The sequence below is a fragment of the Mustela nigripes genome, chromosome 4 (genome assembly GCF_022355385.1).
Source record: "Mustela nigripes isolate SB6536 chromosome 4, MUSNIG.SB6536, whole genome shotgun sequence".
Lineage (NCBI taxonomy): Eukaryota > Metazoa > Chordata > Mammalia > Carnivora > Mustelidae > Mustela > Mustela nigripes.
In genome coordinates, this window is record NC_081560.1 from 127,952,707 (window position 1) to 128,024,795 (window position 72,089).

The 72,089-nt window shown below is 38.8% G+C and overlaps 1 protein-coding gene and 1 non-coding gene across 3 annotated transcripts; one reads left to right on the forward strand and one right to left on the reverse strand.

The window, feature by feature from the left end:
- Positions 1-16,514: 16,514 nt before the first annotated feature.
- LOC132017036 (U6 spliceosomal RNA) lies at positions 16,515-16,616 on the reverse strand. The gene has a single exon (XR_009404120.1). It is a non-coding gene; the product is annotated as a U6 spliceosomal RNA (small nuclear RNA).
- A 1,080-nt stretch (positions 16,617-17,696) lies between these two features.
- On the forward strand, positions 17,697-33,964 carry CDK1 (cyclin dependent kinase 1). 2 transcript variants are annotated; one of them, XM_059397465.1, is made up of 8 exons: positions 17,697-17,824; positions 19,854-19,915; positions 26,579-26,735; positions 27,581-27,704; positions 29,749-29,919; positions 31,159-31,322; positions 31,447-31,588; positions 33,615-33,964. In XM_059397465.1, the coding sequence occupies exons 2-8, from the start codon at positions 19,879-19,881 to the stop codon at positions 33,711-33,713; spliced, it is 894 nt and encodes a 297-aa protein (XP_059253448.1). In that variant the 5' UTR covers positions 17,697-17,824; positions 19,854-19,878; the 3' UTR covers positions 33,714-33,964. The 2 variants fall into 2 exon arrangements, with proteins under 2 accessions (XP_059253448.1, XP_059253449.1); XM_059397466.1 differs by having other exon boundaries at positions 17,699-17,810.
- The last annotated feature ends 38,125 nt before the right edge of the window (positions 33,965-72,089 follow it).

Genomic DNA, 72,089 nt, shown 5'->3' on the forward strand with positions numbered 1-72,089 from the left:
TAGAAAATTTTAAAATACATGTTATTTCTCATATAAAACTTCCATCAGACACTTTAAGAGCAAACGCATTGTTAGGAAAAAAGTATGGTTACTACGTAATGATGAAAGTTTCAATTAACCAAGATGTAGTATAACTAAACATGTAAGTACATAATAAAATATCCTCAAAAAATAAAACAAAATTTGATAGAATTGCAGGTAGAAATTGATAAATCCAGCTATCATACTGAAATATGTCAACACATCTATCTCTACTATTGATAGATGTGGCTGTCCAAAATTTAACAGTGATTAAAAAGTCAGATAAAAAACACCATTAATGAGCCCGAATTTAATAAATGTATATATAAATCTACATCTAAGATTAGAGGATACCGAGCATCCTCTAATTCACATGGTACAGTTACAAAAATTGATCCTGTACCAAGCCAATGAAACAAACACAAAAAATTGCAAAGATGAAATATCATTTTAAAATAGGTTTTCTGTTTTGTTAAAAAAAAAAAAAAAAACTAATTTGAAATGGGGTGCCTGGGTGGTTCAGTTGGTTAAGTGTCTGCCTTCAGCTCAGGTCATATTCCTGGGGTCTGGGATCAAGTCCCGCATCAGGCTCCCTGCTCAGCAGGGAACCTGCTTCTCCCTCTGCTTGTGTCCTCTCTCTCTCTCTGTCAAATAAATAAATAAAAATCCTTTAAAAAATTTAATTTGATTCATTTTGCCTCCCTACTCCCCATGATCCCACACACCACCTCTCAAATTCTTCGTATCAGAGAGATCACATAATTATCTTTCTCTGATTGACTTATTTCACTTAGCATAATACACTCTAGTTCCATCCACATTGTTGCAAATGGCAAGATTTCATTTCTCTTGATTGCTTCGTAGTATTCCGTTGTATATATATATACCACATCTTCCATCTTCTTTATCCATTCATCTGTTGATGGAATCAGGAGGGAGACAAACCATAAGAGACCCTTAATCTCATGAAACAAACTGAGGGTTGCTGGGGGGTAGGAGGGCAGAGATGGCGTGGCTGGGTTATGGACATCCATATGGTTATGGAAGGTATATGCTATGGTGAGTGCTGTGAAATGTGTAAGCCTGATGATTCACAGACCCGTATCCCCGAGGCAAATAATATGTTAATAAAAATTTTTTAAAAAATTTAATTTGAAAATGATAAATGAAAAGTCCTTTCATATTTAAAAATTTACCTTCTTTTCGATAACCCTGAGTTAAAGAGAAAAATCACACTGGAAATTTGAAAATAAAACCTAGAACACTGTACAGGCTTCTTTGTGGCAACCTGAAATAATAGGTCCTGAATTCATCCTCCCACCTAAAACACCAAAAATTAATAAAAAATAAGATATATGAAAAAACAGTTTTCAAAACCCTTGCCATCGGGCAACTTAAGATGGTGATCCATGAGAGATTATAATCAAATGGGATGAACCCGAAGATTGTTCCAGTCTGCTGCCTTGAGAGTTTCTAGTCGGTGGTGCAGGAAGGGGAGACACAGGTGGAGATGGGAGATTTACTGAGTCAAAGAGACAAAGCTGGGAGTTCTGGGAGTCAAAGTAACACAGCTGGCCCTCCCAGGACCGAAACCTCAGTGGAGACACATGCACAGAGAACCCTGGAAATCTGCAGACTGTCTCCCTCAAGGATTCAGGAGAGTATGGACAGCACATGCGTGTGTGGAACCCATGAAAGGGCAAGGCAAGAACCACTATGATGCTTAACTTGATGTGTTAAATTGACTGGGCCACAGCGTGCCCAGTATTGGGTAAAACCTTACTCTGAGTGTATCAGTGAGGGTGTTTCTGGGTGAGATTCACATTTGAATGGGTAGACAAAATAAAGCAGATTGCCCTTGCAATGTGGGTGGGCATCGCATAATCAGTTGAAGTCCTGATTAGAACAGAAGGCTGACCTTCCCCAAAGGGGAAGTCCTTTCGTCTGACTGCCTTCGAGCTGGGACATTGGTCTTCTCCTATCATCAGACTCAAATACAAACACTGTCTCTTCTTGCATCTCTAGCTTGGTAGCTTTCAGACTGGGATTTACACCACTGGATCTCCTGGGTCTCCAGCTTGCTGATTACAGATCTTGAGGCTTCTCAGCCCCCATAACCATGTGAGTCAATTCCTTATATTAATAATATAATTACATGACATAAAAATAATTAACTAATATAATTATAATTCCTGACAATAAAAATATATATCATATACATCCTATTGGTTCTATTACTATTGTACTATTACTCTATATTATATAATCATATTATTATTGTGTACAATAATCCATATATACAGCCTATCAGTTCTGTCTCTCTGGAGAACCCTTACACAACTACCCAAAAGATCAAAGGGTTAAAAGATATTCATCCAGGCCCTGCCAGACTGGAAAACCTCATGATTTCTGGGACAACAGGAAGAGTACTCCGAGGGACCTTGCCACAGTAGTGGGGAATAATTAGTCCCAGACTAAACTCTGTTCTGGTCCTGCCTAACAAACCATAAAGGCAGCCCTGGAGAGGATCAAACTGTTTCCAAGGAACTTACTGCAGCCTAGAGCAAAGCTCAGAAATATTTATAGAAATACAAAAGTGTTGAGCCCCCAGCAATGTAAAATTCATATTGTCTGACACAGTGAAAAAAAATTATCAAGCATGCAAAGAAGCAGGAAAATACAACCTATATTATGATCAGAAAAATGATCTGAAACCAATAGGACAGACACCGGTATTAGAATTAGCAGACAATGACATTTAAACAGTTACTTTTACTGTATTCCATATATTCAGAAAGTTGAAACACTGTATGTTGAAGCTTATAGGATACAGAGTTAAAGATATTATGAGGGATGATTTTTTTGTTTGTTTTAAATTCTAGTATAATTAACATTCAGTGTTATATTAGTTTCAAGTATACACATAAAGGACATTTTATTTTTTTACCTTTTTTCAAAAAGATTTTATATCTTTGAGAGAGAGCACAAATGAAGGGAGGGACAGAGGGAAAGGGAGGACTCCCCACTGCATGGTGAGTTGGGCTTGGACGTGGGGCTTGTCCCCTGGACCCTGCGATCATAACCTGAGCTGAAGTCAGATGCTTAACTGACTGAGCCACCCAGGCTCCTGAGGGATATTTTAGATGTTAATACTTGTATTAGAAAGACCAGGTGCTAAAAGTTAATGAGTTAGGAAGAAAGATGTCATATAAATAAGAGCAGAAATCAAAATATAAAGCAGATTATAATGGACCACCTGGCTGGCTCGGTGAGTAGAGCATAAGACTCTTTTTTTTTTTAATTTTTTTTTTTTAAGATTTTATTTATTTATTTGACAGAGAGATCACAAGTAGGCAGAGAGGCAGGCAGAGAGAGGAAGGAAAGCAGGCTCCCTGCTGAGCAAAGAGCCTGATGTAGGGCTTGATCCCAGGACCCTGAGATCATGATCTGAGCTGAAGGCAGAGACTTTAACCCACTGAGCCACCCAGGCACCCTGAACATAAGACTCTTTTTTTTTTTTTTAAAGATTTTATTTATTTGACAGAGAGAAAGATCACAGGTAGGCAGAGAGGCAGGCAGAAAGAGAAGGGGAAGCAGGCTCCCTGCTGAGCAGAGAGCCCGATGCAGGACCCTGAGGTCATGACCTGAGCCAAAAGCAGAGGCTTAACCCACTGATCCACCCAGGCGCCCCCAACATAAGACTCTTGATCTCAGGTTCATGAGTTTGAGCCCCACACTGGGTGTAGAGATTACTTTAAAAAAAAAAAAATAAAGGAAGAAAGAAAGAAAAAACAAAATGTTAAAGCCAAACATCAGTTCTTCAAAAACAAGAAAATATTTAAATATCTGACAAGATTGCATCGGAAAAAAAAAAAAAAAAGGAAAATCACAAATAGTAATTGGAGAGAAAATATCATAGCAGAACACTACTATTACCTATGCCAACAGTTTGGAAAAATTGGACCCAGTAAACGAATTCCTTGAAACATATAACTTATTAACCAAGTCCTGACAGAGTACCCACTTCCAAACACACCTACTAGCAAGGCTTCAGTGCTCACTATTAGGAAAAGACTTAGCTCCATCCATGGCCTGAGGGTCCCTGTGCCATGGCAGCTAGGGGTGGGAAATTAAGATCTATCTCATGATCAGAAGACTATCAAAGAATTTATGGATATATCTTTAAAAAGGAAAAGAGCTAAAAGTTATCAATGACATGAAGTGAGCAACCTGCCTTATGTCTGTTTTGACACGATGTGACATGAGGTACACAACTTCCTTATGAAGTATCCTTGCTGAAAATGTTTAACCTGAATTTAATGAAGCTTCTAGATCTAATTCCAGGTACAGAAGATACTTTACATAATACAGGAAATGTTGGAACAAGGTAAATGACACCATGAAGAAATTATCAGATGTATCATGGGGATATTGTCTCAGGACAACTGGCTTACAAAAAATATCACTGAAACCAAAATAAAACAATATGGAAAAAGCCCAGATGTCCATTGACAGATGAATGGATAAAGAAGTTGTATATATTCCATTCTATACAATGGAATAATTCTCAGCCACCAAAAGAAGACTATATACAATGGAATATTACTCAGCCATCAAAAGAAGGAAATCTTGACATTTTTAACTACATGAATAGAACTAGAGGGTATTACGCTAAATGAAATAATTCAGACAGAGAAAGACAAATATCATATGATTTCACTTATATGTGGAATTTAAGAAACAAAACAGATGAACATAGGGGAAGTGAAGGAAAAATAAAATAAGAGGAAAATAGAGAGGGAAACAAACCATAAGAAACTTCTGATGATAGGGAACAAACTGAGGGTTGCTGGAGGGGAAGAGCTAAGGGATGGAGTAACTGGGTGATGGGCCTTAAGGACGATATTTGATGTTATGAGCACAGGTTTTGCATTCAAATGATGAATCACTAATTCTACCTCCGAAACTAATAATACAGTATATGTAAATTAAATTGATTTTTTTTTTTTTTAGATTTTCCTTATTTATTTGACAGAGAGTGAGACAGTTGGAGAAGGAACACAATCAGGGGAAGCAGGAGAGGGAGAAGCAGTCTCCCCACCCAGCAAGGAGCCTGATGCGGGGCTTGATCCCAGGACTCTGGGATTGTGACCTGAGCCCAAGGCAGATGCTTAATGACTGAGCCACCCAGGGGCCTGGAAAACATCGTTCTTAAGAGATGCATGGTGAAGTATTTGCAGTAAAGTTATGGGTCTGTAATTTATGTGAGAATGAATAACTCAATAAATGGAAAGAAAGAGAGGGAGCGGGGGGGTGAAGGGAGAGAAAAGATAAGATAAAGCAAATTTGGCAAAATAATAATAATTGATGAATCTAGGAGAGGAATATATAGGTTTTATTATTATTACTCTTAAACTTTTTTTGTAGGAATACCAGCAAAAGAAATGATGATTAAGGATGTCAATTACCTGGCGTTGGGGTGGTGGCAGAACAAGATGACAGGGAAAAGAGGGTCCCATATGTGTAGAGTACTGTTAAAGTCGAAGTTTTAATGTTGGGTTATGATTTCATGAATGCTTATTATATTATTACTATAAATTAATAATTATATGAATAAAGAGGGTCATAAGTGCACCAATGATGAGACTGCATCATGAACCAAGCATTACATTATTCCACTTCTGTGTTCTTAAGTCACCACCAGCCTGCTCCCCCGGAAACACTGAAAATAACCATGTACCTTAGGTGGAAAATTCTAGTGATGGGAGAAAATCTGGACCTACAGCTATTTGAGAATGAGCTCTGAATTTTTCATCCCTTTCATCTGAAGCTAATAATTGTGGTGTTCCGAGAATAATGAACAACTATTTTAAATACTCTACCATTAACCAATGATTCAACCTTGTTTAATCACATTCTTATTTAAAGAAAATGATACACTTCCACTGTTCTTTAAGGAGACATGAGTAAGGATGAAATTATCACGAAGATACACAGTATAAGAAGACTAAATATAAACTTCTCTTTAACAAAATTAGTGTTAATAATATTTCCAATAATTTATCATCTTAGAGTGTATATTTATTTTATTGCATCTAAGTGGAAGATTGCACAGTGGTAGAGAAGCTGTGCTTTGGAGTCAGAAAATCTTTGGGTTCAAGTCTCCATTCTACCTCTTTTTTTTTTTTTTTAAAGCTTTTATTTATTTTGACAGAGAGAGGCACAGTGAGAGAGGGAACACAAGCAGGGGGAGAGGGAGAGGGAGAAGCAGGCTTTCCACGGAGTAGGGAGCCCGATGCAGGGCTCGAACCCAGGACCCTGGGATCCTGACCTAAGCCAAAGGCAGACGCTCAACGACTGAGCCACCCAGGTGCCTCTCCATTCTACCTCTTACTAGCTGTCTGACACTGGGCAAATATTAGGTCTCTCTACAACTCATTTCCTTATCTGAAGCAGAATCTTTATCAGAAAGATTGTTCCATCCTTAAAGACAGTCCATTTAAAGTTCTTCGCTCAGCTCATGGCATGGCTGAATGTTATAATAGGTAAAAGGTAGCTATTGTTACCATACTGAAACATTTAACCCACTGAGACACCCAGGCGCCCCTACCATACTGAAACATTTAAATTGATTTACTTTATCTATTAATCGATACACACACATATTTTAATATATATGTATGTGTATTTCCTACATACTGACAAATTTACTTAAACAAATAATAAAATAAATATGTGAATTTAATAAAATAGGAACTTAAATAAAATAAATATGTGAAACTCTGAACACTGGTAAATGTAAACACTGAATTTCCTTAACACTTTTCTTATTGGATGATCTCTAATTCTAATTGACTCTACCATTTTACTATTTAAAAATCCTATGATTATTGCCATTACAAGTATTTAGAAGTCATTAAAATGAAGATGAGTTTATTTCAGTTTGGATTTGTGTTTTTAAAGATGGAAGAGAATGTTCAACTTGGACATTTTCATGACTGAATAAGTCTACAGAGCTTCTGCCCTTCCCCCAAGACTTGTCTATTTTATATTGAAATATGGAGAAATTCCATTTCACTTACTTATTTTTATTTAATTCAAGTTAGTTAACATATGGTGTATTATTAGTTTCAGGGATAGAGTTTAGTGATTCAACAGTTGCATACAGCACCCAGGGCTCATTACATCAAGGGTCCTCCTTAATGCCCATCACCCAATGACCCCATCCCTCCACCCTCTCCCCTCCAGCAACCCTCAGTTTGTTCCATAAAATTAAGAGTCTCTAATGGGTTGTCTCCCTCTCTGTTTTTATCTTATTTTTCTTTCTTTTTACCTATGTTCATCTGTTTTGTTTCTTAAATTCCATACATGCAAGAAATCATACAGTGTTTTGCTAGCCTCTTTGCTTTCCTTTCCTTAAGCTATCAAGGAAGGTATTCACAGATCTTTTAAAATGCTATATTTTACTCCAGAGATATTTTGTTTATAGATACAAGAACAGGTATATTCGAGAAGTCTCATTTTATTTATTTTTTTAATATTTTATTTATTTATTTGAGAGAGAGACACTGAGAGAGAGTATGAGCAAGGAGAAGGTCAGAGAGAGAAGCAGACTCCCCGTGGAGCTGTGGGAGCTGGGAGCCCGATGCGGGACTCCATCCCGGCACTCCAGGATCATGACCTGAGCTGAAAGTAGTCTCTTAACCAACTGAGCCACCCAGGTGCCTGAGAAGTCTCATTTTAGTTCCGTCCTTCCTTTCTTCCTCCCTCCTTCCTTTTTTTTTTTTTTTAAGGTAGTTGAAGAGAGTTATTCTAATTAAAGGTTTAATATATAATGATCTTTACACTGTGAAGCTTTGAAAAGTGTTAGTTAAATACAGTACCTTGAAATTACAAGTAAAATGATACTGGCAGCATATTCTTCCCTTTTGGTGTGTGGTCATTGTAAAAACAGCACAAAACTAGTTGAATGGCAATGTTTTTAAATGACCACACATCCCTTTACACTAAAAGAACAATCTGTGTCTATTTCCTTATAGTGTAAATCCACAGTGTTTGTGTCTGAGTGCGTGGTGTTTGATTAAGGGAAATAACCACAATTTAAGTATTTAACCATTTCCGTATTACACTTCTAAGTTGACTCTAAATTTTTGTTATTATAGAAAATATTATTACAACATAGCAAGTTTTTTCAAGCATATGACTTATTTATATAGCGTTATTTCCTTATGACAAAATAATGTCAGAGAAATATTAAGTTTAAAAAAAACCAGAATGGACATGATCACTCTTCATTGCTGTATCACTTTCCAAAAGGAAGTGTGTGTGTATGTATGTGTGTAAAATATAGCAGTATATATTTTAGGATCTTATCTGAAAATGAGTGTACCAAAGATATGCTTTTTTTCAACTTAAATTATCTAACTGAGACCACATGTTGAAATTAACTTGATCAATCACACTTTTGTCTTCTTCATCATTGTCACCATTTTTTAAAAAAGCACAATCAATTAAGAGACTTGGATGTACTATTCGGTATTCAATTTAAAAGGAGAGTTTCCACTCAAGGCCATAATGAGATATTGGTTATTGTCAAAAGGTTAAATCCCAACTAGTTTCCTGGTCTGGCCAATTCAGCTTTATTGCTGTCTGAAGATGGATACATTGAATTTATTAAATTGTCTAGAGCTACAACCCACTAAATGTACTTGTCATATTTTCCTCAGTCATGGGATAACTGAATTAAGCTGCAACTTTACAAAATATAGATAAGAAAAGAAATAACTTGGTTTATAGCTGGTAGGGATGAGAGTGGCTTCATCTATATTACCAATTTGTTTCTACTACCCTCTAGTGGAATCATAGTCATAATATCCTCACAGCATTGCCTCTAGATTACTAATACACCATGTATACAGAGTTTTGTCAATTTCAGCTTCACAGAGTTAGATATGATAAACTCCTGGAGGGAATTACGTTTCTGCTGGCAATCTTGCATCTCTCCTTCCCACACTCGTCCTCTCTGTATAGTACTGCCAGGTTAATCTGTTTAAATACAAAATGTAATCCTGTCACTCCCTGCTCAATCAAATAAAAAAACCTTTAGTCTTTCCCTTTGCATTGTTTGAAGTGCTTTAGGTAAACTTCCCTGAAGTGACTTCGAAAACCCTTTATGATAGGAATCTAACTCTTCTTTCCCCTCCTCTGTCTCTTTACCTCCTATCCCACTTTACCCTCCAGCCAAATCCCACTGCTGGATGTTCTCCAAACCTGGCCCCTGTTTTTCTTCTTTCTGCCTAGAATGTCTCCCACCTGATCATTCCCGCCAATATCCTTCTTCCATTTCTCTTTGCCAAAGTTGGGCTAATATTTCAAGAATCAGTTCAAATGCACTCTTTGTTCAGCTTTACCCAGCTCCCTTCATCAATCCCTTGCACGCCAGGTGCCTTTTTGATGCTGAGCTATCTGCTGCATATGCTGTTTCCTTTCCAGATGTTCCGGGCAGTCTCCTCTCTTTCATTCCCATTTAAACGGATAATATCAGCTTTCCTATCCGATGGAAAGCAAGAGTCACAGCATTAATGAAGCCTTATCTGCCTCCCCCAGAGTCTTTTTCCCCCTCTCTTATGACCCCATAGCAGCGTATTCCACCGCTCACCACCAGAGCAATTTTTGTGAGAGATAGACAGTGATAGATCACACCTGTGAAGTGCTTGTGGGTTAGGCATTGATCTAAGGAAATAGTAGATGGATGACCTCATTTTATACTCAAAAAGATACAACCAGGTCCTATTCATATCTTCATTTGAGTAAATGAGGCACAAAGAAATAAAGTGATTTGCTCAAAGCCACAGATAAATTAAGGGGGAGAACCAGGATTTGAAAGGATTTGAGGCCATGCAGTCTTGATCCTGAACTTTTTTTCTTTTCTTTCTTTTTTTTTTTTTTTTTTAGAGAGAGAATGAGCACACAAGCATGGGGAGGGCCAGAGGGAGAGAATATCAAGCAGTCTGAGCCGGGAGCCTGATGTGGGGCTCAATCACAGCCCCCTGAGTTCATGACCTGTGCTGAAATCAAGAGTTGGCTGCTTAACCAACTGAGCCATCCAGGTGCCCCAACAATTCTGAACTTCTAACTACTGTGATGGTACAGCCATTCCTGGAGGGCTTTTGTTGGGACAGCACAGCTTCAACATTTCTCCTCCTGCCTCACATTTTTAAAAAATCTGTTCATGTCTTCTGCCCATTACTTGATTGAATTATTTTTTCTTTGGGTGTTGAGTTTGATAAGTTCTTTATAGATTTTGGATACTAGCCCTTTATCTGATAAGTCATTTGCAAATATCTTCTCCCATTCTGTTGTCTTTGGTTTTGTTGACTGTTTCCTTTGCTGTGCGAAAGCTGTTTATCTTGATGAAGTCCTAATTGTTCATTTTTGCCTTTGTTTCCCTTGCCTTTGGAGATGTGTCTAGCAAGAAGTTGCTAAGGCTGAAGTCACAGAGGTTGCTCCCTGTGTTCTCCTCTAGGATTTTGATGGATTCCTGGCTCATATTGAAGTCTTTCATCCATTTTGAGTCTATTTTTGTGTGTGGTGTAAGAAAATGGTCCAGTTTCATTCTTCTGCATGTGGCCGTCTTATTTTCCTAAAACCATTTGTTGACTTTTCTCTATTGGATATTCTTTCCTGCTTTCTTAAAGATTAGTTGACCATAGAGTTGAGGGCCCTACCTTACATTTTGAGTCTATGGTTGGGGTTAAGCTGTGGAAAGACTCACGTAGGATCCCTGGAGTAGGAAGAAGTTCTTGTTTCTTTGAAATTTTTTTTTCTTTTTTACTTTTTTCTCCATCTGAACCCTGAAGCTTTGAAGGGCAGGCTTGGGTCTGATTTCTGTTTGTATACCCATTATTTAAGCCCACACTTGGGACATAATAAAGGTTCCATATAGTGACCAAATGTTGAAACAGCAGGTATTTTTCCCTTTTTATCTTATCTGGGTACCACATCACTATACTTTGTATTCCCTTAGTACTTGATGTAAGCTATCAGCTAAAGGAAGATATTTAACTAGTGGTCTTAAAAGAAGTGTAATCACTTGATGTATTTTTCTTATCTTGGCCCCTCCTTTCAAGTCAAGGAAGACAGGAAGTCTAATTCATCTTTATATCTTTAGTGGCCCCCAAATAATGCCAAGAGAACAGAAAACACTCAAATATTTGGTGAGTGGAACTGAAAGAGTTTAATTTCCTATCATACCTGAAAGTGCCTGTCTCATTTTTTAAGAAAGAGTAAATTATGTTTCATCTCTATCATTTTAACAGGAGGAGTGTATTTTTGCCACTCTGCTCTTTGGAATCTGTCAATTATAGTAAACATTTAAAAAGAAGCAGAATATTGCAGGTGAAAATCCAGGCCTGTATCATTCTAGATGACAGCTTATTGAGTTAAATTAGAACTACCTTTGTTTAACACCATTAGAAAATAAACTTTTATATTCATTCCTTAACTTACTCATCCATAATCCATTACCCTGGACAACTTTACGAAGATCAAGATTTAAAGAACTACTTCTCCCTCTCAATTTTTAGTTCTAGCAGAAGGGCCTATTTTTAGGCATAAGGAGTATTGTCACAAAATTGAAGAAGTCCATAAAAAATTATCAAAAACACCTCAGAGATTCAACTAAAACAAGAACCCTGATCATCTCAGCAGCCCTGCTTACTTCTCCTGGCCCCGATTATGTTTAAAATATTTTACAGTTTAACACTTAGACTTACCATGAATCTCATGAAGCTGAAGTGTCAAGATCCTGCCTTAGCACAGGCCCCTTCCTGGGCTCTGAGAGTGGTGTTCCCATAATCATAGGTTTTTGATAAAATGCATACACTAAGGTAGGTTAGCCACAGGTCTTCTTTCCAGTTCAACTCCCCACTAGTCAAACTTCCCCATCCGCCCAGTGGTACTGGTGGGACCAGAACATTGTGGGGATTCAGCTTAGGAGAAGTTGAGTTGAGGATACATTTAGTTGAGGATTAGCGGTATCTACTTATTCATCCCCAATGCTTCCAAGTCATTGCCAGCAGTCCTAACATAGCAACAGCTTCTGGAAATATTCCTTCTATCCATTCTGTGAATGCTCCTGGCATGTGAAAATGAAGGTGTAGGGTCTGAGGTCTTATCTGAACTGGAAGTAAGTGGGTAATAGAGGAGAAGCTAACCTGTGGGAAATTCTTCCCATTAGCAGATATGTAAAATTCTTATCATTACCTCATCCAAACTGAAATTCTCTTGTGTCAGGAATGCACTTATTAACACAGCATGAACAACGATAAATGCATCAGACAATTTTTGGAATCTGGAAACTTTAGAATCATGCAAATAAGAATTTAGTGTAATACCTGTATTTGTAAGGCATAAGTTTATACCAATCTTAAAAGCAGCTCATATGTGAAAGAAACTTGATAAATGTTTTCTCAAATTTGATAGAAAGTCTAAAAAATCTACATGATGTTATCAATAAGGGGGTAAGAAGTCATAAAAACTTTTTTGAAATCATTAATCATAAAAAGCCAATTTGGATTAATCATGTTAAAGGGAAGACTGAATTATCTTTTTTCTCTTCAAAGTAAATGTTGCAAAATTGTATTTCATATAACGAGACAAAGATAAATTTGCCAGTTGGAAGGATGAATAAGCATTTAGAATATGGATTCCAAAAGTTGTTGCTCCCCAGAAATGTAGGACAAAAAGCATTATAAGGATATGTCAATTAATAAAAATATAATTTTCTATGAATTTTGTGATTTTATGGTACTTTTCAACTTTTTTTAAAAAGATTTTATTTATTTATTTGACAGAGAGAGAGAAAGAGATCACAAGCAGGCAGAGAGGCAGGCAGAGAGAAAGGGGGAAGCAGGCTTCCTGCTGAGCAAAGAGCTTGATGTGGGGCTCCGTCCCAGGACCCTGAGATCATGACCCAAGCCGAAGGCAGAGGCTTAACCCACTGAGCCACCCAGGCCCCCCCGTACTTTTCAACTTTTCAAATTTTGTAATCTTACAATTTCTTATTCTCAAAATAAGAATTCCCTATCACAACAAATCCAGCATCCTTTTTCTTTAAAACGGCCCCCAAATGGCCCCCATCCCCCATCCCCAGGCCTTGTCCATCTGAGGACACATGGCTATTATATTGGCACCTCATAATCAACATGCCCAAATCAGCACTCTCCCCAGCACCTCCTGGACTACCCTCCCCCTCCAACCATAAGTATCCCTCAGTTTCTCTCCAGAAGTGTAGTGGCATCCATCCACTGTCAAACATATATCCTAGTCATTCCTGATGACTCTTTCTCCTTTAGTCACACACCAAATCCATGCTTCAGACCTTATAGTTCCAGCTCATCATCATTTCCTCCTCTTCAAACTGACTACCACTCCCCCAGTTCGGCCCCTGTTGAGATAGAAGGAGAGCCCTCCACTGGTCTCCTGGCTCTGATGCTACCTCATTGTCCCTCCTCAGATCTTCTCTTCAGTTGACTTTTCCCTCCTAATCCCACATCTGACTACATCACCTACTACTACTCACTTTTTCTTTTTTTTTCAATTCCACCCTCCATCCACATCCTTTGGGGAGACCCTGAAAGGCCCTCCCAGGTATGGATATTGCCTTACTGGATAACATCATTTCTCTGATCCTTTCTCTAGCCCCCCAAACTCCATTTATGTTCCAGGAATACTGAATTAATTTCAGTGCATCAAAGATGCCTTATTATTTCTTCTCAATGGACTAGAAATCTCTCCTCATGCATTGTCTGCTTGGCAAACTCTTCATTCCTCGGGATTCAGTTTAGAACCTGCCTCTGCCGTGAAGCCTTGCCTGACTGCTCTGCCCTCCGCCACACTGACAGCTACTAGGAACCAGCATGTTCTGCACAGAACGGCCTTACCGCACTGTAAACATTTGCTCCACACCTATATGGAAAGACACATATCTGTTCATCTGTTGTCTTTGATCCTCCTTGGTTGATGAATGAATTTCTCCTCTCTACCCCATCCCCAGTTCTCAAATTTCCAGTGAAAGATTGAGATAAGTTGACACATGTGGATTTAGAGTATGGATGCCATAAAGCTTACCCGTGATTTCTCTTTCTATCTCTTTAGTTGGAGGAATGAGGATGGGAGCTTAGAGATCACATATGACAAACTTTTATTATGGAATTGTTTGAACATTTTACCAAAAAAACACATTACTTTTATAATTCAAAAATGCCTAACTCAGGAACAGCCGAGATAGTTCCATATTTTCAGCTGTGATGAAAAGATCTTGGAACTTCATGTCTTGCTTTTTTCAACCACTTCACTTTCTGAATTAAGTAAAGGGAGATCAGTCTTCTCCTTTGGAGTAAATTTTGCAAAAATTTCCAAGAATTTTATCCAGTAGCAAAAAAGAGGCTTTGGCCTCATCCGTACATCCATCCGTCCATTTTTACACAAGGTAATATATTCACACAGTGAGCACTTCACAAGAGACAACAGTCTCCCTCCCCCACTCTGTGCCCCAGGCACTCTTCCTCCAGGCACACTATTATTTGTAGCATTTCCTTCTAGGCTATTTTATGTGTTTACAGACAAGTGTTTCTTAACCTTTTTATCTGAAAAAAAAAAAAAAATACCTGTTTTAGTCTGCTTGGGCTGTCAAAACAAAATAGTATAAAATGGGTGACTTATACATCAGAAATTATTTCCTCACAGTTCAGGAGGCTGTAAGTCTGAGACCAAGGAGCCCACATGGTGAGGTCTGGTGAGGCTTCAAGTTTATACATGGCACCTTCCTGCTGTGTCCTCACAAGGAGGAGAGAGAGTGACCCTGCTCTCTAGTTTTCTTTTTTTTTCTAGTTTTTCTTCTAATAAGAGCACTAATCCCACAGTGAAGGCTATATAATGAAGCAAACTTACTTGCAGTGACACCCGCTTTTTTTGTTTTTTTTTTCTAAATGGAGCTTACCAAAATATAACATTTTTTGTAGCATATGCCTTTTCATCCTCTCATCCTCCATTGATTTTTCATAGCACTTAGAGAATAGTTTTAAAATAGTTCTACACCGGGCGCCTGGGTGGCTCAGTGGGTTAAGCCGCTGCCTTCGGCTTGGGTCATGATCTCAGGGTCCTGGAATCGAGTCCCACATCGGGCTCTCTGCTCAGCGGGGAGCCTGCTTCCTCCTCTCTCTCTCTGCCTGCCTCTCTGCCTACTTGTAATCTCTCTCTGTCAAATAAATAAATAAATAAAATCTTAAAAAAAAAAAAAAAGTTCTACACCTCTCCTGTGCAACCCCTTAGGAGTCTTTACGATTCTTGTTCCAGACTCTTTGTTGCTTAACACTGGGGGACACCCTGCTCCCCACAATGGCAGTGCACCAGCAGACGCCCCACACACCCTACAATGGCGGCACCCTGAATGTCTCGGGCAGACTTTAAGTGCTTACTTCATGGAATTTCCTCTGTTTGGAAACCACACCCCACAATTCTTTCTTCAATGTTTGTTGGAATTAGTAATTTGCCCCTCTATGTTCTCATTTCACTTTACAGCACAAGTTACAATGTAAATGCTAGAATGAAATTCTAAGTATCATGTGTTCTCCTGACTCCATCACCTACAGATCAGAATTGTATCTGATTAATTTTGTGTCTATAAAGTTCTTTCAAGACACTAAATTCAAGTTGGCCCAAAGAATTAATAAACTGTATTTGGGAAGATGGTAGCATGAACTTACAAAAACCTCTGAAAGTTTAAAAACAAAGATAATTGAGATAAATTGAAAAATCTAGCATCACGCTATGGAAGTTTGTGGTCTTCTTTATGTTGAATGTAAGATGTAAAATGGGTATAATGATTTACTAGCTGTTTTTAGATGCTATAAAATGAATGCCTCCCGGAGAGATATATATGTACTCGTTAAAATCAGTACCCTGAGCTGGCAGAGAACAGTCTTCTTCCCTAAAGCACTTCTTTGGAGCAGTTAGTTTTCATTTAAAATGTGAACTGAGGGGGCGCCTGGGTGGCTCGGTGGGTTAAGCCACTGCAGGTCATGGTCCCAGGGTCCTGGGATGGAGCCGCACATCGGGCTCTCTGCTTGGCAGGGAGCCTGCTTCTCCCTCTGTCTCTGCCTGCCTCTCTGCCTACTTGTGATCTCTTTCTCTGTGTCAAATAAATAAAAAAAAAAATCTTTAAAAAATAATAAAAATAAAATGTGAACTGGGGGTTTTAAAAGTATTTTAAAGTCCTTAGGTCCAACTAGAGATTTCAGAACCCCCTACCTCCAATGTGAATCCCAAATGTTCTCTGTCACCTGGGAGAATAAAATTGTTAAGGCCATGTGTTTGTACCACAAATAGTGCCAGATGACAGATGCTATTCACTGTGTAAGAAGGTACTAAAGACTTAAATACATTTGATATACCAGCTCCATTCTTTATCCTAATCTGGGTCATTTTTTAAATAAAATATGGAACGTTTCACCAATTTATGTCACCCTTGCATAAGGACCAAGCTAATCTCTGTATCATTCCAATTTTACCAATTGTGCTGCCCAAGCGAGCACTTAATCTGGGTCTTCTAATATGATAATCATGGTAATCAGTCTTTGTCCTACATCCCATGAAGGATAGTGAAAAGAGAAGCCCTTATTAGGGGACTCTTCTTACCACCACTTCTATTTCTCTCTTATTTTCTTAGAGACTTAAAGAATGATGTTCAAGAACAGACATCTCCCTTAAAGTTATGGTGGAGGTAATGAGAGAGAGAGTTTTTGATACTGTATTATTTAAAGTATAATTTAGATCTCTTTTTCTTCCTCTCATGGAATTGAGAATTTTTGTGTTTTAAAAAACAACTAAAGGGGTGCCTGGGTGGCTCAGTGGGTTGGGCCGCTGCCTTCGGCTGGGGTCATGATCTCAGGGTCCTGGGATCGAGTCCCGCATCGGGTTCTCTGCTCAGCAGGGAGCCTGCTTCCTCCTCTCTCTCTGCCTGCCTCTCTGCCTACTTGTGATCTCTCTCTGTCAAATAAATAAATAAGGTCTTTAAAAAAAACAACAACAACTAAAATTCTGATGTGAAAGTGATTTAAAACTAAAAAATGTAAAATTTTGTTTTAAATTTTTAGATAAATAGAATTTCAAAAAAATAAAACATTAAAAATTTTAAAAAGTAAGGTAAAAATATATACTTGTGTACTTGTGAAATGTGCTCCTTTGGCAGAGCCGGAAAATCACCCACTTAGAAAAACATAAATATACAGTAGTTTTAAGTATTAGAAGTGAAAGTAATGGAATTTGAATGTCAATGTAGAATCACTGTTGTGATGAGATATTGAGTGCAGTAAGTTTTAATTGTGCCAATACTGGCCGGGGGCGGGGGGGGGTGGGGTGGACATCCCGACCTAGGGGGAACAGTAGATTTCCGACGCGCAGAAACAGTAGGACGACGTTATCCTGCGATGAAAGAAAGCGCCTGCGCTCAGACTCAGTTGGCGCCCGCCCTCCTGCTTTTTCTCTAGCCGCCGTTTACACTTTCTTTCGCGCTTTAGCTACCCGGGAAGCCCAGCCCCAAGCGTCGCTGGGCTCCGATTGGCTCCTTTGAAAGTCTACGGACTATCTGATTGGTGGGTCCCGGGCCCTTTAGCGCGGTGAGTTTGAAACAGCTCGCACTTAGCTTCAAAGCTGGCTCTAGGAAGTTAAGGCCAGAGCGACGCCGCCGTGGTAGCCGCCGCCGCTTTCGTCGCGGGATAATAAGCCGGGTAGAGTTGCTGAGGTCAGGGTCATGCCTACGGGGCGTCTGCTCGGCGGGGCCGGCTCGGAGGCCCCGGAGAAGGAGTATCGAGGAACCGGGTGATGTTAGGAGGCCGGGCTGGGCAGCAGGGGTCTACGCGGGGCCAGGCCGGGTCTGCGCGGGGCCAGGCCGGGCCTCTGGAGGTTAGGCCGCGCCTTCACTCGGGCCCCGGGGCCTGGGCGTGTGAGCGACGCCGGAGCCCGCCTTTCCAGGAAGGCTCGCGGGAGCCCAGATCCGGCGGGCGTACTGTGGGGAGGGTAGGGGCTGCCCTGGCCTCGGAGTTGCAGTCTGGGGTCGCGGTCGGCAGATGTTGCGAAAAGGCCGCCCCTTGCATTGGTTCGACGACGCGGATTGCCAGGCTCGGTCCTAGGCCCTGAGGCTCGGGCCTGTCCCGCGTGCGCCCTGCTCTAGCCTCCGTGGCGGCGGAAAGCCAGAGCCCACCTGGGCCAGGTACCCGCGCCAGTTCCCAAAGCCAGGTCGTCCCGAAACACCGATCGGATGAACCAACTTTTGGGCTTTCTCGGGCTTCCCTCCGTGGCCAAGTCTCTTGTGCTGCCAGAGCTTTTAAGAACACTTGGCCAAGGATAAAACCAGAGGGAATCTGGATTTGTTTGTTTTTACTTTGCGCTTGGTAACTGTTACACACTGTGCAATTGGCCCAAGGTAGAAAGCTAAGAAGTGCCGAGAGATACGTGTCTTGGAGTACCCCTTAATTTTTGTTTAGTACTAGGGTTACCAAGGTGCACAATTGCTTCCTTTAAAGACCTGGAGGTCTCTGGTTAGGAGATGAAGCTATTGGTGTTTTACATCCTGCTGCTAGTAGTACAGAGCCCCAGAAGGCATTCAAAAGACATTTTAAAGCTGCATCCTTTATTTTGAATTGTTAGAACAGGAAAATGGAGAGAGGGTAATAAAACCCAGCTTGGAAATTAAGTTATTGTTAAAAATGAGCTCAACATATTAAGTGAGGCATATTAAATCTAGATATTGTAGAATCTGAGTATTGTAAATAATCTGGATAGTGTAAGAATCTGGATATTGTAGAGCTCAACAATTTTATTCTTTGGGCATATTAAATGGATATTGTAGAATCTGGATATTGTAAATAGTATGGATATTGTAAAAATCTGGATATTGTAGAACTCAACAATTTTATTGATCTTTAGACATTAAATCTGGATATTGTGGGAAAAAATCGATATTACATCGATTATTCTAGTTGTTGCCATTTTGTAAAATTAAAAAAATATTTAAGATTGGCATGTATATATAGCCAGTGTAGTGCAATTTTGTTCATTTAAAAGATTTGTCTCTACTTCTGGAATGATTGTGAAGCTGAATGAACTAAGTGTCAGTTACTCAGAGTGACCTTTATATATGATCTTATCAGTGATGAGTGTGTCAGAAAATCAAGGTAATTATGCTTTGGGCTTCTGAAGATAGGTTTCATTGGCACAGTTCTCAGCTGAGGAAGTCTTGAAATGTCTTATTGTCAGCCTTTCAGCTGACATTTGAGCAATCTTGCTAATGGTTGAGCAGTGTGTCTACATTAGCTTTCCATTTGTGTCTTTAAGATTTTTTCCTTTTGAATTTTCAAAAAGAAATCATAAAGTACAAATTCAGTCGAATAACATTATTTATAGAAATGTTTGGGTATAACTGACACATTGGTGCTCCTTAGAAGTGTTACATAAAACATACTTCTGGGTTTTGTTTGGGAAGGATAGATGAATTGATAGCTGAATTTGAGAGTTAATTTGATTGGAAGAAGCTAAATGTTACACTGGCTAAGATATACAAAATCCAGTGTTTTAAGAGCTAAAAGGTAGAAAAATCTTATTGCAGAAATTCTTTCCTTTGTAAATGTTGTTTTAACACAACTAATACTTAGGGAAAATTAATACTGCACTAGACACTGGAAAATGCTTTATGTATTGTATCTCCTTAAAAACTTAAAACCACCTTTTGAGTTAGTGGCATGAGATCAACTCAGCTTTTCCTCTCATTTTAGGATCTACCAAATCTGCTGATTAACTATGGAAGATTATACCAAAATAGAGAAAATTGGAGAAGGTGAGTGGTTTTTGTAGTTAAAAAAAGCTTTTAAAAAATAATTTAGTAATGCTAGAAGTCTGGGACATGAAAACATGTAAATATTTATTAAAATCCAATCTTTAAGGTATCCTGTGCTAATACGCATTAATTACATGTTCTTTATATGGTAACAAAAATGTTCACATTTTTAGAAAATTGAAATTATTCTGATATGATTCACTGCCAACCCTCTCCATCCCCATAGTAATCTTACATTTTTAAAAATACTAAAAATTTAACAGTATTTGTATTTTGAGAAGACTATTGATATCTTTTATGTGTGTTGGTGGGGAGAGGTTAGGGCAGTAGAATTATGTTAAGTTTAATAGTGTACTTTTAGGGTCCCTGGTTGGCTCAGTTGGTTAAGCCACTGTCTTCGGCTCAGGTCATGATCCTGGGGTCCTGGGATCGAGTCCTGCATCAGGCTCCTTGCTTAGCAAGGACTCTGCTTCTCCCTCTGAACTTCTCCCTTCTCATGCTTGCTCTCTCTTTCTCTCTCTCATTCTCTCTCACATAAATAAATAAAATCTTTTAAAAAAAATAGTGTATTTTTAGTTTCATACAATTATTTTTAAGAGCAGTATTTTTACTTAAACTTTGTGAACTAGTACAAGAGACTATTAAACCAATTTAAATGAATTATTTTAAGTTTCCCTAGATTTAAATGACCTGTCATGTGTACATGTTTAAGCAAATCTAAAACCAGTAACTCTTGTATATGATCATTCATTTCCTTTCGGTAGTACTTAAAATTTTTAAATGTTTATATGGCATAAGTGGAAGAGTAAAAATATCCCTTTGCCTTTTTCTCCCAACAGAATATCCAAGTTTCTATATAAGAGTTGGTATTTATATTGTACACTCTAGGAACAAATGTACAACTTGTACAAAGTAATTTGCTATTAGAGTCCAATTTATGTAGGTTCTGTTTGAGAGACATTTCTGACTAGTATATTTTTAGTGTGTTCCAAAACCATGCTTGTATAAGGAATACTACTAAAAGTCCAGGGGTGGAGTACTGGAAAGAATTTAGTAAGATAGTAAGATAGTAATGATAAGTTTAGGTGATGGTTGGTTTAGGGATCTATTACAAATATATAATTTTTTTTTTCCAAAAAATACTCTATTAAACCCTCTCAACTAAGCTAATTTTGTTTCTGAGTTGAAAATAAGTTTGATTAACAAATCTGCCGTCTTCTGCTTTGAGTTTTTCTTAATCCCCAGAGAATTAAATGAGTGCTGATTTTTAGTTTGGAATAAAAAGTTATTCTTACAGTGTAAATGTGTTTCTCTTTCTTTTTTTTAACATTTATTTTAATCATTCCACTATAGTGACTCTTTTTTTTTTTTAAGATTTTATTTATCCATTTGAGAGAGAGAGTAAGAGAGAGCATGAGAGGGGAGAAGGTCAGAGGGAGAAGCAGACTCCCCGTGGAGCTGGGAGCCTGATGCTGGAACTTGATTCTGGGACTCCAGGATCATGACCTGAGCCAAAGGCAGTCGCTTAGCCAACTGAGCCACCCAGGCGCCCTCAATGTGTTTTTCTTTAAAACTCTGGAACTCCAAACATGCAGGAGACTACAGATTTACCTCTTGAGAAAAGTATTATATTTAAAATCAGTCAATAAAAAGTATAATTTCAAATGTGGTCTTATTTCCTGGAGTTAAAAGACTCCTATTCTACTACACAATTTCCTTTCACACTCCCTATTTGTTGATCCTTGGGCTTTTGGCAATGGGTGCTCTGTCACCTTGTTAACCACTCTGCTGCCTTCACTTTCATCTCATTGTTCTAGTCCAAGTGCATTTTGTAGTTCCCTTTTTGTTATCCTTAATATCCTTTTTCTTTACTACACTGTATGTAAGCTTTCTGAAGTTTGGGATTTTGTCTTGTTCATAAGTGTTTGAACAGGGCTTGGCAGTAGTGTCTAGTACCACTGGAGATATTCAAATGTTTGATGGTAACATTATCTGTTTTCCTCTGTTTCTTTTTCTGGCTTATATTGTCTTGACTACTCCAGTGCCTGGCTGTTTTGAATTTTGTGGTAGACATTTTTTTTGAAAAAATAAATTATATGAATAATTAAGGCCTTTCACACAGCATTTTCTTTTGGTTTGCCACATACCTGGTCAAATTCTAGCATTAAAGTACCAATTTGAAAAGTTAAATTTCTTTCCCTCAACTTTATTTGGATTATTTCCAAACAGGGACGTTGAAATATAAATTTAATGAACCTATAATACCTTTTACCAAGATGTTAATTATGTCACATTTGCTTTATTATCTCTGTGTGTGTGTTTAGCATTTTGTTTTTCTTTTGACCCATGTAAAGTAAGTTGTAGAGATGTGCTTTACTTCTAAATACTTCTGCATGTATCTTCTTGAGAACTAGCCAATGTCATGCATTGCATTTGGTGACTGATATCTCCTTAATCTTTTTCTAATTAAGAATAGTCCTCCTGAGGGGCGCCTGGGTGGCTCAGTGGTTAGGGCTGCTGCCTTCGGCTCCGGTCATGATCTCAGGGTCCTGGGATCGAGCCCCGCATCGGGCTCCCTGCTCCGGAGGAAGCCTGCTTCCCTCTCTCTTTCTCTCTCTCTCTGCCTGCCTCTCTGCCTACTTGTGATCTCTGTCTGTCAAATAAATAAATAAAATCTTTAAAAAAAAAAAAAAGAATAGTCCTCCTGACTTTGCCACCTTGATACTTGAGTTTTTTGACAACCTGATTCATTTCTTTCTTTTTTTAAAGATTTTATTTATTTACTTGACAGAGATCACAAGTAGGCAGAGAGGCAGACAGAGAGAGAGGAGGAAGCAGGCTCCCTGCGAGCAGAGAGCCCGATGTGGGGCTCGATCCCAGGACCCTGGGATCATGACCTGAGCTGAAGGCAGAGGCTTTAACCCACTGAGCCACCCAGGCGCCCCACAACCTGATTCATTTCTTAAATACATCTAGACTTTTCTTGTTTCAGTTATTACAAAGGTGTTCTCTGGTTTCTTCTAAATTACAAATATCTGAGTGTTACATCCTGTAATAAGGAAACGTCTTTTTTGATCATAGAGAGTACCTATATCTATGATGGAGGACCTAACTTGGCCTTTATTCACTCAATAAACATTTGATGTAAGTTTTTGTGCTTAACATTCAGAGTCTCCAGAACCTGACCATAACTAACGTTATTATTTTTTAAACTTAATAAAGTGTAGTTCAAGACAGTTGGGTGGCTCAGTTGGTTAAACATCTACCTTTGGCTCAGGTCATGATCCCAGGGTCCTGGCATAGAGTCCCGCATCAGGCTCCCTGCTCAGTGGGGAGCCTGCTTCTCCCTTTCCCTCTGCCTGCTGCTCTCCCTGCTTATGCTTTCTCTCTGTCAAATAAATAAATAAAATCTTTAAGGATAATAATGTGTAGTTTATTTCAAAGTATATACTGTGCATTTCATAAATAATTTTTAGTGTTTAACCAGTAGAATCATTATGCTTTAACTAGAGCTCTATCCTAGTAGTTATGAGTGATAATGGTTCAAAGAGTCAGAAAAGAGACAGCACTTGTGATGTCTAAAATTGAATAAATACTAAGTGTTAGTTTATTGTTATGAGTAAATTTTAGGCCCAGATGAAATTGTACACTTGAAGGAGAGAGAGGAATAGTAGGGGAAACAATTAGTTAACTGATTAGACTACATTTTGCAATTGATGAATCTTGAGTTTGCTTTAACAGTGTGCCTGGTAATTGGGCTACTGACTTACCTACTTTTGTGTTTTTTTTTTTTAAGACTTTATTTATTTATTTGACAGAGATCACAAGTAGGCAGAGAGGCGGGCAGAGAGAGAGAGGTAGAAGCAGGCTTCCTGCTGAGCAGAGAGCCTGATGTGGGGCTTAATCTCAGGACCCTGGGATCATGACCTGAGCTGAAGGCAGAGGCTTTAACCCACTGAGCCACCCAGGCGCCCCTACTTTTGTGTTTTTTGATGCAAGTATAATTTACATCTGGGGGCTTCTGGGTGGCTCAGTGGGTTAAGCCTCTGCCTTCAGCTCAGGTCATGATCTCATAGTCCTGAAATCAAGCCCCACATCAGGCTCTCTGCTGGGCGGGGAGCCTGCTTCCCCCTTTCTCTCTGCCTGCCTCTCTGCCTATTTGTGATCTCTCTCTCTGTCAAATAAATAAATAAAATCTTTAAAAAAAAATTTACCTCTGAAAAATGGACAGATTTTTATTGAACAGAGGTTATTTTTAAGGATGGTTGTGAAGATCAATAAAATCAAGGTTTTTTAAAATCTGGAATAACTTTGGATATCCAAAAGTCATATTTAACCCCAAATTTCTTTCTTTCTTTTTTTCTTTTTTTTTTTTTTTAAAGATTTTATTTATTTATCAGAGAGAGACAGGGGGAGAGAGCGAGCACAGGCAGACAGAATGGCAGGCAGAGGCAGAGGGAGAAGCAGGCTCCCCACTGAGCAAGGAGCCCAATGTGGGACTCGATCCCAGGACGCCGAGATCATGACCCGAGCCGAAGGCAGCCGCTTAACCAACTGAGCCACCCAGGTGTCCCTCTTTCTTTTTTTTTTTAAAGATCTTATTTATTTGACAGAGAGAGATCACAAGTAGGCAGAGAGAGAGGCAGAAGAAGGCTTCCTGCTGAGCAGAGAGCCCGATGCAGGCCTCGATCCCAGGACCCTGAGATCATGACCTGAGCTGAAGGCAGAGGCTCAACCCACTAAGTCACCCAGGTGCCCCTAACCCAAATTTAATCAAAATAATGTAAAATGGCTCTTAGGTCAATTATGTCTTTAAAATGATACCAATATTTAGGAACACAATTGTATAGAATTTCTCTGTTTTTTTTTTTTTTTTTTTTTAAGATTTTATTTATTTGTCAGAGAGAGCGAGCGAGAGCGAGCACAGGCAGACAGAGTGGAAGGCAGAGTCAGAGGGAGAAGCAGGCTCCCTGCGGAGCAAGGAGCCCGATGTGGGACTCGATCCCAGGACGCTGGGATCATGACCTGAGCCGAAGGCAGCTGCTTAACCAACTGAGCCACCCAGGCGTCCCTAGAATTTCTCTGTTTAAAACAAACTTAGAACAAAGTTTATTTAGCATCACCAAACCGTCCTTAATATTCTAATTAAGCAAGGAGATAATTTGATAGTAGTTCTTAGCCTTTTTTGAAATACTGCTACCTTTGGAGAAACTGATAAAAGCTTTAGAATAGTTCTCCTTAGAAAAATGCACTCTAGAGCACCTGGGTGGCTCAGTGGGTTAAGCCATTGCCTTCGGCTCAGGTCATGATCTCAGGGTCCTGGGATCAAATCCCACATCGGGCTCTCTGCTCAGCAGGGAGCCTGCTTCCCTCTCTCTGCCTGCCTCTCTGCCTACTTGTGATCTCTCTCTCTGTCAAATAAATCTTTAAAAAAAAAAAAAGAAAGAAAGAAAAATGCACTCTATCACTTCTAAAGTTAAACCATTGTTACAGAAAAATAGGTTATTCAAAATTTTATGTAGAGTCAAGAGGTTCAAGATCTTTCTGTATTTTCCAACCTGAATTTAAAAATTTTATGAATTTGTTTATTTAAGATTTTATTTATTTTTTAAGTAGGCTCCACACCCAACATGGGGCTTAATTAACCTCACGATCCTGAGATCAAGGTCATGCTCTGCCTACTGAGCCAGCCAGGCACCCTTCCAACCACTGTTAAAAAAGCACCTATCTGGGGATTAAGTATGTCCTGTTTATGAATTTTTTTCAAAATTTAAGATTTATTTATTTATTTATTTGTCTAGATATGGGGGGCATGAGTAAGATACAAGCAAGGGGAGTGGCAGGCAGAAGGAAAAGCAGGCTCCATGCTGATCAAGGAGCCCTGTGGGGGCCTTGCTCCCAGGGTCCTGGGATCATGACCTGAGTCTCACTCAGGCAGACCTTAACGAACTAAGCTACCCAGGCGCCCTGTACATGAACTTTTTAAACTAACTAGTTCATCTCCCTTAATATTGCTGCTTCTGTTCTCTGTATCCACCCTCCTGCCCACGATCCCTTCTGTTGACATTGTTGCTCATTATCTGAAGTTTATATATCAGAATCCATGTTCTTAACTTCCAAATGGTTGTGAGACTTTTATACTATATAGTAGATATTTTGAACTTTAATAGATTTACCAGATAGTTAAATATTTTAGCCCCATGTTTTTCTAGATGAGGATTGACTTTGAATTGCATAAAGCACTCTGTACAGTTTTCTGAAAGTGTCACAATGGCTCCTGTTAATAATTCTTCAGCCCAAATTATCTTCACCCTATATTTTATGCCTGCTTTATTGTTGGGTTGGATATCTGAAAGAAGATAAATTCCAATTGGCAAAGGATCCATTATTTTCTTCTCTAAAATGTGCTGGGAAATTACTGGTAATTTAAATGTATGGGAAAATTGTGACAACTACATGAATTTTATTTCTAAAGACATCATAGGTTGTAGTTACCCTCAATTTCTTTTTGGAAGTGATGAGGGTATAATTTTGAGTAAGACACTTCCTATCTGGTCACAGTAGACATTTCTATCATGTGACATTTCATGGGATTTAGTCCTTTTTTCAAATCTTAGTTTGTGGAGGGTGTCCTATAGTAGACATTTACTTTGTCTATTTCAGGTACCTATGGAGTTGTGTATAAGGGTAGACACAAAACTACAGGTCAAGTAGTAGCCATGAAGAAAATCAGACTAGAAAGTGAAGAGGAAGGGGTTCCTAGTACTGCAATTCGGGAAATTTCTCTATTAAAAGAACTTCGTCATCCAAATATAGTCAGGTATGGTATATCTGAATTTAAACCATTTTCCGCATACTGTTTCAAATGTGAATTTCAATGTGGAAATTTTTACATTTGCTTAATATCTGGTTTTAATAACTTTGCTGAGCGGAATAGAACTCTATTATTTTTGTGAAGTTGGAGTGCCAGGCATAGGAAGAATAGATTTAAAGCAGGAACAGAGTTAGAGGAGCTTGGTAATAAGAGATTAGAATTGGGGGCTGGAAAATCAAGGTAAACTGGCCAAGGGAGAAAAGGAAATCCTTTTTCACAGACCTTTATCCCCTACACCAATCTGAGATCTGGTCCTTGAAGACCCCTTAATCATAGTTGGGTGGCTAGGTCAGATGAAAAAGAAAAAAGAATTTTTTCTTTCTCTAAGTATTTGGACTGGTGTTTGAGGCGTTTGTTTCCTAATAGTCCAAGTTAGGATTTAATTGCATTTTTCTGGGGCTGGAGATAGCTACTGTTAAGGGTTCCTAGTAAATTTTAATATTTATTCCTATAATTTACTCCACTGAAAAGACAAACTCTGCAACAAGTCTTTTTTTTTTTTTAAATGTTCTTTTGAAATATAAGTTGTTTGTTAGCACCTTCAGCATAATACGACTTAATTTTCATTTGCTGCCCTGAATTTCCTTTCTTAAATTCTATTTTATTACTGAGGTTTTCACTACTAGGGAAGCTACCATCTTTTCTTTCCCAAAACAGTATGTATGTTTTGTTACAGAAAATTTCTTATAGTCCCACTTTTGATGATTGCCATTTTTAAATTTATGGAAGTTTTATTTTATGAGAGGTCAAAAGTGGTAGATTTTTTTTCACATGAGTATTTTATTCTCTAGTCTTCAAGATGTGCTTATGCAGGATTCCAGGTTATATCTCATTTTTGAATTCCTTTCCATGGATCTTAAGAAATACTTAGATTCCATCCCTCCTGGTCAGTTCATGGATTCTTCACTTGTTAAGGTAAGAAGCTTATTTAATTTTGTTAGTATTTATCCACTTACTAAATGCATTAGTACTGGGGCGCCTGGGTGGCTCAGTGGGTTAAAGCCTCTGCTTTCGGCTCAGGTCATGATGCCAGGGTCCTGGGATCGAGCCCCGCATCGGGCTCTCTGCTCAGCAGAGAGCCTGCTTCCTCCTCTCTCTCTCTTCCTGCCTCTCTGCCTACTTGTGATCTTCCTCTGTGTGTCAAATAAATAAATAAAATCTTAAAAAAAAAAAAAAAGATTTAAATGCATTAGTACTTATCTTACTTAATTGTATTAGTATGTATCCACCAAGTGTTAAGGGTCTACTGCATAGAAGTTCTGTATTTTGGGGAATATGCTTAGAAAAAATGTTAGTAGAATGAGGAGGAAAAGAATATTTTATTTTTCTCCCATAGTCTATAGGTAAAAGTTACCCCTTTTATTATTAGATAGTGCTTCTAGTTATAAAGTGAAAAGTAGTGCCTGGGATAACATAAAACCATTAAGTATGTATTCCATTGTTGGAAACTAGGATATTTTGGACTTTATTTGGCAGTCAGATATGTGTAAAACAATGTAACAAAAGCTTGGTAGGATAATGACAGGAAGTGGTTTTATTTTATTCTGGTTTTGAATGTTTAATTTATTATTGGTGGGGAAGAGCAGAGGGAAAGGGACAACCAGACTCTGCTGTACGCAGAGCTGGAGATGGGGCTCAGTCTCACAACCCTGAGATCTTGAGCTGAGGTGCAACCAAGAGTCACCTAGGTGCCCTAGAGTAAATTCTTATAATTTTAATCAGCGGGTTGAAGATGTTTATTTACATTTAAAATCTTGATGATGCCAGTTGCCTTCCAAACAATAATTGCAGCAGTTTACTCATTATGGTGTGTGACGGTTATTTTTTTAGCACCTACTTCTATCAATCTTGTAAATATTTTTCAGTCCCTTATGTGAAAAAAGTGTATTATCATTTTGTATCTCATCTAATAATTTTTCATTTTTGGCTATTTATAAGCCTATACATAATTCTTTTTTAAAATAGTATTATTTAAATAATCTGTACATCCAATGTGGGGCTCAAACCCCAAGATCAAGATCAAGAGTTGCACTCTGTTCTGACTGGGCCAGTCAGATGCCTCAGTTAATACATAGTCTTTTTTGTTGTTGTTCTAACAGTTGATTTTATGTATTATTTTATAATTTGGAACTTTATAAGTCAATACTATGTATACCTTATATTTCTGTAATACCCATGTTGCTTCAAATGACAATTACATTGTCTTGGCAACACTTATCTTGTGTGATATTTTTCTCTGAACTACTAAGTTGCATGTTATGATAATTGCCTTTATTTAAATATATAATCATAATAACATATTTGTCATTTCTTTTAGAATCTGTAACCAATGTTTCCAAAGAAGAAATTAATATGTAATAATAAGACATAGAAATGGAGCAACCTTATTCAAAATAGAAAGTTACTATAAGTTTATAGACAAAAGTTTAAAAAACTGTCTGGGCCGGCTGGGTGACTCAGTAGGTTAAGCATCTGCCTGTGGCTCAGGTCATGATCTCAGGGTTCTGGGATTGAGCCCTGTGTCCAGCTGCCTGCTCGGTGGGGAGTCTGCTTCTCCCTCTCCTCCTGCCCCTCCCCGCTCCACTTGTGCTCTGTCTCTTACTTTCTCTCTCTCTCAAATAAATAAGTAAAATCTTTAAAATAAAATAAAAAACTGTACAGAACTTAGGACTTCAGAATTGGGGACAAAAATATAACAGAAGACTAAATGAGTTCATATGGATATGGATGTATCCATAAGGAAAATATCTTTGTCTCAGGTATACCAACATGATACTGTATATCAATGGGCTTTCCACCCCCAAATGTTGCTTGTTAGTCTCAAATGCCTGAAAGTTTTTGTGGCAGTTAAATTATTTCCCTGCATCATAATTTCTTATATTTTAGAGAAACTCATCAAGATTAGTTAGAAAATCATTGTATGGGACTGTTAAGTTTCTGACTTATTTCCTTCTTCCAGAGTTATTTGTACCAAATCCTACAAGGGATTGTGTTTTGCCACTCCAGAAGAGTTCTGCACAGAGACTTAAAACCTCAAAATCTATTGATTGATGACAAAGGAACAATTAAACTGGCTGATTTTGGCCTTGCCAGAGCTTTTGGAATACCTATTAGAGTATACACACATGAGGTATGTAGACTAGTGTGTTTTGGTGCTTTTGAATATATGTGATTGCTGGTTTGTTTTCTGTGTTTGTTCATAAAGTCAAGAAACACCCAGTAAGAAAGACTTCCGTCCTGCTAGCATGAATTTAATGCCTGTCAGTTCCAAACTCACTCTTCATTGCATGCTATGTGAAAATCTAACTGGGTCCATTAAATATTTTTTTTTGCCAGCAGGTGTGATGGCAGTAGAAGGGGCAGGAGAGGGACTACTTAGTAAGGGGTTTTCCTTGCTACAGTTCTAAGAGTTATTGCTTATTAGTTACTCTCTTTTCCTAACCCTCAATTATTTAATAATCCTTCTTAGTAAACTTTCCCCAAGCAAATCACCAAGTGGTTTCTGTCTCCTGATTGGATCCTCTCTGGTACACAATAAAATTTGTAAAGAGAGGTTCTGTTACTTATGGGTTACTGTTTCAGATATATTTAGAAACTACTAAATATAATCAAGTTTTGTCCATGTTCTACAGATAACTTGGCATTTCATTTGTTACTTCCAGCGGGAAAAGGGAGGGTTGACTTCTATAGTAAAGGACTTCTGGATGATGGTTTTCTATGGCATTGTCTATCTCTGAGCCCAAAGACTATCTCCAGATGAGAACTTAACAACATTGTTCATTTGGTCAGATGTACTGGCTTCTTTTCATCATTTTTTCCATGGCTGTATAAAAAAGTAAAGATTATTTGGTTCCCATTGGCTTTAACAGATGCTGCTGATCTCATTAACTTAGAAATGGTATTTTTACCATCATGATAATCTATAGATACTAAAATAGTAGATCAGCCTCTAGACCACTAATAAACTGTTATTTACTTACTCATGTTCTTAGCATGTGAGCAGTATATGTACATGCATTATATAGTGTCATGACCAAATCTGTTTCCAGTGGCTTTTTTAAAAAAGTGATTGTTGTCATGACTATTTTGATTCTTGCACTTTAATGATCTGAAAAGCAAGAAAGGAGCTTGTATGCTTTTATCTGATGTTTGTTTTTTCCTTAACCCCCTCATGACTAGAACTTACAAATGAAATATTTATCTTACATTTATTATTTTGTGTATTGTTAATTGACTTTCAAACATATTATCAGAGGCATTCATGGGACCTTCTAAAGGGCAGTGCTACTGAAATATGTTTGTGTTTAAGCAAATTTATGCATAAATATGCACTACATTTATTTCAGTGTAAAAATTTGCTTTGTAATAGGTGGTAACACTCTGGTACAGATCTCCAGAAGTATTGCTGGGGTCAGCTCGCTACTCAACTCCGGTTGACATTTGGAGTATAGGCACCATATTTGCAGAATTAGCAACCAAAAAACCACTTTTCCATGGGGATTCAGAAATCGATCAACTCTTCAGAATTTTCAGGTATTTTTATCTTTTTTAAGAACTTTAAAGTTTCAAGTGAAATAATAATGAAGGCAACATGTATGTAATATTAAGATTATAGTTATGCTTAAACATAATTTTTTGTTTTGCTCTACCCTTTTAGAGCTTTGGGTACTCCCAATAATGAAGTGTGGCCAGAAGTGGAATCTTTACAAGACTATAAGAATACATTTCCCAAGTGGAAACCAGGAAGTCTGGCATCCCATGTTAAAAACTTGGATGAAAATGGCTTGGATCTGCTCTCGGTAAGGAGACATTTTATACTGACTTCAACCTCATTGATTCTGAATGTACTCAATTCATTTCCTTTACCTGGGAGATGGAAAACCAACATATATTGAGCTAGGCACATAACCATTATGCCTGTTATATTTATTGTATTACTAGCTCTATTTTAGATACCAAGAAACATGAGTGGTTTTGAGAGAAAGTTTTAGCATTAGTTATTGTTTGTTTGGTTTTTTAAAAAAATCTGTCTTAGCTATAGATGCTTTGTGAAGGAAAAGGCAGGGTTAATACAACTTTATTGTTTTTAAGTAGCTGGTTCATAGTAGCCTACCTTTCTAACTTTTTGTGTCTGTGTTTACTACTTTTTAGTTTATCTGAGACATAGGTGTTTTCCTTATTGCTTGATATTTTTAGTTATTAAAGCCTTTTACTGCATGAACTATAATTTCTCACTTTGTGCCTCATTTGTACATCAGAAAGATAGAAGAAGGAATAACAGTTCTTAAGAACCTTTCCCCTTTACTATGTTGCCATTCCCAACTAATAGTTGTTTTCTTTAAAAGCAAGATAAAAAAATCTATTAGGATAGAATATAAATTGTCCTAGGTAGGCCTGCTTTAAGAAAATTGTTTTAGAACAATATTTAAATATTAAGCTTTTAGACAGAACTAGTTTTTTTGAATCTCAGCTAATGTAATTGCAAAAGAAAAGGTTTGGGAAGGTTGCTGAACAAAAAAATATATTGCTCTATGATCCTGTAAACCTTCTAGTTGGTTTTGGGCTCCTTTCACAATTTATAAATCATTGTTCCACCAAATTCAGCTCAGATTTCCAAATACTTGAAGTCCAAAGTCCTTTATCTATCATTGAGATATGTTATATATCAGTGTTGTTGATTTGACTTAGAAAAGTCTTCTGTATCCTGGGCCCAGTCTGTCTTGTTTAACGTCTATAATTCTTGAACACAAAGACTTTCACTTCAGTCAATCAAACAAAAATCAAACACTGAAATCATGGTTCCTTAGTCCAGCTGGTACCGACCTCTTGGACTGGATCATGTTTTTGATACTAGGGGCTGTCCGTCCTGTACATTGCAAGACATTTAACATCATCCCAGTCCTCTTCCCCATAGGTACAGGATCATATTCCTCTCAGTTGTGACAACCCAAAATGTTGAACCACTGCTGTAAATCCTCAGTCTTGATTTCAGATTTAAATTCCTTAGTTGTAAGAACTTGGGCAAGTTACTTAACCTCTGAGTCTCAGTGCCCTCACTGTAAAATGGGACCAGTACTTAGCATTTGTTGTGAGGATTAAGTAACATCAGATGTGCCAACCACTTAATATAGTGCTTGATACATAATAAGAGCTCAAGGGGTTACTAGATACTAAAAGTATATCTAGTCTGCTTATTGATTTGGTTTTCTTTAAGATTAATGTTTAAGATAAAGTCTAAGATCAATATTAAACATTATACAGTCTTCCTGGTGATGTGTAAATTAAAACTTTAATACTAGGTTGTCTTACTGTAATTCATTTACTGACTCATTTTAACTATCTTTATAACACATTGTTCTCTGGTTTTGTTTTTGTTTGGAACTTGCTGGAAGCTATATTAGAAACCACTATAGTTAATTGCCGCCATTTCCAGGATGTTGTAAATAACTCAGATGGCCATTTAATTCTCAAAGTAAATATAATTAACTAGATATCTTTCTTAAATTTATGTCCTGGTTTTAAAGCTATCTCTGAATTCTTGTGTCTTAAAGCATAATTTGTAGCAAAAAGGTTATTGAGATATCCATAATTTAAGGAATAGGTTATTTTAGAGCTCGAGGGTGAAGTATGGAAGATGAGGCATTTATGTGATTTGGTATTGAACTGATGGAAACGTTCATTTAGTAGTTTTTTATTAACATTATTAGCTATGGCTTATTGGTAGAAAAATTAAGGCTTTATGGAAATTTTTTTATGGTTCATTTCTTAAATAAATAAAAACCTTTTTTTTTTCTTTTTTTTTCTCCTCCCCCCCCCCCCCCCCAGAAAATGTTAGTCTATGATCCTGCCAAACGAATTTCTGGCAAAATGGCACTGAATCATCCTTATTTTAATGATTTGGACAATCAGATTAAGAAGATGTAGCTTTCTGACAAAGAGTTTCCACGTATCAAGAACAGATAGTTATATTTTTACTGTTAACTTTGTCTGTTTTTGTTTTGTGTATTTTTCTTTTCTTTGTTGTAAACTTAAGCTGTACTTCATCTTCTGATTTCAAAAGTGTAACTTAAAAATGTAAATATTGTTCTATATGAATTTAAATATAATAATTCTGTATATGTTTATAGATCTCACTGTAACAGCTATTTGCTACCATAATAAAACTATAAATCTAGTATTGATGTCAGGAATTGCAAAAATTTTGAGTTAGATTAAATCAGCTCAAACGTTAGAGTCTGATTTTCCTGTAGTAGGAACCACAAAAATTTAGGAAAGTGTGCTAAGTTCAAAGTTCATAAAGCTTTGAAGTGTTCTGATGCTCTGAATGTTTGAATTTTGAGTTTCTTGCTAACTGGTAACTGTTCAGCCTGCCTAAAGATGAGTTTTTTTCTGCTGGTATTTCAATTTGTGACCTAAATGTTGAAGCATTCAGAATGAGAAAACTATCTGAATTTGAGAAATGATGCTAAATTTATAGAGGTTTTTTAGTAACTTATAAAACTAACATTAGAGCATGCCAGAGTTTGCTAAGTTTTATAGTCCGAGATGAAGGGCTGCTCACAGCAGGAAAGAACAGTTTAGAAAATTTATGAACTAGCCTATTTTTAGGTAGGTTATGAAAGCTATTTGTCTAAGTGGATTCTTATGCCTTGGTCAGAGGTAATAACCAGAAAAAGGAGTTGCTCATCTTGGCTTTCAAATCAGACTTCGAATCTATTGCATAATTTTGCCTTTTAATAGCCTTAGAAGGTTCTAATACACAAGTATTTAGCTAAAATCACTAGCTTTAGGAATTGTTCAATTAATAATGCTGCTTGTTGTGATTCCTATCTATAAGGAACCTAATTTAAATTGTTATAGCCAAGAGAAATGTCTATGAGAAGTTTTATCTTTTTTAGTGTACATCTGTCTGTCATCTAACCATAACCATCTGTTTTTCTTCCCAATTGGTTGCATATGTAATGTGTGATCTACCTAATCTATATTGTCTTGGAGTTTTTGCACTCTGCAAGAGGAAGTGTGGGTTATTTTCTTTGGCAATGGGATTTGTAAGATGAGAGGTTTGGTGGCCTTGTTCTAGGTCCTTTGGTAGAAGCCAGCTTGCAGTAAGAGAATGCAGAACCTAGAAATGGAAGTTTGGTAAATGAAAGGTCACACAAAAGATTTAATTGAGATGGTGAAATGCTGTACCTACAGACTAGAGTTTTCTTACAAAGTAAAATGTTGAACTGGCTCTGTTTTTCAAATTGTGGATTGCAATCCTATAGTGGTTCAGAACCAGTATTAATCATGACTTTCCCCAATGTAGACCAGAAACAAACTCATTGTATTTCCTACAATTATTTCTTTGTACTTCAGTTTCAGTAATGTATAGATAGATGAAGATTACAAATGTTTGGGGCTTTGTGGATTTGGTAAAAGCAGCATGCAGCCTCACTGTGATTGCTCCATGGAGCCTAATAGTTTGAAAAGTCAATTAGCCGTCAGTTAGAACCTACTTTGTGGACCAGGGAAATGAGATGGTAGAACAGTGTGATCGACTGCTACAATGAGAGTTCTCCTTATTTGTGGAATCTGGTGAAAAGTGTTCACGTCAACTTCCGTGGCTGGGTAGAAGGCTACTGAACTGGATCTTCCTTCACATCCTGCATTTTTTTTTTTTTTTAAAGATTTTATTTATTTATTTGAGAGAGAGAGAGCATGAGAGAAGAGAGGTCAGCGGGAGAAGCAGACTCCCTGCTGAGCAGGGAGCCCAATGTGGGACTCCATCCCGGGACTCCAGGATCATGACCTGAGCCAAAGGCAGTCGCTCAACTCCCAGGTGCCCCTCATGCATATTTTTTAATTGGTTTGTGCTATGGTGCTTCTGATTAATCTTAAAATGGAGCATGTCTCTGGGCCAATAGTTCTTAAATCTGTTGTACACTAGAAATACCTGAGACTAATTCTAGTCTTACCATGAACAATCCTGAAGTTGAAGCTGGGAAATGTATTCTAGGAAACTATGTTTTAGAAGTTTCCCAAACTAATTCTAATGCCATTTATCAGTCGGTGCTGAGTTTAACAAATTTGAACCTACATCTAGTTTTATTTGTCTTAAAACTTCATCACATCATGCAGTTATCTTTAACTTGTTCTTTTTTTTTTAAGAATTTTTATTTATTTGACAGACAGAGGTCACAAGCAGGCAGAAAGGCAGGCAGAGAGAGGAAGGGAAGCAGGCTCCCCGCCGAGGAGAGAGCCCGATGCGGGGCTCGATCCCAGGACCCTGAGACCATGACCTGAGCCGAAGGCAGCGGCTCAACCCACTGAGCCACCCAGGTGCCCCTATCTTTAACTTGTTCTATTTCTGTTTCACTCTGTACTCTTTAGTGAGGGGAGATGGCTATGTATTTTGTCACCTTTGTCACCAGTGTAAGATTTTCATATACTTGAGCATAGCACTGTGACAATTGCCATATGTTAGCATTGTCCATAGTCTTTACAGGAGGTTTTTTGTTTTTTGTTTTTTAAATTTTTTTAATTTTAAATATATAAGCAGTTAACACAGAGGTTAAAACATAATGTATAATAAAATCTTGGGGACATGACATATATAAATTAAATGTTTTGGAAAAAAATGATAGTATTTTAGAGTTGAGTTAATGGCCCAATAAAGGGTCTTTTGGGGACTTGGATTGAATAGGCTTAAGTAATTTTTAATTAGAAAGTAATTTTTTTTAAATAAGTGCTAGAACCCAGTGATTTTTCTTTAATGGATTAAAGAATATGCTATGTTAGTGTGTATGATTGAATTAAGAGCTGTTTGCTTATAGAAAGTAATTTTTAACTGGGAAATTCTGTTGTATGAAACAAACTTTTTACATCAGTGCCTTTAGCAAACTGTACTTTATAATAGGGTCAGACTCAGGCCCTTCTCTTAAGTAACTGCCGCATTAAAACTAGAGTCTGTGGGGGCTCCCTAGGACCATGGAGACATTTGGCCTGTGGATGGAACAGAGACCGCTAGGGAGATGTTGGAGTGAAGAGAATAGTGGACATTGTTTAAATAGGTTTGGGCCAAAAGGGATAGAATATTAAATAACAAAAGGGAAAGGGAAGGATAGAGGGATAAAAAGTAAAATACCTTGAAGAGGGAGAGGTATTTCCGACTTAAAAGTAACATCTAAGAGAAGACAGAGGTGGGGGTAGTAATGGTATTGGCAAGCATTGTAATTTTAGTTCATTTGGTGAAGTTTAATGAGGTGTTGGGAAACAAAAGAAGATATTTTAATCTTGTACCTTAAGAGTGAATTTCAAGTTTTTAAGAGAATTTAAAAACTACAGAAAAGAGGCACCTGCATGACTCAGTCAATTAAGTGTCTGGCCTTTGATTCAGGTCATGATCTCAGGGTTTTGGGATTGAGCTCCATGTCAGGCTCCTTGCTCAGTGGGGAGGCTGCCTCCCCCCTCCATCTACTCCTCTCCCCACTTGTATTCTCTCAAATAAATAAAATCATAAAAAAAAAAAAAAACAACCTTCAGGGACACCTGGGTGGCTCAGTCAAGTAAACATCTGCCTTCAGCCCAGGCCATGATCCCTCTCTGACAAATGTTAATAAAAAATATTTTTTAAAAAATCCCACAGCAGTTCAGAAGAAATGTATTGTGAGTCATACACCTGGTTGTTGAGGAGGAGAAAAGGTATTATAATGGTAGCATTCCTTCAGAATGCTGAAGGTCTGCTTTAGTAATTTGCATTAGGATCTCCTAGAGAACTTGTTAGAACCGATTTCTGGTCTATGCCCAGGTTTCAGTAGGTTTTTTGTGGCAATGAATATGCTTTCTCAGCAAGTTCCCAGGGGATGACGCTGATGGTCCAGGAACCACAGACTGAGACTCCCTAATGAGTAGTTCTCAGAATTCCAGAGAACCGAAGAGAAACTCAGCTATTTGGCCAATGCGTTGTGTTTGTAGATGGAAATTCCGGAGGTGCAGAAGGAGAAATGGACCCAAAGTCAGGCATACATTTAAAGGTCAAACTGGTGTTTGAACCTAAACCTTCCATTGTCATTGTGGAGAAAAGTGAATGGTGTGATGTGAACATTCCACACTTTAGAACCAGAGCGGTTAGGGTTTGGTTCCCAGTTCTGCCATTTCTGTCTGTGACCTTGCATAAGTTACTCAGTATCTGAGTCCGTTTCCTCACTTGTATAGTGGAGATCATAGAACGTATTTATGTAAATATATGTAATATATTTATATAAATATAGAAATCATTTTGTAGCATTGTCAGGGATAGAGAGGTAGGCTTGCCAGGCATTCTGCATATATAGGACATGTCCATTTTTGCAAGGATGCCCTAAATGTCCTTTTTTTCAATATATTACAAAAAGTTGGGCAGAAAAATAGCAGTGCTGTTTTTCTGCTGTAGTAATTGGTGCTTAAATCCATTAGATAGCAACACTAGGTGAGGGAGAGGGTATAGATGAGGTTCCTAGCATGTGATAATTTCTTTGCAGGCTTAGTTAGCAGTTTTTCTAGTTCTTTCTTAAAGCACTTCTTTTACTTTCTCCTTCACTGAAGTGTAAGTCCAGTGAGGGCAAGAGCCATGTCTTGTTCTTTCATCCTCTCACCTCTTAGTCTAGTACCTTGAGCATTAGACATTCCAGTCCTTAAAGTTTGCCTGTAAGTTTTTTAAGATATGTAGAACCTGCCGAAGTAACCTCCCAAAGACTACAGGGCTAGTAATGCCAGAGCAAGGAAGGATCTGGGCTTTTGACTTCCAGCCGTTGTCTTTGCATGGCATCATGTTAATCCCCAAGATAAATCCAAAAAGAAAACATGTATCTGGTTTCAAAAATTTAAGAAGAAATTGCTGAAGAAGGCAGGCAAATAACTAAAGCCAAGACAGCCCAGACGCCAAGAAGCACCAAGCTCGGTGTTGTCAAAACCAACACGTCGGGCCTGCCTGCAGATCTTTTCATTAGCGCTAAAGCTCCTGACATTTATCTGAAACCTCCATCTCAAGGTTGAAAGGACCAAGGACACCAGAGGAAGATAACAGCTTTCGGCTCAGTCCATTTTCCTATCCCATTTTGGGTAGCAATATTCCTTTCTATCAGGGGAACGGCACTACAATTAGGATGTGGTCCTTTTGGGGTTCTTAATTCTGGCTCTCCACTCCTTGTTTGTAAGGATGACCCAGATTGGATCAGCTACAGTATACCATAACCCAGCTGCAGGAATGGTTCCAGGAGTGGACAAGTGACCTGAACAAGACCCATTAGGGTCCCTTTTGCAATAGAAACCTTGAGAGAATAAAGCCCCCTTTCTGCTGGTATTGTTAACCTGGGAGAACATGACTGGAAGCCTGAGCCATCTTCACCCCAACTCTGGAGCTATTTGAGCTGACAAAGTGATGAATAAACCTGGGACCATGATGTCCCTGGTTCTGGTCCTGAAGCCCTGGTTTCTGCCAGGCTGCTTTAAAATTGTATGAGCTACTCAGTATTCCTTTGTCGGTGTAGGGATTGTGGGCTTTGTTTTGTTCTCAACCTAATCTAGTTTGAGTTGGGTTTCTGTTGTTAAACCTCAGAACCCTGACTGATTCAGCTGTCAATATCAAGACAATTGGATGAATAATTTTAAAGGAGCCCTCAATTTAAACACCCTTGTAGTTATAAATTCCTGCATAATTAAATATCTTCCTTTGAAAGCTCTTTATTGCTCATAATCATAGTTTTCACTGCAGCTTCTAAAACTGGTTGTGTAGGATGGTACTGATATAAATATATGCTTATCAACCTTTCAAAGAACCTATAAACTTTGGGGGAAATGTTTATATTATGGATTCCTACTCTATCAGGAGTAGAAATCTGTAAAATCTACTTTTCTACAGACAGTCATTCTTTTCCTCGAGATAGGATTTCACAACTGAGCTGTACTTCTCTGTTAACGAAATAATGCAGTAACAGGAGTAGAATGTATTTAGAAAATTTATTTGCTAATGAGTATTAGTAGTTCTTTATATTTGCAAAGAGCTTTATAGTAATTAAGTAGCATATGCTATTTCACTAGACAGAAGCTTCATATACTATAAAAGTGCCCTGAATTATAAAACCACAAGAATAATTATACCATAACACATTCTTTATAATACAGAAAGAAAAGATACATTTCCCAGCTGAACATAGCCATTTGTCTCAATGGTTCTGGTATTATGACAAACATATTTATGTGCAAGAAAATATAAATGTGTTCTTCATGAAGTGTGTTCACTGCTTCAAGGATCCAAATGGGAAGCAGAGCATTTGTTCCATCTTAAATCTTGCTAGAATTTGAACATAGTTCTTGAAGTACTTTTTGGTTTCTTGTTTAAAATACTTGTCATGTACAAGCACTAATGGAAAACGGCTCAGAACATAAAAAGATTGCAAATTCGCAGGTGTGCACAGAATGTGTTCTTGACCCATCACCATCAATCTGAAGCCCCGTGCAATGGATGATAAATGCAATGTGAATTATATGTAGGGAGCTCTTAATTAGGCATGCTAACTAGAGGGTCATAGCAGGTCGGATAACTCCAAAGAACAAACAAATCTCACCTTCCTTGCCCCAAATTTTGTCATTCACTGTGTGACCCACCCACTTTTAGCAATAAATTATATTAATTAGTTAGTGAAGTAAACCTGTAGAATTGAATGGGATCTCTTAGACATCAATTTAATCCTTGTTTTCCCCAGGAGGAGTCTATGGATTTTAGTAATAGAGAATTAGAACCTAGGCTTTTCTGATTTCCAGTTTAAAGAGATTTCTACTGTTCTAGATTGGCTCTGTCAGTGAATTTGAGTCCATAATTAAGTCAAGAAAGAAATGTATTTTAAGGACGAAATATTCAGGCAGGAGAAAACCCAAGTAATCAGGAGAAAATTGTAGTTGGATCAGAGAAAGTTACATACATCTTCAGGTCCTAGAAATTAAAAAGGAAATAACCAACAATGCAAGCCAATCACACTGGTGCATGATAGGGATTGAGCGTTGTTTGCATAAGTAATCTCATTTTGACTCCCCTTCAGAGGATAATACGGGATTTAACTCAGAGGCTACAGGTATTTTTAAATAGATGGTTTTTAAAAACAAAAAACTCGATCCCACCTCAATTTAAGTATATATTAGATAATAAACATTGTGTTAGTTAATATTACATATTCATAAAGGTCTCTGGCCCTGGAATAGCTCACATATATTAGCTGACATGAATAATAAAAGAAACAGGCAAAGAGCTCAACATCTCTTCTATCATTTTTTAAGAGAAATATCTCATGTGTTACCATGTTTGGAATATTTCCTAACATGGCTCACAAGTGAGGAATAAACAATTCAGTGTGCCTAATGGCAAAAAATAAAAGAATTATTCGCAAACAGAAAACTGGACTTCTGAGCAGATGTTTATTTAAATCCAAACAGCAACTTCTACTTTTCCTGTTATCTCCAATTATGTGATGCAACATATTTACCAGAAGAAGCACTTTTTAAAACAGCCTTCCAGGGAGTGAATAAACAATACTATATTTGGCTAACAGCTGCTTTTGGAAAATGAGATGTCAGCAAAGCTGAATGTTGTTTAAAGAAAACTAATTATCCAACTACCTTTAACTTGGATCAGAGTAAATAAAGCACTTCCCTATTTGCGCTGAAATGTTTTGTCTAGGATTTAAATATTAGGTATTAGCCAGATATTTTACTTCCGCCTTTTGCCATATGGAGCAAATGAATTTAAAGAAAGTATTCCTCTGTTTGATTTTGCTGCCAAAAACCACTTTAGGTCATCTGGTGCTGTACAAAGCTATTGCTTCTTTGTTTATTCACCATCCACTGTTTATGGTGTTGGGTTTAAAGCAGTATTTATGGACACATTGAAACCCAGATAACCTAAGTGACATACGTTGTGGTTGCCTTTGTGTGAATTTAATTATGCAAATGTCACAAGTATACTATAAAGTTATGGGTAAACCCGTGTGGAATTTGAAATAATGCAAATACCCCCAATTCTTGAAAATGTATCTTAAGGTTGGCAAGCCGAGTAAAAGGTAAGACTGGTTTATGCTGTTTCCTGCACTGCACTCTGGCCGGGAGCACAGAAACACATCCGGCCCTTTGTCAATGTCGTGTGAGCCAGGCTGGGGTCTCCCTGAACTAGAACTTCTGCAGGTGGCAGGGGAGGGTGTGTATGATGCTGTACTTATTTTAACATTTACTGTTTATAATTTGAAATATTGTTACGTCCTGTAGCAGTCTCATCTGTGCACTCATTAAATGGGGGCGCTGAAACATAGGCCTAAAAATTAAGTGTTTTGTAATGAACTTGAGACATGCTTTAATGTCACCAAGAAGGCCAAACAACCCCGATGGTGCATTTTCGAGCAAGCATTTTGTAAATTGTTAGTGGTACTCTTGAAAAAATACGAATAGTTAAAGCAAAAATATATATTAGTTGTAGCTTTTGAGGAAGCATCTCCCTACTTTATACTTATTTCTGTGGAAAAATCAGGATTGTATTATGCAAGTTCTTCCAGAATATATCCTCTGTATAAAATCTGGCATGAGATTTTCACATAAAGTTATTAGGTGTAATATTTTGTAAATGTTCATCCAACAAGTACTTATTAAACGTATATTATAAGCCAGATGCTGAGCCAGGACATGGGAACATAGTATTCAACTTCATGGACTTTACATTTTCCTGTTGAAGAGACTGATTATAAGCAAATAAGTAATAAAATGAGACGTAAGAATGGGATTCCTCCTGCCGGTTTGATGTAAGTCAGTAAGATAATTATCAGCTATGGGGTTAGTCATCAGAACTCCATAGCTGATACTCAGATTTATAAGGAAATGGCTCTTGGAACCTGTCCCACAGCTTCTAGGCCTTTCTGAGGCCCAGTGCAAATTGAAAATGCGGGGTCTCTTGCTCAACAATTTTTAAGAAATTCCACACAGCAACAGCAGAGCATCAAACCGAGCACAGGGCGCTTTGAAGTGCGGGGTCCTGTGTGACTGTACAGGTCACACGTGGCTGAATCTGGCCCTGCTTAGATCTAGTCAAAGGAAAAAAAGTAACAAGGCTTAGAGTGGAGAAGAGAGACTTGGGGATGGTGATTTTAGAGAGCTGCGCCATTATTCTTTGCGAATGCTACCATCTCACCCAGCCCTAATGGATGAGAGACACAAAGGGACCCTTTGGAGAGCTCCGAAATGTGTTTCTTGCGGTCTTGAGACAGAATCAGTGGTGGGTGAGGTCTGAGAAAACTGAAGCTACCTGACTGGGAGCTTAACTTGTACCCAGAATATCTACAGGATAGTCAGGAGAATACCACTTCTGGTTCCCACCTGCATGCCTAGATTACAGGCACAAGGGCTGATTGTTTGCCTAACTGGAGTGGGTTCAAGCAGGAGAGACAGCTCGAAGGGGGTATCTTGGGCCGGTCTTGCCAACGGCATCCAGCCCGACCTCCGAAACAAACACAGTGAAGTGTCCTCCCGCCCTTCAGAGTAACCAGCTCCACACCGCTCATTCTCCTCCAAGCTCCTTTGTAAGACTACAATTTAATGTGTTAGGAAATATATTTTATATAAATAGCGATATTCATTGCCCCGTGTATCCATCACCCAGTGTCTCTATTATTATATTTGAAACCTTCAGAGTCTCTCTTCCTGTTCACATCTCCATTTCTCCCCACAAAAGATATATTTCTTTATACTTTTTCAACTTTTTTTTATACCTGTACAACATGTCTTCATCTATCATCATGTTGCATGCTTTTGTGCTTTATATGAATATTAAAGCTTCTGAAATTTATTTTGTTTGGCTTCGTGAGATTCATCCATATGGATAAATGTAACTGTAGTTCATTTGCTTTCACTTCTGTGGAGTATTGCATTACATGATTCTACTACAATTTTTTCCTCTCCTCTTTTTTTTTTTTTTTTTTTTTTTAAGATTTTATTTATTTATTTGGTTGACAGAGACCTCAAGTAGTCAGAGAGGCAGGCAGGGAGAGAGGAAGAAGCAGGCTCCCCAATGAGCAGAGAGCCGGATGCGGGGCTTGATCCCAAGAACCTGAGACCATGATCTGAGCTGAAGGCAGAGGCTTTAACCCACTGAGCCACCCAGGTGCCCCCCTCTCCTCTTAATAAACAATTATTTCTCATGTTTTGCTTTTATGCACAATGTCACTGTAGGTTTTGCTATGTGTCTCTCCATTTGCTCGTGTGCGAGGTTTTTGGGTTGGTGTTTTTTGGCTTTTGTTTTGTTTTTGGCAGATCCATTCCTTGTCCTTTTCCTGCTCTGCTGTTTTCTCAGGAACTTGACCCACGTAGGTTTTCTGGCTCAGCCTCCTGGGTCATCTGCCTGCTTTCTGGGTGTAGCCAGTGGGAGGCACTGGTGAGAGAGTGGGAAGGGAGGGAAAAGAGAAGTGAGAATGATCCTCGCCCTCTTGCTCAGACTGGGTCCCTTCTGCTCCTCCAACTCCCATCATCCATGTTGCCCAGGTTCCTGCTTCTGCCCAGAGCCTCACTAACTCCTGGTCTTCAGTAGTCCCTACTGTTGGCTTCTGTAGCCTGGGGTGGTAGGGGTTTCTTAAGTGGCCTGTCCCTGGCTGCCTCACTGCTCTTTGACTTCTCAAGGCGTTTAATCTCCAGGTAACCAATTAGTTAGATTTAATTCCTCCTGTTTCAGTACTTGGAGTAAATTTTGTTTTCCTTCTACATCCTAATATGTAGGTTGTGCATGTCTTGTCTTCAAATTTGTCTCAAAAGTGGGTGCACCCATTTCTACTAACAACAGTGTATGTGTTCCCATTGTTACAATCTTAACCAATATTAAGTCTTGTCAAGCTTTTTAAATTTTGCTAATCTAATAGATTTGAAATAATATTTCCCTGGAGTTTTAGTTTTCTTCTCTTGGGTCTTTCTATATAGATCATTGAGATTTTGTTTTTGGTGGATTGTTTGTTTGCCTATTTTTATTCTTTTATTTTATTTATTTATTTATTTTTCTTTAAAAAATTGTATTTATCTACTTGACAGACAGAGATCACAAGTAGGCAGAGAAGCAGGCAGAGAGAGAGGAGGAAGCAGGCTCTCCACAGAGCAGAGAGCCCGATGCGGGGCTCGATCCCATCATGACCTGAGCCGAAGGCAGAGGCTTTAACCCACTGAGCCACCCAGGCGCCCCTTTAGATTTTTGGGTTCTTATTGATTTACAGGAGTTGTTTATGTTGACATGCTAATTCTTTGTTGGTTGTGCGTGTGCCAGATATCTTCTCCCGTTCTTTGTCCCATCTTGCCAGTTTTCAGTGGATGGGTTTTTTTTTTCCATAGAAGTTTCTATTTTTTTTTTTTTTTTTTTTTTTTTTTTTTTTTTTTTTTTTAAGATTTATTTATTTATTTGACAGAGAGAGATTACAAGTAGGCAGAGATTTTAAGGTGGTTCTCACAAAGTTATAATGTTTTTCTGAGCTGCATGGAACATCACTGATAAGACAAGATCCACCTTGAAAAAAAAAGAAAGAAAAAAAAAAAGACAAGATCCACCAATCATGAGCTTAGTTGTATGACCAGATGACTTGTACTCGACAAACTTCTACAATCCAAGTCCCCCAGACCAGACGGGGCCTCAAGAACCACACGGTGTTTCCCTTTAGACTAGATGGATGGACTCGAGAGAGGAGGTTTGAGGGAGTATTTGCCGCAGACCCTAGTTGGAGCCTGGAGAATGCAGGCTTCACTGGGGCACCTCCCAGGCTTTTCTAGCTCGACTGTATTTCAGACTCAGTTTCACACAAGCCTAGTTTCTTTTAGTGACACTGAGCCTGGCTTAGAAAGTTTACTGGAGGGGGCAAGTCCCTGCAATGTAACCAGCTAGGTTCAATGTAGCCAACTGGCAACCAAGAGCCATGCTGGGTTGGAACAGAAAGCACACAGGCAACATGGAGCTGGAGCCTTGCGCTCCCCCAGAAGCAGAGAGATCCAAGCACAACTGCTTAGCAGGCTGAGGAACTTCCCTGGCCCCACAGGCCCGCACATTTATGTCTCCACTGGCAATGGCGACCTCTCGCACAAACCCACTATGAGGACAGACTCCCCAGAATAAAAGTCAGGAACTCTTATGATACTCGTATTTTAGAATAGTTATTACTCGCATATGGTATTTTAATAATTCAAACAGTATAACAAAAAGTACACAAAGTTTTGCTTCTTAGCTTCATATGGGGTTTGCGACATCTCACACCCCTCCCCACACCTTTCCCCAAACATTTCAAGCAAAAATGAACGTATATGGTTACCTTTCCCTGTTCTTACACAAGGATAGAATATTAGGTTTTTTGTTTTTTGTTTTTGTTTTTTTTTACACAGCAGATCTGTTACACAACAGAGCTAAGAGGTTTTGATCAAGAATTTTTATTTTATTTATTTGTATTTTTTAAGGTTTTTATTTATGTGAGAGAGAGGGCATAAGTGGGAGGAAGGGTAAAGGGAGAAGGAGAAACAGACTCCCTGCTGAGTGTGGAGCCCCATGTGGGACTTGATCCCAAGACTCTGGGATCGTGACCTCAGCTGAAGTCAGATGCTTAACTGACAGCCATTCAGTCACTCCTTGATCAAGAATTTTCAATCAGATTTTAATTTAATTAGATATTCCCTACAAATTGGTTATGTCATTTTTTTTTTTTAAAGATTTTATTTATTTATTTGACAGAGAGAAATCACAAGTAGATGGAGAGGCAGACAGAGAGAGAGAGAGGGAAGCAGGCTCCCTGCTGCGCAGAGAGCCCGATGCGGGACTCGATCCCAGGACCCTGAGATCATGACCTGAGCCGAAGGCAGCGGCTTAACCCACTGAGCCACCCAGGCGCCCCTGGTTATGTCATTTTGATAAGTTTTTCCTTACCTTATCTCCTATCATGATTTTTTTTTTCTTTGACCACAATTTAAAAAATCTGTGGTCAGCCATCACTCCATAGGTGATTTTTTTTCTTTTTTGATATTTCAGAATTAGAAAAAAAGGGGTATGTTGTGTTTATTAAAGAAAATTTGGGGAATAAATACACAAAGAAGAAAATAAAATTTAAGAGTAATTCTACTACCCAGTTGTCACTATTTAAGCGACAACTACTCTAGTGTTTAGGAACCAATATTTTATAATAGATCCATTACATGTCCAATAAAACACAAACAGGATTGGGTGCCTGAGTGGCACCCAAAGCCTCTGCCTTTGGCTCAGGTCATGATCTCAGGGTCCTGGGATCGAGCCCCACATAGGGCTCTCTGCTCAGCAGGGAGCCTGCTTCCTCCTCTCTCTCTCTGCTTCTCTGCCTACTTGTGATCTCTATCTGTCAAATGAATAAAATCTTTAAAACAAAAACACAAACAGGATTAACATATACCTTATTTATTTATTAAAAGATTTTATTTATTTATTTGTCAGAGAGAGGGCATAGCAGGGAGAGAGGCAGGCAGGGGGAGACTTGATCCCAAGACCCTGGGAGCCAAAGACAAACACTTAAACAACTGAGGCACTCAGGCATCCCAGGATTAACATATACTTTAAAGTGTAAAGTGGAAAAACATCCATCAGTATTTGTTTATCCATCTTTAAATCGTAAAGTGCAAAATTTTCAAGTTCATTAGTGATAACAATGTATTGTGTTGATGTATGTGTTAACTTGATCTCTACTTTTAAATTTTTTCTCTATATATTCTTTCTATAGACGGTATTTTTTAAAAGAAGTCTTAAACAGAGGCACATACTGATTCTGTAAAGAATTATATCCCCTTTCTATTCAAAGCATTCCAACAGGTATTTATTCACTACTTGTGTTTTAGTTGTAATTCCTTACCTTTATATACAGTATCCCAGTTTGCAAGTCTTGTCTGTTCTTCTGAACATCCCTTTGAGGCAAGTAGTGCTATTCTCATTGGCTGGCTGAAGAAACAGCATCATGGAGGTTAATGCTTAGTCTAAGGCCGTGTAGCTAGTTAAGTAAGAGAGTTGGGTTGGAGGTTTGGACCCCAAGTCTAGTTTGAATTCCATCAGACCATTGTGGGGACAGAAGAAGAAACAGCCTACATTCCCAGGCCTCTTAAGGTTTATAATGTAGTTGATGAGACATGTTGCAAAACCATTCGACACGCAGAGAAGAAAACATAGTCTATGAGAGGTAAACATAGTCACCCTCTTTAGACCCTATGCATGTTCCACTTATCCTGTTTCCACCACTTTCCCCTGTTGCTTTGGCTGGTCTTCAGGCATCTGTGATACCTTCCTAGACCTTGAAGGTCTCTGAAGAGCACTCTTGATGAGAAAGTAGAACTTGTACTGAGTTAAAGGCAAGGCAGAAGATGTGCTTTTCCCTTGTCATGGAGATATTTCACTGACAAGTGAGAATTATACCTTCATTGTAGTTTTCCTGTGGCTTAAAATATTTTTCACATATCCATTCAATGTTTTCAGTCATTTACTCATTCATGGTTGAATTTAACAAGCATCACTGGGTACCCAGTATGTCCTCAGTGTAAGACACCCTGTTAGCCCTAGAGGAGGACAGATAAATAAAACATGACTTATCCCCTAAAGGAGCTCTGTTTCCACCTGATTCTTGTGGTTACTCGGGCAACAGACTTCAATAGATAGAGAACATGCAATCCACACTTCCAACCTAGACACAACCAGGGGACAGCTCTGTAAAGGTATCTCTTAGCTAAATCACAGGTCAGCAGGTTTTCATCTCTTTTTGATGCCATAATCACTCTTGTGAAGACCAGGTCTCTTTTCTGGGACCAGGATCGAAGGTAATGGTGCCCCACATGGGGGTGTAAAAATTTGGGGCACAGAAAATAAATATTTTGATGTATACTTATAACATTTCTTTTACTGGGAATATGTTTTATGTGCTCTCAGATGTGTTAGTGTTATACACAATAGCTCACACACATATTTTGTGAATCAATAAATACACATATGTGCTCAGTAGTATTTTATTGATGGGGTGGACAATCAAGAATTCAGAGTCAGTGCTCTAAAGCCACAGCTACACTGCTTCTCCTTCCTGCTGAAAGGCTCCTTTGGGAAGCTTTCCAACATCATTGACTTGGGATTTGGCCTGCTGAGAAGAATTATACAAGGTTTCTAGAGTATAGAGTTCAAGTAAGTTCCTACAGACAGTACCAGACTGTGTCTCTAACACAAACAGAGGAGGGATAGATTTCTTCTTCCCTCAATAGATTCTTCCTTCCTGTCAGGATCCTGAGCTTTAAGAACTTGCTTTATCCCCTCACACTTGGAGTATCCACTTTATTTGTTGTTGGGGCTTCCGTAGTTGCTTTTCACCCATTTTCCCAAAGAAGTGCCCGTCATTCCTCATTGTCACCTCACTGGAGTTGGAGGAAAGTCAGTTGGAGTCCCGAGTTCCCATCTCTTCGATCGCCAGGCACTTAAATTTGGTAACAGATGTCCAGCAAGGCCCCACATGTGTCAATTCCAGAGCATTCTACCAGCTTCACGGACAAGTATAAATTCTCATTAACCAGTGTCTGCACATGGAACACTCGCCCGCTTTCTGGCCTAGGCATCCTTTCTGCGGTACCATGGTGGATTTCTGGACTGTAGATTACTTTTTGCTTTTATCTAAGGGTTCTATTTTCTTCTTTCTCCATCCTACCTCTGCTTGCGTCTTGTTTATCATTGAAATCATTGATAGCTTATGCAAAATATAGGTTATGTTTCACTAAAAGGATTACCAGTCTTTGATAATTCAAAAAGTACTTAGGGATATGGATTATGATTGTTTGAATTGCAGAAAAATCTTTAAAGACGGATTCTTTTTTATCTTCTCGACAGATGATCAGTTTGATAATAATTTCAATTTTGTGTGTTCCAGAAGCCCGTCTGTAACATAATATGAATTTTACTCTGGAGTATACTTTTCCTCTGGTTGTAGTGTTTACAAAAGTCCTTGCATAGAATATCTGTGTTTTGAGATGGAATTTGGAAGAATTGCTCATCTACATCAACATCCACACCTAGCTTCAGATAAGAATCTGAGCTTGTCAATTACTAGGGCCTCCTGTGGGCAAAGACAGGTGGCAAAATAGTTTTTGGGTAGGTAGGCCATTCTGGGGGATATTTTCTTCCTAAGCAAATGAGGAACTCCTGTCCTTGATGCTAGCGTCATGATGAGGTAGGGAAGGCTAACTGCTGTAAGAGATAGACCTTCTAGTATATAATGGCTCAAACACAGTAGAAGTTTATTTCTTGCTCTGATAGCAGCACAGGGTAATGAGAAGTTATGATAGAATGGCTTTCCTGAAAGCCATCATTCAGGGATCCAAGCTCAGTGCTCTTGTATCTTCAACTCAGGGTTTCCACAATTCCCCTAGGGGGCGTCTCCATCCAGAAGGCAGATACAGACATGGAGAAATGAGCATGGCCAGGTCTGGACGTGGCACACCTCCCTTCCCACGTCCTGTTGGCTAGAACATAGTCCCGTGGCCACGTCTAACTGCAAGGACAGCCGGGAAGTGAGGGCCAGCTGTGTGTCAGAGAGGAAAAGGAGAATATGGGATCAGTCTCTGTCACCATATTCTTACTCTTTGCCTCATAGAAAAATTTATTTCCAAGGTTCCCTTTACTAAGCAGTAAGAGTTGATTGTATATTCAGGGGTAGCTCTGGGATCCCTTTCCCAGGCAAGGAGGGTGCCCTATCATTTTACAGAAGATGACAAATCCCTTCTAATGGAGTTAATGACAGTGGATGTAGGTGTTCTGCAAAAGATTTTCGGATGATTGGCAAATCTCCACTGGAGGAATGAGCAGGGGTGACCTCCCTGGAACTGTACATACAAGTTTGCATATCTAACTCCTCTCTGGAGCTCATGACCCAGTGTTTCCAAGTGTCTGAAAAGCTGATATGCCCTGCCTTTTCCCTTGATCAGGGGAAAATCAGGTCATATCTTTGCAAATAAAAATAATTCTTCCACTGAAATTGCCTTCTTGTTATCTGCTAAGACAGCAGGGGTTCTTTAGCAAGGAAGGCCCCAGAATCCTGCACCTAACATGGGCCAATCTATGGTCTGGGCAAAGGCTGCGAGCCTTTCATCTTTTGGAGAAATTAATACAGAGGGCATTAGCTGAGTTTCCATTTCAGTGCAACTTAAGCCTGAGTGATAAAGGCCACCGTGGTCTCTGAACCTTGTATTACATAACCCTCATGTGATCGAGAGCTGCTATTTATAGTTTTCCATTGTGTGGGGCTCTGGGTTATAGGATGAAGCTTCCTCCTCCAGCCTCCCAGAGGAGATCAAAATGACTCCGCATTTATCATGAATTTCCACCTAACCCGGGTCTTTCAAAACTGCTCTTGTCTTATTGTCAATTATTGCTAATTTCCCCCTAAAGTTTGCTCATTTGTTCATCTCTGATCCTTCTATTCATTCATTCATTCATTCATTCATTCATTCAACATTTAGGGAAAGTCTTCTAAGCACCAGGGGTATAAAGTTGAGTGAAACACATTTGGAGTGGAGGTAAGTGGTTGACAATTCTGATTCCTAGACTCCATCCTAGACCAGTTAAAGTACAGCATCTGGAGGGTGAATTCTGATCATAGTTTGTTTTAAAATCTTCCCAAAAGTCCAATGTGCAATTGGGCTTGATAAAACCAATAGAATCTGTAGACACTGCAGCCAAAGGAATAAGGTTTAATATGCCAAGGAAAAAGACCAGAAAGAGAACCAAATAAAGACAGTGTCCTAAGTGGGGACTAAGAACAGTATAGAGAGAATTGGCAGTTGTTAGATACAGAGAAAGAAATAATGATCAATCTGTGGTGGAATTTCAGCCTTTCTACTTTTTAGCTTGTGTAGTGTCAGACGTTCAATCACTCTGTTTCTTCCTCCTCATTTTAAAAATGAGGATAGTAATAATCTTTACATCCTAGGATTGCTGTGAGCATTTAATCAAAGTGCCTGATGTGCAACGAATCTGTTATTTTTGTTATTATTTGGAATTCAGGAGGAAATATCAAGCATAAAAATGTGGGTAGTTAAAGGTGTGAGTATGTTGGTGAATTCTACCAAATATCCAAAGAAAATTTAATACGTCTTTCTCAAACTCTTCTGAAAAACTGCAGAGGAGGGAACACATCCAAACTCGTTTTATGAGACCAGCTTTACCTTGATACTAAAGCCCTACAAGGATATCACACACATGAAGGAAAGAAAGAAAGAGAAAAAGGAAAAAAGAAAATTATAGGTCAATATCCCTGGTGAATATAGATACAAAATCCTTAACAAAAAATTGGAAAAACCAAAGTCAACAATACATTAAAAGAGTCATCCACCATGATCAAGTAGGATTTATTTCAAGAATGCAAGGTTGATTCAACATTTGCAAATCAATCATTGAGATACACCATATTGACAGAATGAAAGATGAACACCGTAAGATCACCTCAATAGATGCAGAAGAAATCTTTCAACAAAATTCAGTAGTCATTTGTGATAAAATCTCTCAACAAAGTAGGTATAGAAGAAATGTACCTAGACAAAATAAAGGCTATAAATGACAAACCTCACAGCTAATATCATTTACCCAATACCTCTGGGTAAAAAGCTGAAATCTTTTTTTCTAAGAACAGGAAAAAGACAAGGGTGTCCACTGTTGCTACCTTTATTCAAAATAGCATTAGAAATTCTAGCCACAGCAATTAGGCAAGTTAAAGAAATAAAAAGCATCCAAATTGGAAAGGAAGAAGTAAAACTGTTACTACTTGCAGATGACATGATACTAAAACCTAAAAGACTTTACCAAAAAACTGTCAGAGCTAATAAATGAGTTCAGTAAAGTTTTGGGATACAAAATTAATGTACAAAAATCTGTTCTGTTTTTAACACAAATAACAAACTACCAGAAAGAGAAATTTTTAAAAATCCCATTTATCAAATGAGTATCAAAAAGAGTAAAATACCTAGAAATAAATTTAACCGGGTGGGGGAAAAGACCTATACACTGAAAACTATAAGACATTTATAAAAGAAATTGAATGAGATATAAATAAGTGGAAAGATATTCTTTTTTTTTTTTTTTTTAAAGATTGTATTTATTTATTTGACAGAGAGAGATCACAAGTAGGCAGAGAGGCAGGCAGAGAGAGAGGGGGAAGCAGGCTCCCTGCTGAGCTGAGAGCCCAATGCGGGGTTTGATCCCATGACCCTGGGATCATGACCTGAGCAGAAGGCAGAGGCTTTAACCCACTGAGCCTCCCAGGCGCCCCGGGAAAAATATTCTGTGTTTATGGAAAAATTTATTTATTTTTTATTTTAAATTGTTTTTTTCAAAGATTTACTTATTTGTCAGAGAGAGAGAGCGAGCAAGCACGTGCACACAAGCAGGGAGAACGACAGGCAGAGGGAGAAACAGGTATCCTGCTGAGCAGGGAGCCCAATATGGGACTCGATCCCAGGTCCTGGGATCATGACCTGAGCTCTGAAGACAGGCACTTAACTCACTGAGCCACCCAGGCATCCCAATAATTACCTTTTTAATGTTCATACTACCCCGAGCAACCAGCAGATTCAATGCAATCCCTATCAAAGTTCCAACTGCATTTTTCACAGAGCTAGAGCAAATATAAAATTTGTGTAGAATCTCAAGAGACCCCAACTAGCCAAAGCAATACTGAGAAAGAATAAAGCCAGAGGATTCATGTTCCTTGGTTTCAAACTGTACTACAGTATCTAATAAAACAGTATGGTATTGGCATAAAAACAGACACATAAATCAAAAGAAGAGAATAGAGAGACCAGAAATAAACCCATGAATATATTGTCAATTTATAAGAAAGGAAGAAAGAATATACAATGAGGAAAGAACAATCTCTTCGATAAATAGTGATGGGAAAACTGGACAGATACATGCAAAAGAATGAAAATGACCACTATCTCACATCATACACAAAAATTTACTCAAAATTTAATCAAAGTAGATTAAAGACCTGAACCTAACACCTGGAACCATGAAACACTTAGAAGAAAATATAGGCGGTAAGCTCTTTGACATTGGTCTTAGTGATTTTTTTTTTTTTTTTTTTTTATGTCACTCCAAAGGCAAGAGCAACAAAAGTAAAAATAACCAAATTGGACTACAGCAGTCTAAAAAGCTTCTGTCCAGTGAAGAAGACCATCAATAAAACAAAAACCTAGGGATGCCTGGGTAGCTCAGTTGGTTAAGCCGCTGCCTTTGGCTCCGGTCATGATCCAAGGGTCCTGGGATTGAGTCCTGCATCAAGCTCTTGCTCAGCAGGGAGTCTGCTTCTCTCCTGCCACTCTCCTTGCTTGTGCTCTCTCTCTCTCTCTTTCTCTCGGACAAATAAATAAGTAAATAAATAAAATCTTTAAACAAAACAAAACAAAAACAATAACCAAAAAACCCCAAAAGCAACATTATGAATGGGAAACAATATTTGCAAATCATATGTCCAATAAGGGGCTAATGTCTAAAATATATAAAAAGCTCATCAACTCAATAACAAAAAATCTGATTAAAAATTAGTCAAAGAATCTACATAGACATTTTTCTAAGGAAACATATAGAAGGACAAGATACATGAAAAGATGTTCAACATCATTAATCCATAGGGAAATATAAACAAAAGCCATAGTGAGATATCTCTTCACACCTGTCAGAATGACTAGCATAAAAAGACAAGAAAAACAAGTACTGGCTAGGATATGACAGACAGAAAACCCTCATACGTTGTCAGTGGGAATATAAGTTGGTGCAGCCACCGTGAAAAACAGTATGGTGGTTCCTCAAAAAATTAAAAATAGAATTATCATATGATCTAGCAATTTTACTTCTGGATTTCTATCTGAAGTGGTATCTGGTATTAGGAGAAAATGAAAACACTAGTTTGAAAAGATACATACACTCCTTTGTTCGTTGCAGCATTATATACAATACGCAAGATATGAAAACCACCTGATTGTCTATTGATAGATGAATGGATGAAGAAGACACACACACACACATATATATGAATATTACTCAGTCATAAGTAATGAAATATTGCTATTTGCCACAACATGAATGGAACTTGGCATTATTGTACTGAGTGAAATAAATCTGACGGAAAAGACATGCCACATGATTTCACTTATAAGTGGAATCTAAAATAAGAGCAAACAGAACAAACCCGGACTCCTACATGCAGAGAACCGATTGGTAGTTTCCAGAGGGGAGGAGAGTTGGGAGGGAGGGCAAAGGGATAAAGGAGATCCAGAGGCACCGGCTTCCTGTTATGAAATCAATGAGTCACGGGGAAGTAAGGTCAGCAGTGGGGATACGAGCAGGAACGGTGTCTTCACTTTGTGTGACCACATATGGTAACTGGTGGTGACCATTTCACAATGCATTCCAGTAATCAAATCACTATATTGTACTCGTAAAACTAATATCGTGTGTCAGTTACACTTCAATAAAAACTCATTATCAAAGAAATAAATGAAAGAACAATTAGATACTTAAAAAAATAAAGATCTGAGGATGGATCTTAAGTGATTGTCTGATGCTACCAAAACTGGGAGAAGGCTCAGATATCTGTGGGCATCTGGGACCTTCGCTCCATAAGGTGCCTCTTCCTTGAAGAAAAAGAAATAATTATTTTCACCTTAAAAGTAATGTAAACAGGGGCATCTGGATGGCTTAGTCAGTTAAGCGTCTGTCTGCCTTGGGCTCAGGTCCTGATCCCAGACTCCCAGGATCGAGCCCTGCATCAGGCTCCCTACTCCGAAGGGAGTCAGCTTCTCCCTATGCCCCCTTATCCCACTCGTGCTCTCTCTCACTCTCTCTCAAATAAATAGATAATAAATTAAATCTTAAAAGAAAACTAATGTAAATGTGCTGTTGACTAGAATGGCAAATTTGTGTCAGTTAATTAAGATAAAAATAAAAGTTCATATGTTTTGAATAGCACCCCCTTTTGGAGGACATGTCAGGGAGTGCTCAGGCCTCCCAAACAGTATCACTCCCACATCTCTGCTGTCGCTGTCCCCGGGTCTTTGGGTGGAGAGCACAGCTTTGAGCATTATGAAAATCTCACCATTCTGAGTGAGATGGACACTCCGGTCATTCTTTCTAGATATTTAACTGAGCACAATCAGCACTTTTTCCAGTGATAGACTATATACCTCTAAGTAGATATATATATCCGGTATATTCCTTTTTGATTTGTAACAAAAATGATAGAACATCCCCCACCTATTTTAAGCCCTGAATTTTACCTTAACAATATATCTTGGAGATTATCAATATCAATCTATAAAGTGTTTCATCTTTTTTTTAAATTTTAATTTTTTAAAAAAGATTTTATTTGAGAGAGAGAGAGATCATGAATGGGGGAAGGGACAGAGAGAGAGAGAGAGGGAAAGGGAGAAGCAGGTTCCCTGCTGAGCAAGGAGCCAGACTCCATCCCAGGACCCCAAGGTCATGACCTGAGCTGACGTCAGACGCTTAACTGGCAGAGCCATCCAGGTGCCCCCATCTTTTTTTTTTTTTTTAAATAGCTGTGCAAGTGTTCTGATGTACTGTAATTTATTTAACAAATATTCTGTTGAGGTTTTCAGCCTTTTTCTATTTAAACACTCTGCAATGAATGATGTGTACATAGGTTATTTTGCAAATAAGAGCATCTATTATTCTAGAAATTCTTTTTTTTTTTATTTTTTTTTTAAAGATTTTATTTATTTATTTGACAGAGAGAAATCACAAGTAGTCGGAGAGGCAGGCAGAGAGAGAGAGACACGGAAGCAGGCTCCCTGCTGAGCAGAGAGCCCGATGCGGGACTCGATCCCAGGACCCTGAGCTCATGACCTGAGCCGAAGGCAGCGGCTTAACCCACTGAGCCACCCAGGCGCCCTATTATTCTAGAAATTCTTGAAGAGGTTAAAGGATATGTGCATTTGAGGATTGCCCTAGAGGTGGTTCTAATTCCCACTTCCATCAGCAGTATAGGAGAAGGCCTGCTTCCCCATACCCTCACCAACTGAAGTTTGATTTCCACCAACGGAGTAGGTGCAAGATGATACTTCCTAATAGTTGTCAAGTGTCTCGCTCCGGCTGTGAATCATGTTGAGCCCATTTTCATGTTTTAACACTCATTTGACTTTTCTTTGCTGGGGATAGTTTGTTCGTATCATTTCCCTGTTTTTCAGTTGGGCCATTGGTTTGTTCCTTGTTGGTTTCTAGGAATTCTTTTAATACTTAGGTAAACCAGCATGGAGTCTATTGCAAATATTTTTTCCTTCCAGTTCTGTCAATTGTTTTTTGTTTTTTTTTTCCTGCAGAACATTGTGACTTCTGTGTTTTATGTATGTCATAAATACAAAGGTATTCTGCATTCTGAGATTATTAAGTAATTCTTCCATGGTTTTGTATATCAATTGTAATATACTATTTTTTTAAACTTTTACATTTTTGTACCACTTGAAATTTTTCCTGGTGTACAATGTGAGGTATGGGATCCAACTTTATTTTTAGATGGCCATGTAAACCTTAAAATTGAATAATCTATCAGTTGACCTAAAGCCTTTAATTGAATAATCTATGTTTTCCCCATTGATTTGAGATATTATTCTTTAAACCATATTAAACTTATCACATATTAAATTTCCACATGTTTTTTGGTCTATTTCTGGACTTTGTTTTTCTTTCTTTAATCTCCCTATTCATGTATCAGTACCATGCATTTTTTAAATTTTTTATTTTTTTCACATTTCACTTCTACCTCCCTTTTTTTTTTTATTTTATAGCTTTATAATAGGTTTTAATTTTTTATTTGGAAAAAAATCTGACAAGTATTCTTTTTCAAAATTTTCTCGACCACTGTTGCTTGCTTATTTTTCCATCTAAACTCCAGAGTCAGCTTATTCAGCTTAAACAGATAATGTATTATTGTCTTTGTATAACGTATTGATTAACATAGAGGGGACTGATGGCATTGTATGTGTTGCCTTTACTGTGCAGTGGTCCTGCCGCTTGGTTAGTGTGATCCAATGGATGTCAAAAACTCATAAATATCACCAATCAGATATAACACTTCTCTCTACCTATGGGGTTGACTGAGTGATGGGGAAGAGAGGCAACCAGAAGTATTTACCACTCTTTCCTGGGGGTAGAGCAGAAAACCTCTCTTTCCATGGAAAGATGAGAAGCAGGTGGATAAAGGTATTTACCATTGACAGTGGGATTCAAGGGGCACTTGCTAGGGATTCCTCTTGGGATATTTCAGTGACTCTTAAAACCGTAAGAGACTCTTAATGTCACAAAACAAACTGAGGGGGGCCGGGGGTGGGGGGGTAGGGAGAGGGTGGTGGGGTTATGGACGTGGGGCTGAGTATGTGCTATGGTGAGTGCTGTGAAGTGTGTAAACCTGGTGATTCAAAGTCCTGTACCCCTGGGGCTAATAATACTTATATGTTTATAAAAATATTAAAAAATAAAAAAGAATGACCAAAGTTAAAAAAAAAATTTGGTTTCGTGATTCTGGAGATCTGAGACACTAAAGGTGAATGTGGAGTTGTTCATCTGCTGAAAAGGATGGTGAGAGGCAGGTGTAGGATAAAGACCATGGGCTTTAGAGCCCGAAGAGATTGAGTTTAAACATCAGTGTGGCTGCCGGTTGTATGATTTGGGGCACTTAATTTCTCCAGCTCTCGCTTTTCTCACCTTTATAAATACCTTGTGGAATTGTCAGTATTAGAATAATATATGTCAAGATTCTAGCACAGCACCTGGCATTCAGTATGTAGTGAATAAATAGTCTGAGGCACATTTTGAACCGAAGACAAACTTCACAGTTTCTCTGAAGCTCTTGGCAAACTTCTCCAGCAGTGAGTGGCCTTACATGCCAGAGAGAGACGCTGTTCCCCTGGATCCACAAAGAAGGCACCTAAAGACAGAAGAAGCCTTTCTGTTTCTGGAATTCTAAGCATTTCAGCTCTTGCGCTTGGTTGGTGACCCACTCACTCTGGGTTTCCCGTCTCAGCCCATTGCTGTGCATCTCACTGCACAGGCATTTTTTTTTTTTTTTTCATGCTTCTGGGTCATCCTCAAATGGGGATATTTACATATAAACGAATAGAAACTTGATTCTTCTGAAAAAGTGCTGAATATTTTTCCAGATTATGATTTTAGTATATGCTCATTTAAGAAAAAACAAAAAATGGTTAAAAACATAAGAAAACAAATATTAGTTATAATGTCATGAAACAGAAAATGTTTCTTAGTATCTATATTTCCTTCTGGGCTTGTTTCTGTGTCTATACCCTCCTCCATGGACCTTGATAGTGACATTTACAGCCACATTGTGTAGACACGTACACCCATATTCACACTGATATATAATTGGATCATACTTTACATATAATTTGGTGTCTTTGTAAACATATCACATCTTCAGTGTTTCAGGAAGTTTCTGTTAAAAGCAGTTTTTTACTACTGCATAATGTTTAGTACATTTTTCTTTTAAAAGTCAAGAATTAGGCAAGCAGATTTTATCTCCATTGACACTACTTAGGGAGCGGACAAAAAGATTAGAGTTATTGTTTGTACATTTTCATTTAAATACTAAACAAATGAAGTGAGCAAACCATCAGCTAGTTTCTGAGAGCTGAGAATAATGAAAGCCCGTTACAAAAAAAATCATTGTTTCTTAATTGTTTTTTGTCCTTTTTTTAAGAAAAAGTTTTGAATATTTTTCAGACTCATTACTGAGTAGCTTGCGCAACACTATTTTTACAAGGGGCCTGACAAAAAGCCAGGGTTATGGCCTTCCTTTCCTTTCCAGAACATAATGTTTATTCTTTCTATGGGGGCAAAGTTGATATTTTCCATAAAACACAACAACCTGGAAATCTAGGGTGATTTACTTGAGCCAAATGGTAAATAAAAAGCAAATAAAGTAAATTGAGAAATACTTGTGGGAGAATGAACTAGATCACATCTGTCATCCTACCATGACCCCTTTTTGCTGTGTCTCTAGTGGTTGACCACAAGATGTCACTATGGCTTTTTTAATCCTAGGAATCCTGTAGCCGGTTGGGGGTGGGGAAAGAGCAGAGAAAGAAAATCTTACAGTTCTATGCAAAATGGAATAGTATTTTTTTTTCCTGGCACGCAGCCAGGCTAATAAAAAAAAATGTTTTTAAAACCAACACTATGAATTCAAAAGGCTTTCAAGAAACATCTGCACAGTGAAACTGTTAACTCCAAAGAAGTCCAACATTGTATTTATCCTGTATAAATTAAAATGGAAAATAAAAACCCATTTGGGCCAGTGTGCAAAATCTCCAAAGCAGGAGAAAAATACTTCTGAAGTCAATCCATTTTCAGAATGATGGCATTAAATACGGAGGATGTAATAGCTGAAAACAACTGAAATCCTGCCCAGCGAAGCTTCAAATAACCAGTTTCCAAAAACAAATATTGTTAATTAACCAAATTTCCCTTCACGGACTCAAATTTTAGGGGAAAGAAACAAATCATTCTTTTTCTTAAATGCAAGCTGCTCTCATGTTACTTGGGTAAGATGGTTTTCACATTTAGCTAGCACGGTTTGCCGTGTCCCCTCCATAAGGCACATTTACATGTAGTCAGACCTGGTGTTCTGGATCGTGGTTCTGAAGGACTGAAAGTTCCCGAGTCAGCACAAAAATTATATGCATAATTTGCATAGAAGGCAAGAAAGTGCTTTAGGAAAGCAACTGGGAACACAGCAAATCCTTGGATGTGAATAGACATCTAATGGATGCTCTCCTGGGCCCCCCACTTGTATGCAGGTGTCTGCATGCATCACTCTTGTCATGTGGTCCTAGTGCAACTGGCATGTGATGTGACCACCCAATGTTCTCAACAGTGGCTAGCAGCCTGACCCAGATCCCTCATCAGGAATTTGGGATTGAGTCAGTTGAGTCTCTCTTCAGATGACCAGACAGTAGCATGCAAAGTCTGAAATTGTGGGTCACCATATTTTCCACCCTGTCAAGCAAGAAGCAAACACATAGGTGTCCCAGGAGAAGTAAGGGTGAAGGCAGCACTGAAGAGCCCTGGCAGAGAGGGTGCTTTGTGGCATCCAATTCCAATGTGTCTTTGAGGTCCAAAGTCTTTCTCTCTGGATTCCAGAGAAAGCCTTGTATCCTCATAGGAAAGAATCATTTTGTTTAACCAAACTACTCTACTCTTGTGGTTGTAATTCATTGCAATTGAAAGTGTCTTAATGCATGACTTTTCAGGATGATCTGGAGCTCAAGTCATTGTAATTTTTTCTCTTTGCATTCCAATGCTCCTCTGCTCCTCAGCTGTCTTCTGTCCCCCACCATTTATCCAGACATTTAGGTTATGGGATATTTTATTTGTTCTTTTGCACTAACTCTCCGGGCTTGTTGAGTGACAGTGAACATAGCCTTGAAAGACCTTATGGAATGATTTCAAAGATGGCTTTCAGCTGAAAACAACTGAAATCTGTGATCTTTGGGTGAAATGGGTCTGTACATTAGTACTCTACAATAGCACTTCCTCAAATTTGTTCTTTCGAACATTAACCCTAAAAGTGTTAAGGTAACAAACAAAGTATTCCAAAGTAAAATAAACCTGGGGAAAAAATGTAGAGGAAAATAAGTTTGGGGAAAAAATGCAAAAAAAAAAAAAAAGTCTCTGGAAGGCTTGTAGTTCACATTAATATATTAAGGGCTCTGACAAGTCCTGCAGTAGAAAAGGAATAGAAATTATTTAGCTCAATTTTTTAAATTTATGAGATAATAGATTTCTTTTATGTGTGTGTGTGGGAGGGGGTGTTAATCCTTATTGGCAACATTTTAGAATGTTACTTAAGATGCTTTATAGCCAAACTGAGTTTGAGGTGGGCTCACCTTGGGAATTTTTATAGAAAAGGCCCTGGAAAAAAATCTCAATCCCTCATTCTCCTACCCATAGTCCTTAATTAATTAGTCTGAAGGCTAGGGAAGTGTCCAGACATTCAGTGCTATAGGGACTGCCTTATGGCCTCTTTTGCAGTCCCTACATTAATTACCCGGAGTCTGGATTTTATGCCTTCTTTTTTACACCTTTTCCAAAATAGAATATATACATAGGAAAGTACATAAATTACAAGTGTATAGTGATGAATTTTCACAAACTGTTTCACACACTACTACTGCAACTACCACTAGATTAAGAAATGACATCACAAGCTTCTAGAAGCCCTTTCATGTTCTGGCTTTATGCCTTTTCTTCCCAAATAAATGGATATATTCTGGAGGACAGGGATCGATCTTTGATTTCCTTGTATCTCTGCAGTGGCTACCATGGGATTTAGTTCATTGGATTCATCTGTAAGCACGACCCATAGAAGCACAAGAGCCCACCAGACTCCTGTACAGGGTAGTAGGGTCCTGCAGTCCTGGGCTGGGTTCAAACCCCCCAACCACAACCAGCAGCTGTCTGACCAGCAGCACTGATCTCTATGGACTTCAGTTTCCTGATTTGCAAGGAGATTTGGTTGAATTATCTAGGGAGCCTTGAATGCCACCACAAGGATCCTTCTAAGAGAGAGCCAGAAGGAGATCTGATGCCCGCACAGAGCAGAAGGTAATGTGAGAACTGACAGAGCGTTCTGAAGATTGTAGTCAAACAGTCACCAGCCGCAGCATGCAGGCAGCCACCAGAACCTGCAAGTGACAGAGCTAATTCTCTTCTAGAGCCTCCGCTAGAGGTTGGCTGGGCGACGCCTCGACTTTGGCTCAGCGAAACTGATTGCGGACTTCCGGCCTCCGGAAAGTCCGGAGGAAATTCCTTGTACATTTTCTCCGGAAATGTAAAAGAATACATTGTTGTCTTTTTAATCCGTTACAACGGCCATGGGGAGTGAGGACGCGTACCACGTGACAGGTGTTGGGCGCTTCCAGTGGCAAATGAACAGTCTCCGTGGAGCTTATATTCCAAGGGAAGACAGACAACGAGTAGATGCACAAATGCAGAACTGAATGTGAGACAGTGACGCTGTATGCTGACACCAGAGCAGGGTGAGCCCAGGGAGCCTAGGAGAATGGTAGGAAATGAGATGGGTGCGGTATGCAGGGCTCTGCCGGCGGCCGCACAGTAAAGGGAAGGGCTCTGTATTTTCTTCTAAGTATGGCTTTGGGATTGTGGGCTCCACTTCAGGCTGTCCCAAGAGGGGACTCACTGCTGTCCATGTGCCCTCAAGAGATTTAACTTCCTTAGATTTTAATGTACTTAACCCAGGGCACATTAGCGACTCTATTTTTTTTAAAGGATTTTTTTTTTAAAAAGATTTTATTTCTTTATTAGAGAGAGAGCACAAGCAGGCAGGAGGTGCAGAGGGAGAGAGAGGGAGAAGCCGACTTGCCACAGGGTAGGGAGCCCAGTGTAGGGCTCCATCCCAGGACCCTGAGATCATGACCTGAAGCCAAGGCAGACACTTAACCAAGCCACCCGGGCGCCCCAGATTAGCTGCTTTCTAAGACTTTCGCTCTTAAAACAAGAAAGGACCCCTCACAGGCCTTGCCTGAGCAGGAAAAGGCCGGGTCAGAAACACAATGGCCCCTCTGGCCGCCGCGATCCTCCCTGGGACCACTAGGGGGAGGCGGCGGAGGCTACCTCCGCAGACCTGAAATTAAGAGAAGACTGCAAGCGTGTGGTTTTTAAAAAAGCCCTTCTCTCCCTCTCAAGATCTGCTTCTAATTATACCCAGGGCTAGACTCTTAACCACACACATTTTCAGCCAATCCTAGCTGGCCCGGGCTCCTCTTTCACCCTCAAAGCGGGGAAGCCACAAACGAAGCGCTCTCAGACCAGAGAAGTGGAACAAAGAGCCACGGATACCAGATCCCACCCCCTTCCCTGGCGTCTGGAGCCTCCGCGAAGGGAGGAGCAGCTGCTGTTCACCCCCGCCCCCCGAAACTGTCCTAACTCCCCAGGGCTCAAGTGAAGAGTGGGTGCAAGTGTCTTTCTGATTGCTTCCCCGAGTAGCGGTTTTATAATTGCCCTGGCCTCTTCTTGGTCTGAGTTAGAGGCTGGCAAAACGAGCCTCCCCCCAGCCCTTAAAGTAGAAACAAAATAACTGGGAGTTCCTGTCATCAAAATGTCAATTTCAGGGGCCTAAAGACCCTTTCCAAGAGATATTACAAAGAGAGGTAAATTTTGGAGACACTCTGAGCACATATTCTTCAAACAAGATAATGATACAATAATAACCATTAGGACACTTTGCTTTCTCCTGTTGAATCCTTCTAACCTCTAAAGCTGGAAGCTGAAGAAGGTGGAGTATTAGGAAAAGATTCATGTATGCATTCATTTAGTGAACTTTTTTCCGTTTTTAATTCCTTATTTTAAAGATTTTATTTAGTTATTTAATTATTTAGTGTGCAAGCTGCGGGGAGGAATAGAGAGAGAGAGAATCCCAAGCAGACTCTGCACTGAGCACGAAGCCCCACACAGGGCTCAGTCCCATCACCCTGACATCATGACCAGAGGGGAAATCAAGAGTCAGATACTCCACCAAGTGAGCCATCCATTTTACATTTTAACTCCTTATTTTGATGTAATTTCGAAAAGAAATTTGCACACATAATGCAAAGAATTTCTGAATTTCCTTTTTCCAGATTCCAAATATTAGCATTTTACTATGTTTGCTTTTTTCTCTTTCTCTTCTCTGCTCTTATATTATTTTCTGAACCATTGGAGGGTCAATAGCAGAAATGATACTTTCCCCTCTTCACTGCCTATTTCCTTAAAACAAGAACACTCTCTTCCATACATAACTGCTATACGATGATCAAAATAAATAAACATTAAGACAATATTATTTAATTTACAGACTTTATTCAGTTTTTTCCAACTACCATTAGTGTTAATAGTAAAAAAAACTTCTCAGATGATATGTGGCATTCAGTTGTCATGCCTCTATAGTTTCCTTTCAGCTGAAAGCATTTCTTGGTTTTGCTTTGTCTGTCTTGATATTGACATTTTTGAAAAGTACGAGAAAAATATTTGGTAGAATGTCAATGTTTGGGTTTGTCTGATATTACTTCATGATTAGATTTATGATGTGTGTCTTTGTTAGGAATACCATAGCAATGCTGTGGTGTCTTTCTCAGTACATTACATGGGGAAGTACACGATGTTGATTAATCACTGGTGTTACTAACTTTGATTGCCTGTTAGGGTGGCAGAAAGCATGTTATGAAAACTATAATAGATATATGTAATTTATGAGGTAAATATAAGAGTATGAAATGTGCTAGGCTACTTCTGGTCTTGGGAATACTTTTCACTCTTAAAAAATATTGAGGGTCTCAAAGAGGTTTTTTTAAAATTTTAGTTATAGCTATCAGTATTTTCTGTATTAGAAACAAAAACTAAGGGGCACCTGGGGGTGCTCAGTGGGTTAAGCATCTGCCTTAGGCTCAGGTCATGATCCCAGGGTCCTGGGATGGAGTCTTGCATCTGGCTCCTTGCTCAGCCAGGATCCTGCCTCTCCCTCTCCCTATGCCCCTCCCCCTTGCTCCTGCACACAAGTGCTCTCTCTATCTCAAAATTAATAAAATCTTGAAAAAAAAAAAAGAAATGAAAACTGAGAAATTTAAAAATATTGACTTATCAATATATTTAAAAATAACAATGATAAACCTGTTACATAGTAACATAAAATACATGTCTTATAAAAAATAACTCTATTTCCCCCAAACAAACACAAATGAATAGAATAGCATCATTTTACATTTTTGCAAACTTCTTTAATATCTACCTTAATAAGGAGCACCTAGATTCTCATACCTGCTTCTGGATTAAATCTGTGGCAATGTTTTTGGTTGAAATGTTTGAAGAAAAGAGATGCGTATGTAATTGGAAAAAGAAGGGGTATTTTAGTAGCTTTTTCACATGATTGAGGATAATCTTTGATATTATGCCAAAACTCAGTGAGTGATAGTTTCTTAAAGGTTAGTTGCAGTGTAAAATCTAAAACCATTATCAATAAACATTTTGTTCTCTGTTAGAGTAAAATCTGCTGGTTCATCCTGCACTCTAAATGGATCTTTGACCCATGCATGATTTTGTTAACATCATACACTAGTCACTTGGAAAGTAAAGTAACTCCCAGGGAGAATTACACGTGTCTTTTAAATGTTGCCATTTCTTGGAGTGCTGGGGTGGCTCACTTGGTTACGAGTCTGCCTTGCGCTGAGGTCATGATACTGGGGTCCTGGATAGAGCCCTGCATAGGGCTCCCTGCTCAGTGGGGAGTCTGCCTCTCCTTCTCCATCTGCCTCTCCCCCAGCTCATGCTCAATCTCGCTCTGCTCTCTCTCAAATAAATTAATAAAAAAAATACTGTCACCTCTTTAAAGAATAACAACAACAACAAAATCACATTTGTTAATATCACAGCTGACCTCTTCAGAAAAATGTATAGATATTGAGAAGCTGTGAAATTCAGAGCGGTGGATCCAAATTTCCTAGAATTTGATTTTTCACTCGAATGCTCAAATTTTTATTATTGGCAACAAACATCATCATTTGTTTTCTTTGAAGTGACAGGTTTACTTCATTGATTTTGAGGAAATATCCATTAAATTCCCAATTCTGAATAATCATAGTCTGTCAGCTGTTCTTTCAAGCAAAAGTGGCGTTTCATGAAAAAAGCCGCTAGTTCAGCTCCCAACTCAGACACAGGTGCTTTTCTGGGACAACAACTTTATCTGGGTGTGCAGCGGAGAGCCATAGGCACGGTTCCCTTCTGTCATGCAGAATGTCAGGCATTCAAGGCATTCAGGGATCAGGGTTTAATAAAATTAATACATTTTATTGCTTAGGGATATTTTAAAGTAAAATTGGCACATCTTTTAAAATTTTTATCGATTGATTATTTTTTTTTAAATGTTTTATTTATTTATTTATTTGAGAGGTGTGTGAGAGAGAGAGAGAGAACGTGTATTAGCAGGGGAGGAGCAGAGGCAGAGGGAGAAGCAGACTCCCCGCTAAGCGGGGAGCTGGATGCGGGGCTCAATCCCAGGACCCTGGGATCATGACCGAGCAGAAGGCAGGCGCTTAACTGACTGAGTCACCCAGACTCCTCTGCACTTTTTTTAAAAAAATATTTTATTTATTTATTTGACAGAGAGCCAAAGTAGGCGGAGAGGCAGGGGGGGGGGGGGGGGAGCAGGCTCCCCGCGGAGCAGAGAGCCTGCCGTGCTCCATCCCAGGACCCTGGGATCATGACCTGAGCTGAAGACAGAGGCTTTAACTCACTGAGCCACCCAGGTGCCCCTGCACTTTTTTTTTTTTTAAACCAAAAGTGAGTAGCACTGAAGATTGTGGTGGCTGCTATCTGATATGGGGCTACTACCTTGATTTGTGCTAAGGTGCCAACAGCTTTACCCACCATTGCCTTTGTCATGTGCAAATGTCAACATAGTGCAAAAAGCAAATAACGTCTTAATATTATTATATAAATATTCTGAGCTGAAAGTGTCTCAGGAACTGCCAGGGTCTGGGGACCACACCTTGAGATGACAATAAAACACAAGCATCGATACAATGTACATGTCTGTCCTCCATGAACTGAACATTGGATTGAGTCAGCAGATCAGCTGACGAGAAGAAGGATGAAGGAAGAGTTTATAGGATTTTGTAAGTTATCGGTAATACTTTAGTTCTTGTTTTGCTCATGTGTGCTCAGAGGGTGGTCATATTATAAATCTGTGCTGTTTACTGGCCCTATGTGACTATTGATCACTTGAAATGGGACTAGATTTAATTAAGATTTTCTGTAAATGAGGAATACATACCAGATCTTGCAGGTTTCATACAGAAAAAATGAATGTAAAAATCTGATTAATAATGTTTATATTTATCATATGTTAAAGTGATCATCTTTTGGATATATCAGTTTAAGTAAAATACATCATTAAAATTAATTTCCTCTGTTACTTTATACTTCTTATAAGAGCTGCTAGAAAATTTAAAGTTATATATGCAGTTTCCATTATATTTCTACTGGGCAGTACAGTTATAGATAAATATAGACACAGACAAAATTAAAAACTGATTATAAAACAGGGTCGAGTATGCAGGGACAATAATGCATTACAAACCAAGGATTATTTTTCAACCGGTTTTGTGCATATGAGGTTAAGGGCAAAAGAGAACTTTATTTAAACAAGGTAATGAAGGTTATCAAAATCGTTAGATAAAGATTCAGGCTGCTAAGGGTGCACAAAGGAAGGGCGGCCAACCAGTCTTGGGAAGATCACAGAAAGAGCTCTTCCCAGAGCAAGAGATGTCTCAGTTGCAACTAAAGGAAAATTAGAAAACTTTCAGCCCCCTCAGAGAACTCCAGAATTGACAGGGGCTCTGGCAATAGTGTTACGTCACCACCTGCAGCTATTTACATAAAACCCTGTTTTCCCCAAGGCACTTCTATTTAAAGGGGAGGTTTATTTTACTTTCCTGCATTTCTCAAAAGAATCATGAATTTAAAATTATATACTTTAAAATCTGGGAAACGTCCCGGCTTATACTAAGTAAGAGATACTTTGGAATTACCATTTAGTTTTATAGACACACATGGGGTTTTGCTTATCCAGGTCTTGCCAAAAATGTGACCTTTCACATCCAGGATAGTAAAAACCTGACTCCGGAGTACATGGAGCCGCACATGGCTCTCAGCGAGAGGGAGAGTAAAAGAATCAAAGTCTGCAAAGACATCAAAATGATATTATGGTTCATTCTGCAATGACATTATATCTGTATTACGGTGAATGCCAGACCAAGCCATCGGGTCACCCTGGGATCCCAGGACCTTGATCCTCAGGGCTCTTTCAGCCTAACGGCTATCATGTTGATTGAGGGAAGGGTCCTGGTGGATGGTGGAGACAGGATTCAGACTGGTGTAGGTGCTTCGAAAACTGGGGCCTCGTCTGCTCTGTTTGTGCCTAGAGCTTCCATGCCAAGGACAATGTCTGGCATCCAGAAGGTGCTCCAAGAGTCGGACGGCCGTCACACTTGTGTAGCTCACCTGCAGGGTCTTTCTTGACGGGAGACCTACATAGAAATTGTCCCGGTGAGCGTCACTGAGAATGATAGCAGGTCCACTCACCACAGAGGCTGTCTGTCGCACAGGAGGCCAAGAGAGGACAAGACTGGGGAATAAGCCTTTAGTAGTTACGCCGCCTACAACACGGGGCAGCGCAGGAGCTCTCCCCCAACCACTCCCGTCTTTTGCCTCCCGGTGACTTCCATGGACCTGGAGCTTCCCACTTCACAAACAAATACTTCTTAAAATGGAGCTGCATTCCTTACAACAGCCTTTCAAGATGGTGGCCATCAACATCATCATCATCATCTCCATCTTCTCCACCTTCCAAACGAGAAAACTGAGGCTGCTTGCATGAGTCCATGCTGTTAGGATTAATGGGCTTAGCTGGGATTTGAACCCTGCTCTGATTTCACCCCTAAGTCTGGCCTTCCTCTTCCATCCATAGGGAGTCTGGTCATAGGTTCTAGAATGCCAGCAGCTGGAAGAGAGTAAGTGTGTTTGGGGCACCTGGAGAAAGGTACTACCTGTGGCTCTTAATACTTCCTGAGCATTTGCCATGGCCAGCCCTACACCAAACACGTCCTGGTGTATCTCAGTTTCTCGTGGATAAGATTTCTATGGATAAAGGAATCTCAGTCTTGAAGAAGTCACAAACTTTATAATCCTGTGTCAGGTCTTGATGCTAGTGGGTGGCAGAACTAGAGTCCATACTCCTGGGTCCATACTCCTTTTTAAAAAACTAACTTTTGGGGGCAAGAGGAGCTCTTATGCGCTGTTGGTAGGAATGCAAACTGGATCAGTCACTATGGAAGACAGTGCAGAGGTTCCTCAAAAAGCCAAAAATAGAATATCTTACAATCTAGCAATTGCACTACTGAGTATTTACTTGAAGAATTAAAAAACAAATTCAAAGGGATGCATGCATTCCTATGTTTATAGCTGCATTATCTACAACAGCCAAATTATGGAAACAGTCCAGTGTGAATCGACTGATAAATGGATAAAGAAAATGTGGTGTGTGTGTGTGTGTGTGTGTGTAATGGAATATTACTCAGCGATAAAAAAGAATGAAATCTTGACCTTTGCAATGACATAGATGGAATTCGAGTATATTATGTTCAGAAAAATAAGTCAGTCGCAGAAAGACAAATACCATGAAGTTTCATTCATATGTGGAATTTAAGAAACAAAACAAATGAGCATAAGGGGAGAAAAGAGAGAGGGGCAAACCAAGAAATAGACTCTAAACTACAGAAAACAAAGTGGGAGGGGGAGTGGGTGGCGGCTGGAGGGAAATAGGGGGTAGGGATTAAGAAGCATAGTTGTGATGAGCACGGGGTAATGTATGGAAGTGTTGGATCACTATATTATACACCTGAAACTAGCATTACACTGTGTTTTCACTAACTGGAGCTAAATAAAAACTTACAGACATAAAGAAGTAAAAAAGTAATTTTTATATGAGTAGGCACTAAATCCATGGTTTGGAAACATCAAACGATATTCAAAGATATACAATTAAAGAGTATGCTCGTATCTGTGTCCATATCATGCCCTCTCATCCTGCAGTAACCACTCTCATTAGACTGTCATGTATCTTTCCAAGGCTCCTTTGTGAGAAGAAAAGCAAATACAAAACCAGTTCTTATTTCCTGCCATTTCATACACAGAAGGTAGCGTATTCTGTATCCCCAAATTTTGCTGTTTTCATTTAATAGAATATAAAAGTAACTAACAGTTATGTGCTGCTTCTCTGCTCTGTGCCAGACCCAGATTTAAACATTTGATGACTATTAACTCATTTAATGCTCTCATCAACCTCATGTATTAAGAATTATAATTATCTTCATTTTATAGATTATACTGAGACACAGAGAGGTTAAGTGACTTGCCTAAGATCACACAGCTAGGAAGAGGTGGAGCCAGGCTTTAGACCCAGGTAATCTGGTTCCAGAGTCTGTATTCTTAACCTCTACTTGAGCTGCCTTTCTTATATAACATGTGAAGATACATCATGAGTATATAAGATCACATATTATAAAAAATCTGTTCTCTGTCACAAAATATGAATTACATATCTCTGTATCTAGTGTTAAATGTCTACTATATCAGTAGAGGGTTCTCCTGCTTTTAAACATCTGCATAGTATCCCATTATGCCAACATACTGTAATGCATTTAACTATAATTTGGTTATTTCTAAATCTTTTGCTATAATATATAGTGTGTGAATATATATATATGAATATGTGATGTATACTTATATGTAACATACAATTATAATACATAATTCAAATGCAAATTAACACAGAATTAAAATAATATAAATGTGCAGTAAAGATCAAACACATGGTTATTCCTATGTGTGCAGTCTATTTGCAGGAGAAATCCCAGAAGTGGGATTACTGAATGGAAGACTATATGCATTTGTAATTTTGGTAGATAGCACCAAATTGTGTTCCCAGGAACGTGTACCTTTTCCCATCGCCCCAGCCATGGACCAAAGTACCTGTTTGTTCATGGCTGCACTCACGCAGTGTCCGGTTATTATGCCCATACCCTTAACTATACAGCACCACACTGCCTCCTGAGAGCAAAGTAGTTTGATGGCTGTGTGTGAATCCAAGGAAAACTAAGTTGCATAAGAAAAGGTCAGAAACCTGACTTCAGTCAAATGTCTCACCACAAGTACTACAAACTAAAAGCAAAACAGAAGATGCTTGGTAACCTTCCTCAAGGGAAACAGTATAGAGAGACATGTATGCCCATAATGGAGTTCCCATTCTGAAGAGCCTGGGATTCTAAACTGTCCCTTCGTCTGCAGAGAGAGGAAAGTCTTTGAATTCCTGGAAATGCCACTGGATTCAGAACACAGGAAGCGTGCTATCTTCTAGGTGAGGAGGAGGAAGAGCTGCTGGTCTGGGCTTCCCAAAGCCTTTTGAGCTGACATGGGATAATTGTCACCTTTTCTGGTTCCAGTTCTAGGGACCTGGTTGAATACGAATTTCTGGGGGCTGATCCAAAAGGAATAGGCAGGCCCCAGTTTCCCCCCCATGGGCCACAGACTCCACTGGAGCTCGAGATGAGGGTATGGGGTGTTCGGAAGCTTTCAACCAAACACATGGAGCTGGGGATGCAATCCTGGAGATT

Excerpts from the sequence above, each read along its gene's own strand:
- CDK1 (XM_059397465.1), top strand. The coding sequence starts at position 19,879 with ATGGAAGATTATACCAAAATAGAGAAAATTGGAGAAG. Across the intron at positions 27,705-29,748 it reads TGGATTCTTCACTTGTTAAG|AGTTATTTGTACCAAATCCT; the intron begins GTAAGAAGCTTA and ends TCCTTCTTCCAG. Across the intron at positions 31,323-31,446 it reads CAACTCTTCAGAATTTTCAG|AGCTTTGGGTACTCCCAATA; the intron begins GTATTTTTATCT and ends CTACCCTTTTAG.